The sequence below is a fragment of the Cnephaeus nilssonii genome (genome assembly GCF_951640355.1).
Source record: "Cnephaeus nilssonii genome assembly, chromosome: 1".
NCBI lineage: Eukaryota > Metazoa > Chordata > Mammalia > Chiroptera > Vespertilionidae > Cnephaeus > Cnephaeus nilssonii.
In genome coordinates this window covers 111,196,036-111,268,124 of record NC_137072.1, presented here as the reverse complement: position 1 = coordinate 111,268,124, position 72,089 = coordinate 111,196,036, and positions in this window count along the sequence as shown.

Sequence of the window (72,089 nt, the reverse complement as noted above, 5' to 3'; positions counted from 1 at the left end):
ACTGATAAATCAATGAGAAAAATTGGGGATGGGAATAATAACAGCATCAAGACTTTTGAACCCTAATGAATGAGCTGGGTCCAGAGGGTGGGGGGAATCTAGATTTCTAGGGAAAGAGGGGCAGGCAGTTCTGTCCCCCAAAAATACAGCTCAAGGGCAACCTGTAGAAAAGAAAGGGGGACCCCATCCTTGATTTTTGAGATTGGCTCCATTATGGGTATGTCCAGGGAGAGGGAGAGTATATGGTTGAACTTCCAGTTCTCTGGAAGGCCTCCCCCTGACTAATCCTCCCTGCATCCCCTTCAACTCAAGCCTGGCAATGGTTTGGTGGAAACTGAGTGGCAATCAATCCGCTAATCAGGAGAAGTCATTACCAAAATGACCCCAGTAAGAATTTTTTTTATGGAAACACCTAAGCTCTCTTCCAATACATATTCCTGTCTGTTATGTCATTGGAGCCCCTACAAGATAGGCAAGGTAGAGTTTCTTATCCCCATTTCACAGGTGTGAACACTGAGGGCCAGGGAGCAGGAGAGTCCTGCTCAGGGTCACCCAGGAAGTTAGGGTCAGAAGTCCTACTCCCTACCCAATTCATCCAAGTTCTCAATGCAAATATGGAAAATCCCATAGCCCAAGGGGCCTAGTGGGACCACACGATTCCCTCCCCCAACCTCCCCCCACCCTCCCACTTCACCATCCAGGTGTGAGGGTCAGGGAGGGACTCTACTGGGTCTCTTTCTCCCAGGGTGAAGGAGTCTTGATTTGGCCACCCCTCTGATGGCTCTTTGTAAACTATTGAGTCATCTGGTAGTTTCAGTGGTCAGGAGAATGAGCTTGGGCAACTGCCTGTACTCAAATCCATAGCTGGCTCCATACCAACTATATGGCCTTGGGCAAGACACTCAACCTCTTGGAGTCTCAGGTTCTTATTCTTTATAATAGAGAAAATATAGAGGACATTTTAGCTCTACTAAAGGATTCCTCTGAACAGTAAGAATTCTCCATGATAGAGCGGGCTGCCCCATCAGGGAATGAGTTCCCCATCCCTGGAAGTTGAAAAGCAGACTGGTGCATACAAGCATCTGCTCTTAGGGGGATGCTCTAAGTGAGGTGAGCACTGAATGATAGGTGTACAGGACCCCTGCTTCCCAAACTACCAACTACATTTTGTAAAGGGCATTTACAAAATGCAGGACTGTTGGCCTCTCCCTTGTGTGTTCTGATTGCAAATGTGTCAGATGGAGCTCAGAAGCCTGGAGTTTTCTTAGAAGTGTCCAGGTGTATCAGTTTGCTAGGGCTGCTGTAAGAAAGCACCATACCCTGGGTACCTTAACCAACAGAAATGCATAGTCTCTCAGTTGGGAGGACCAGAAGGCTGAGATTAGGGTTCTGGCAGGATTGGTTTCTTCTGAGGGGGTGTGGGAGAATCTGCTCCATGCTCTCTCCTAGCTTTTGGTGAATTGCTAGAAATCTGTGACATTCCTTTGCTCATAGAGGCACCACCCCCATCTCTGCCTTCACCTTCCCATGGCGTTCTCCCTCTGTGCACTTTTGTCTGAGTCCAAATCCCCCCTTTTTATAAGTGATATTGGATTTGGCCCATCCAAATGATGCTGAGCATCTATCTGCAAAGGCCCTGTTTACAAACAAGGTCTCACTCACAGGTGCTGGGGTTAGGGCTTCAAAAACTTTTTGGAGGACACAAGTCAACCCATAACTTCAGGTGATTCTGTTGTGCAGCCAGGATTAAGGACCAGTGTTATAGATGGAATGGGCATGCAGCCCCCTGGGAATCCTGCATAACTGCAGATTCTGTATCGTGGGTCTGCAGAGCCTGATGCTGCTTTCTAACAGGAGATGCTGATGTTGCTGGTCCAGGGAATGGCACTTTGAGTACCGAGGTCCTTCCAAGACAAGATTCCCAGGAAAGCCCAAGATGATTACTAAGCAGGTAGAAGCTCTTTGCCCAATTTCTCTGGTGCAAAGGGTTGATTTTTGTCCTTTTAGTTTTTTAAATCTCTTAGTGTGCAGAAAAAAAAAAAGCCAGTAGAACTATTGGTCCCTCATGCCTGTTCTGAAGGGAGCAGACTGGGGTGGGAAGAAAGGATCGGGCTCCTGGACTTGGGCAAAAGCTTCCCTTATTTCTGTTCCCCCTCCCCTCGCCTTTGCTCTGTTCAATCTTACATAGTCAGGGTAATTTTGTTGTTCCTGTTCTGTCTGTCCCTGCCACTCCTCTTCCTTTCTCCACTCCCCACCCCAACACCACCATTGGGTCACCCTGCCCAGCCTGAGCTTGGGCTAGGTGCAGCTGGCTCCCACAAGGTGACTGCAGCCTGGTCCCCTGCACTGGCTGAGTCCAGGGCCAGAGGCTCCTGGGCCAGCCGCATCCTCAGAGAAGCCCACCCTTGGTACCTGTGTCAATCCCGCAAGTGCCATTCCCACTCGCCCTGTCCCATAACCGGTAACCTCATCCACCATAGAGCAGGACTGGCCAGGCGCAAGAGGACAGCTGCAAGGCAGGGCAGGGGAGGCCTCAGCCAGAGGGGCAACCTCCACATCACACAGCCTCCTTAATTTATTTATAGATGCGCTGGCTCTTTATGTGGCCTAGTTAAGGATGCCTTTCCATAAGTACATAGAAACGGATGTTATTCTAAACCCACAGAGAATAGACACAGCTGTAGAGATTGCTGCTGGATTAACAGCCCCACCTCTCTCTGATCCCCTCATCCCCCCAAAATAGAAAAAAAAGTTAAAAATACAGGTCAGGTTTTTTTTAAGTTTTTGTATTCAAGACAGAAATTCGACTTAATATGAGCTATTTCTTAGAGAGGCAGGACAAGATTTCTTAGTTATATCTTTGTTAACTAAAACAAAACAAAACAAAAAGCTCCCTACCCCACTCCGTGGTAGCGATATCTGGGCCCTCTGCTTTCATCCTGAACTGCGAACATCTGTTTAACCCAAACATAATCCTCTTGTTCCAGAGGCCACACGTGGTCCATTTCTCTGCAAACTATAATTTGCCCAATACAATTCCGGCTCTTTCCAGTGTGATCATTTGGGGCTCTGGCCCAGTAACTGCTCTTTGGAGTCCAAGGCCCAGGAAGAATCAAATCATTACAGAGCTGTGACCAGTCCCCAGCCCTGTCTCTTTGTTATTTCTCCCAGTTCCTTCCACAGACCCTTAATTCTATTAGCCGGCAGTAATTTGGCTCTGTGTCTCTCCAACATTCTTTCCTCTCTCCAGCCCCCTTTCTCTTTAATCGATTGATTCATCTGTAATTGGATTTTCTCTGGCTCTTACCAGCTATTAAAAGTAGCTGTGTGTGTGTGAGTGTGTGTGTGTGTGTGTGTGTGTGTGTGTGTGTGTGTGAATGGGTGAGCTTTCTAATGAGGCGGCCACGCTTTCAATGCCTTGAAATCCTGAATCTCACTTGGGTTTCTTAGTAGGAATTCAATTGCCTGATTCCTTTTGAAGCCCTGGGGAGGAGCAGAGCAAATACAAGCTTTGGACTCAGACAAAACTGTATCGTATTTTGCTTACTTTGTTTGTGTCAGGCAGACATTTATTGAGCTCCTACTACATGCGAGGCAAGCACTTTATAAGCACTAATACCCTCGCCACCTCCTTTTAGGTGAGTACTGTTATTACTGGAGACAGATGGGCCTGAGTAACTTGCCCAAGGCCACACAATGAGTGCGTGGAAGAGCTCTTGATCAGGGTGCAATTTTCTTAAATCCTACTCTTTCATATCTGTGTAACTTTGGGCAAGGCTTGATTTTTTCTGCCACATCTGTAAAATTGGTAAGAGTAGGTTTTCCTCACAAGACAATTGTTAGAATATACTGAGAGTACAGTGCCTGACTCTCATTGTGGATTAAATACATGTCAGTCCACCGGACACTTGACCTCTGCCCTGTGAATGAGACCAAGGAATAAATAAGGGAACTACATTAGCATTGAGAACAGAAATAGAGCTCCATCCTCTAAGCCATCACAGTCTTTGTCTTAGACAAAACAACTGAAACCAATGAGATCACTATATAGATTTACTATAAAGATTCACAGCCAGAAAGTAGTGTGATTTTAGTCAAGCCTTTTGGCTCTCCAGCCCTTCCTTTTCTCAAACATCAAATGATGGGGTAGAGCTTGCTGACCACCCAGACCTTAGGGGTCAGGCTCAGTGCCAACATATTACCTCAAGGCCAGACCATCTCTACCGTGGCAGTTAAGCAGCACTTGAGCACATATCAGACTCCTTTCAAACAATTACTTTACCATCACCACAAAGGCATGAAGTCCATATTCTTACTCCATTACACAGATGGGGAAACTGACCCACAGAGTGGTTAAGTAACATGCCCATGGTAAGTGGCAGAAACAAGCTTCAAACCATCTTTTCTTCACTAAACAGTAGTTGTTTCTAGGTGTAGGACCTCTGGGAAGATTTGAAGAACTTGGCTTTGTCAATGAGACAGGGTGGGGCAGGGGACAGGGGTGAGCCTGGCACTGGGAAGGGGTAACCAACTGAGGGGTGAAGGAAGTACCAAAACGGACTCCAGAATAGCTTGTTGCTTGACCACCACTTGGGTTGCAAAATATTTCCAACCTCCATTTCGTAACAACCCTATAGGCTGTTGAATGAGTAACCCATAAAAAACACTGAATAGAGCAGCTGGTCCTCATAGTCTTATGGCTTCCTAATTCTTGGGAATTATAGTAATTATTATTGTTAGAGAATGAATTTTCAAATATGATATATATGTATGCAAATGTATACATGATTATTAAAATACTAGAGGCCCGGTGCACAAAAATTCGTGCACTCAGGGGGTCTCTCAGCCCAGTCTGCGCCCTCTCACAATCTGGGACCCCTTGGGTAGGGTCCAGTCCCATCGCAGCATGGCTCCAGTTCCCCAGAGCCTGTGGGCTGGGAGTGAGGGACCAAGAGGCCAGTCCGATGGCAGCATTGCTCCGTTCCCACAGCTCCCTCCCACCTCTGTGCCATGGGTGGCCAGGGCCCACATCTCCCTCCCGCTGCCGCGCCACAGGTGGCCGGAACCCAGACTGACTCCCGCCATGCCGGCTGGGACCCTAGATTGATATTTAGTCATCCATCTGGTTGTTTAGGTCATGACGGTCTCTGGCTTTTTATATATTAAGGTAGTTACCAGATTTCTTTCATATCAGATTAAGGTCAATTTTCTAAGTCAAATTTAAAAAATCACTCCTAGAAACTGAACAGAATTGGTTCCTCCTACTCACCCCTCTTTATACCAGGTTCAAATGCTGCTCAGAGGGACACAAAACACAATTTTGACTGTCACTCAAAAAGGGGGAGTCAGGCATTGACCTCTCCTGTGAAGAAGCACAGTAACGTCATTTCACAATATCAGGCAGTATTTTCAGTGACCACACTCAGGAAATCCCCAAAGAATGTTTATCATTCTACAGATTTAGAGATTTGTTTTATTTCTAAAATTTCCCCAAACCACATCATCCAAAAATGTAACACTCCTTTTCAAATTCAAACAGTCTGTGTACATTAACTCTAACATAGTTGAAAAACATAATGGGACCAAATTTCACAGACTGATCACTCTAGTACACTATTGCTTCAAATCATACATAGTTGCTAGCAGGTTACATCTAACAGTGAGGAATTGGGTCAGTAACTCTTGGCATCTCAACAGTATTATAATGACTTAGCCAGGGGCTAGAGGGAGGAGGGAACAAGGAGTGACCTCAAAAGGACATGAGATTTCTTCTGGGGGTGATGAAAATGTCCTTGAATTAGAAAACAGTTTGGTTGCCCAACCTTGTGACTATACTAAAAACCACTGAATTATAAATTTGAAAAGGGTTATTTTTATGGTATGTGAATCATCTCAATAAAAAAAAAATGGTAGTGGAAAAAGATTGGTAGAATTCTTGGTAAATTGAGCTAATAAACTATGATAGAAAATCTGGAATAAAAGGATGTTATAGAAATATACCTATTGACATAGAATAAGATTAAACATATTAAGTGAGGGGGGAAATCAATGATCCAAGTAAACAAATATAATAACCAATTTGGTGAAAAAATAATAGGTGACTTCATATGGATCTACAAAAACATATACCAAATTGTTAACTGGTTATTACTGGGATAATAGGTGGTTTTTATTTTATTGTTTTGCCTCTCTATGGAAATATACAGATATATATATATATATTATATATATATATACTAGAGGCCTGATGCACAAAAATTCATGCACTGGGGTGGTCCCTCAGTCCATCCGGCCCCCTCTCACAATGCTAGAGCCCTCAAGGGATGTCCTACTGATGACTTAGGGGGCAGTCTGGCCTCCCTCTGTGGGAGGCCACCCGGCTGATCAGGGGAAGGCACCACCCCCACCACCCTGCTGCTGCTGCCACTGCCACTGCTGGCTGCCACAGCTGCTGGACCTCGGCACTCGCAGCCGCCAAGGTATTTTCATCAACATGGACTCCAGTCCCTTCACCACAAAAAAATGACAACTTTCTTTAGGCATTTTCAAGATGTCTCTTTCATAGGATATGACCTTTCTTTCTTTCTTTCTTTCTTTCTTTCTTTCTTTCTTTCTTTCTTTCTTTTTTTCTTTCTATCCTCCCTGAGGATATTTTCCCATTGATTTTCAGAGAGCATGGAAGAGAGTGGGAAAGACAAAGAGAAACATCAATGTAAGAGAGACACATCAATTGGTTGCCTCCTGCATGAGCCCTGACCTGGGCCTGCAGTGCAGCACCTGTGGGGGCTGCTGATCAGGCCCTGCCTCTCTCTCCGAGCCTTACTGCAGTGGTGGCTGCTGATCAGGCCCTCCCCTGGTGCAGGTGCCCAGAGGCCCCCGCCACAGTCCCGCCCCTGCTGCTGCAGGTCCCTGCCCACCTGCATCTGCTGCTCATGCAGCCTGCTGATCGGTCGTTACTGTGATGGTGTCCCAGACAATTTGCATATTCCTCTGTTATGACTGTGTATATATATATACATATATATATCCTATCTAATAAAAGAGTAATATGCAAATTGACCATCACTCAACACACAAGATGGCTTCCCCCATGTGGTCAAAAATCCTGCCACCATGTGGACACAAGATGGCCACCACAAGATGGCCAGCAGGGGAGGGCAGTTGGGAGAGACCAGGCCTGCAAGGGAGGGCAGTTGGGGGCGATCAAGCCTGCAGGGGAGGGCAGTTAGGGGTGACCAGGCTGGCAGAGGAGGGAAGTTAGGGATGACTGGGCCTGCAGGGAAGGGCAGTTAGGGGCAAACAGTCTGGCAGGGGAGCAGTTAGGCATCAATCAGGATGGCAGGGCGTGGTTAGGGGGTGATCTGGCTGGCAGGCAGAAGCGGTTAGGGGCAATCAGGAAGGCAGGCAGGCGAGCAGTTGGGAGCCAGCAGTCCTGGATTGTGAGAGGGATGTCCGACTGCCCGTTTAGGCCCGTTGGACATCCCTTGAGGGGTCCCAGATTGAAGAGGGTGCAGACTGGGCTGAGGAACACCCCCTGTGCACGAATTTTGTGCACCGAGCCTCTAGTGTGTGTGTGTGTGTGTGTGTGTGTGTGTGTGTGTGTGTGTGTGTATCCTATCTAATAATAGACAAATATGCAAATTGACCATACCTCCGACACACCCACAAGCCACGCCCACCATCTAATCAGAGAGAGTATGCAAATTAACCCAAACCAAGATGGCTACAGCCACAGAGAGCAAGGTTTCCTAGGTAACAGAGGAAGACAAGCTTTCTGCCAGCCGTTGCAGGCCTAAGCCTCCACTCAAGCTACAAAGTTTCAATTATAGAAGGTAAACAAATTCAAACAAATGGCGGCAGAATGGAGCTTGAGAGAGCAGGCCAGGGTTGCCACCGGCAACAGGGGAAGCAAAGCTTTCCCACACCCTGGCCGGGCCCACCCGCTTAAGGCAACAAAGTTTCAATTATAACCCCAACACAAATGGCTGCCGGCCGTGGAGGGAGCCCCAGGCTTGGCTCTGCTCCAGGCTACAAAGTTTCAATTGTAGAAGGAAAATAAATTCCAGATACCAGGGCCTCCGCTTGCATTGCCAGGGGGCGTGGCCCGCCTGCAAACCACCACAGGCCCCTCGCTCAGGCCACTCCACACCCCAAGGGAACCCCCACCTGATCCGGGACGCCCTTCAGGGCAAACCAGCTGGCCCCCACCCCTGTACCAGGCCTCTATCCTATCTAATAAAAGAGTACTATGCAGATTGATCATCACTGCAACACACAATATAGCTGCCCCCATGTGGTCAAAGATCCTGCCCCCATGTGGACACAAGATGGCCACCACAAGATGGCCAGCAGGTTAGGGCAGTTGGGAGGCACCCGGCCTGCAAGGGAGGACAGTTGAGAAGGACCAGGCCTGCAAGGGAGGGTAGTTGGAGGTGATCAACCCTGCAGGAGACGGCATAGGGGTAACCAGGCCGGCAGAGGAGGGAAGTTGGGGGCAAACAGGCTGGCAGCAGAGTGGTTAGGGGGTGATCAGGCTGGCAGGCAGAAGTGGTTAGGGGCAATCAGGAAGGCAGGCAAGCAAGCAGTTGGGAGCCAGTAGTCCTGGATTGTGAGAGGGATGTCAGACTGCCCGTTTAGGCCCGATCCCAGGGATCGGGCCTAAATGGGCAGTCGGACATCCCTTGAGGGGTCCCAGATTGGAGAGGGTACAGGCTGGGCTGAAGGACAACCCCCCTCCGTGCACGAATTTTGTGCACCGGGCCTCTAGTATATATATATATATATATATATATATATATATATATATATATATATTAAAAGGAAGAAAATAGTTCTTCTTGGGGAGGGGGACAGATGAAAGATGGAAAAGTTGTACTTCAGACCTTCAAACTAATTCAAATTGAACAAACATTGACAGTGTTTCCAGCAAACTCCACAATATGTGCTGTGTTAGAAAACACCCACCGACTGCCAACGATGCAAGACAAACACTAAACAGTGCTCCAGTATTCACGAGATGATGCCTCCCACCCCTCCCCCATCTCTTTCATTTTGATATAGGAAATGAAAAGACCTGTCTCCTAATATAAGTTACAAGTAAAGCCAACCTCACTTCTCACCTGCTTTGTGATCAGATAACTGCATTTCCAGAGCCCACATTCAGTCTATTAGGAAGAATGTTTAGATTGGTTGGTTCTGTTCCACTCTTCCTCTATGTCAGGTGTGTTTCCTTTCAGGAGGTGTTGATGATGATATTCACTTAACCTTGACAATGGCCCAGGAGGGGAGTGGTGTGATGTCTCCTATCTTTGATGGAAGAGGGGCTTGACCAGCTTGAAGCTGCCTGGGTGGTGGGTGGCAGAGCCAGGGACTGAATGCCTGTATGTCTGACCCCCAAGAATCATGTTCTAATATTCTACAGCCTTTCCCCACCCTTGGTCACTCCAGGTCCTGGGAGCCAACTAGTTACCAAATGGAACCATAGATTTTTTGCTCCTGTGAAATAAAATTGATCTGCTGCCAAACTACTCACTAAATTGCTGGAGCAACACTCAGCCCTGGCCTTCCTCATTGAGAATGAAGCCCTGTTCCCCTCTCAGGCACACACACTCCATGTGCTAGAAACATCATATGGGAGGGGGGAGGGGAAGGTGAGGGGGATAGAGCACATCATTCTCTCTTGTTGCTACTCTACCCATCAAGGGCTCCCCTGGCCCCAGCCCTGCAGTTGGCCCCATTATCGCTTCCACCCTAGCTAATTATAGTCACTGATTATCTAACAGCAAGCCCCACTGTCACCTGCTTTGCCCTGACAGATTATGCCATCTGGGCCACGTGGCCAGGGTCCCAGAGCCCCGAGAGGTCACAGAGAGGGGCAAATGGTTTTGAATGGGAAGAAATGTGTTTACAGCCCTGACAGCTGATGAGGCCATTAAAGGAGCTTTAGCCATGTGTTCCCAGCTGAAACCCCTCTTGAGGGGCCTCACTATTAGCTAATGGGATGTGGCCGCGCATCACTCTGGTTCCAAATGTGGACATGCGAGGGGGATGCCTGATCTCCTTAAAAGGAAAGGACAATGACTCAGGAGGAATCCAGGGCTCCCAGTTGTTGGGGATCATCATTGAGTGGGGAGCAGAACCTGTTACAGAGGCCGTGCTCCACATCCTGTGCCGTCTACATTGCATCAGGCATGTGTATGGGACCTTCAATGACCTCTGTAGGACACTTTCCTTTCTCTAAGAACTTCTGTGTCCTGCATATCAGTGTGTCTGTCTCAACTTGAACATGTCTGTGAATGACCTAGGTTTCTCAACTACCATGCAGATTCCGAATCTGTGGATGGAGTAGGGGAGGGGCAGGAGGAGCCCAGATTCTGTGTTTCTGAGGAGCTCCTAGAAGATTGCTGATGCTATGGGTCTAGGGACCTTGCTTTGAGTAGCCAGGAACTAATTGGTTGTTGAAAGAAACTAAATTACAGAATCACATTATACAGAAAACCTACAAAACCATATTTCTCAAACTAAGTATTGCAGAATACCAGTCAGCTAAGAAAGCTGCCTCTTTCCCAACAGGTTCTCCATGGTGTAAGTTCAAGGATTCCTACATCCTCTGTGTCCCCCTGGGAGTCCCCTGTACGTATCATTTGCATAATGGAACTGAGGAGGCCAAGGTGATTTGTTCCACTTTATTTATCTATTTATTTTATCTGTTCTAGTTTAGATGTGAACAGTTTGGATTCAACTAAAAGTTTGGTGCTCTGTGCCCAAATTCTTGTTGCAAATTCTGCATTCCTAGTATCCTGATTTCTTAACCAGTCCATCAATTTCTTGATTTGAAAAATGCCATGAGGGGTTATTCACGGAACACATGAAACTCACACAAGTGAGAGAAGGGCTCTGAGACTGTGAAGCCACGCTCCTAGGAGGTCCTGTCATGAAATGCAGGCATTTGGGCAGGTAGCTCCCTCTGAACCTGCAGAGTCCATTGGTCACGGCCCCTGCTCTCAGCTTGAGGAGGAAACAGAGACAGATGAGGAAAAAGCCAGGGACAAGACCATGACAACTGGTTCAGTAGTAGCTCTGGGGACCTGATCACAAAGGCCAGTTATCTATGGAGGTTAGAGCTTCAAGAATGATTTGCTATGAAGGCCAAGGGAGGGGGAAGCAGGGCTGGGTGGAGTGGGCAAAGGCGCAGAAAGGGGGATACCTGCAATAATGTCATTAAAAATGTTTTATAAAAAAAAAGAAAGAACCCTGGCCTGTTTTTCTCAGTGGTTAAAGCATTGGCCTGTGTACTGCAGGGTCTCGGGTTGGATTCCCAGACAGGGACATGTACCTGGGTTGTGAATTTGCTCCTTCCTCCCAGTGGGGGTGCATGCAGGAGGCAACTAGTTGATAGGTCTCTCACACCTCTCTCTCCTCTCTCTCTCTTCTCTCTCTCTCTCTCTCTCTCTCTCTCTCTCTCTCTCTCTCTCTCTCTCCTCCTTTACTCCCCTCCACTCTCTCTAAAAAAAATCAATGGAAAAAATATCCTCAGGTGAGGATTAAAAAAAAGAAAGAAATGAACCTGGAGACTAGTATAACTGAAGCAAGACTCCATGGTCTTTGAAAGTGTAGTCTAGTCTGGATAGAGAAGTAAAACTGAATGTGTTTTGTATACAAAGAAATAAATGGCCTCAAATCCATTAAAAAAAGAGACTGATTTACTTAAAATATAACTTAAAAGAAATCCAAGTGTATCGAACTGCTTTCTAAAAGTGTTTACATGACATCATGACATGCTCACCATATAATATTAAGTAAAAAAATAAAACAGAAGGCAAAACGGAAGACACGATGTCATCACAGCTTGTGTGTGTGCATGTCTGTGCACCTGTGTCTGTGTGCACATGTGCATGTAGGGAGTGTGTGTGCACCTAACACTCCCTACATGCACATGGAAGGAGTATACAGAATCGCTAAGAAAGTTTTGGAGTTAGTCAATGCCAGGTTCAAGTTGTTAGGGATCCAAGCTTCTCAGCCTGTGGTTGAAGATGTGGCTGGCAACCCCACCTCTGGCTCTTGTGGAAATTAAATGAGATGATGTCTGGAAAGCACTGAGCACATTGCCTGGCTCAAACTAAGTACTTACCAAATGGGAGTTATGATTGTAATTAATACAGAAAAAGGTAGGAAGAAAATGCACAGAACATTAACAGCAGGTCATCTCCGGGTGGTATGTCAGAAGCGATTTTTACTTTTTTGTATGACTCACAATCATTCAAAGAACAAATGCCATGTTAAGATTAAAAACTACAAAACAAACTTTATGAAGTAAAATGTTAATTGCAGTTTTTTTCTGGTTGGTAAAATGCGAGTGATTTTTATTTTCTCCTTATACTGTTAATATTTCTTAAATTGTCTGCAACTCATTAGTTCTAACCATTTTGAAATATTAAAAAATACTAGAGGCATGGCGCATGAAATTTGTGCATGGTAGGGACCCTAGGCCTGGCCTGCGATCAGGGCCATCTTCCCTGGCTACTGGCAGCTGGCCCTGCCCCTGCCACCCTTGTCCGCTGTCACCCACTCCCAGTTCCCCGTTCCCCATTGGGTGATTGGGGCCTGCGGGCTGGGGGAAGCTCCTACATTGAGCATCTGCCCCTCGGAGGTCAGTACGTTTCATAGCAACTGGTCGTTCTGCCTTCCAGTCCATTTGCATATTACACATTTATATATATATAGACTAGAGGCCCAATGCACAAAATTTGTGCAAGAGTAGGCCTTCCTTCCCCTGGCTGCCAGCACCGGCTTCCCTCTGGTACCTAGGACCCAGGCTTCCCTCGGGCACCCGGGACCCGGGCTTCCCTCACAGCCCTGGCTTTGTCCAGAAAGACAACCAGTAGAATTACCATTTTACGCTTTTATTATTATAGCTAGCCATCCATTTTGGACATTTTGGAAAAATAAAGAAAAACCCTGAAAAGAAAGTCAAAATCACATATGGTGTCATAATTTCTCTGTTTTTATACTTTTTGTTTAAATTTGTGAAGTAGAGATTCACATCTCAATGACTAGTCCCCTGGAAATTGTACAGTGCAGGGACAGCCCTATTCACTGGTCCTGAAATAGCACCCTCACTTCTCATCCTGCTCCCCAGAAGTGGTCACTAATGGGCTTGATATGAATTCTTCCAGTGTATGTATCACACCCACATATACATTCATATACTAGTACATACATGCTCAGATGATTAGGCAAAAATGTTCATGTAAGAAATTTCAAGAAAGATTTTAGAGGCCTCCTGGTGATACATGGATGAATGAGATACATTTCCTCCCCACAAGAACATGAAAACTTGTCCCATTCAACAATCAAGTAAACCCACATAGCAAGTGAATGAATGAATGAATGAATGAATATTTAAAAATAAAACAGAGGAGTTTTCTCAGACTTGTTTTTATTAGATGCACTTAAGTCCTACTATGTGTTAGCTCTGTGCTCTCACTAAAGTCTGCTTTGATGGAATCCTCACCCAGGAAGTCCTAATTCCTTTCCATCCTGGCTGGAGGCTCTGAAGGCCTCTGGCTTCTGTTGAACAGGTTGAGTCCCAGTGGGCTAGACCTAAAGAGCAGGTGGAGCCCGAATCAGCCCAATGAGGGCTTTCTGTGTAACCTGACTCATCTGTGTTTTGGCCAGGATGCTGGTCAGATGCACCTGTCTCTTCCCCCTCCCTCTCAAATGAGGTCTTTATTACACTGGTGCACTGCTTCATGCAGCAGAAGCAGTAATTAGTGGCCCTTGCTTGGGTATTTCACCACCCTCCCCATGAAACAGGGTCTGACCTCAGTATACACACAGTGCTTTGCACATGACCACATGGTTGACACCCGAATGTCCTGAAAGAGTATTTGTATGCTAAAACTCCTGTTTGTTTGGCAGGGCCTGGCCTGGCCCTGGGGAGGGTCCTATAAGTGACACACACAGGCTTCTGGCCACCCAGGGGGTGACTCTAAAGTGCCTCTGAGGTCACTAGACATCAATAGCAACAGGATCAGCAGAATCATCAAAAAGCAAATTACAGCCCAATGTGGCTTTAAATGCCTGTGGGATCAGCCCTTTACTTTGCAAGGGTACAGCCATCTTTCTGATCTCTGGTCAGGACTGCTGCAATAGCATTCTTACCAGGCGTTCTGACCCGCTCCCTCCGCTGTCCCACCCACCCTGAATTTTCTACTTTTTCTCCCAAACAGCACTGGACTCAGACCTACCTGTTTGCTGGAAGGGGATCAGCATCTCTCAGACTAACCCATAGACTCAGCCCCAGCGTCTGGGCCCTGCACTGCAACTGGGCTCCCAGAAGACATAGGCCCTTCCCACATTTCCCCGCCCCCTCCCCAGACTCTGCTTCAGCCAAAGGGATCCCTTCCCTTCCCCTCTGATATACTGAGGCTTCCCCTCTGCCAGCCCAACTCTGGCATTTCACCTGCACGGCAGAGCCTTTCTCTCTCTCTCTCTCTCTCTCTCTCTCTCTCTCTCTCTCTCTCTTTCTCTCTCTCTCTCTCTCTCTCTCTCTCTCTCTCTCTCTCTCTCTCTCCCTGGACAAATCCCCTTTATCCACTGAAATTTAGTCCCAAAATCCCCTTTATCCACTGAAATTTAGTCCCTAAGGAGGTAAAGCCTACTTAGACCCTTGCCATTGGGTTCCTTTCTATGTATTTTTCCGTATATCTTTTGGAGGTTTTTGGTTTGTGGTTACCATGAGGTTTATGTATATATCATTCTAAATCTATAGCATCTTCTTCCCCATAATGTGGGGCATGGAATCTTAGGCCCAGGAGTCACAGGCCCGGTGATAACGCTTGAAGTGCCTTTAGCTAACTATCTGGCCTGGAGCATGCCTTCTCTTCTTTCCAAGTCCCAGTTTTCTCATCTGTAAACGGGGATAATAAAAACCATCATGTGGGGTGTGTGGCTTATTAAGAATGCAGACTGAGTGATCAGAGAGTAGCTAGCATAGCAAGTGCTCAGTAAATGTCAGTTGGATGCATAAGGAATTATCATGGTTCAGTCGATGGCTAGAGCTTTGGCTCTGAGGGGAGAAAAGAGATGAGATTAGAGAACTAAGTCAGGTCCTGGTGATGAAGGAGCCCCTGAGCCATGGGAAGGTCTGGACTCACCCAGAGGACTTGAGTGGTCATCGAAGGGGTTCAGCAGGGAAGGATTGATCTGATGTACATCTTAAAAACTTCCCTGGCTCCCATGGAAAGGATGGTGTAGACATCGGGTAAACTAAAGTCAGAAAAATCCAGTTAGGAGTCTGTGGCACTCACCTTGGCAAGGGCGGATGAGTGGCTGAGGTGGGGGCCCTGGGTGACCGTGAAACAGTGCCTCTATCTAGAAATTAGTCATAAGTGTGCCAAGGTGAATGAGACCCAGCCCCTGACTTCAGGGAGCTTGTGGTCTACTTAGGGAGATAGATAAGAAAACTACAAAAGTATAATTAGTAAGTGGAAAATGGTGGGAAAAGAAATGAGTACCACTTGGAAGCAAAGAGAAAGAAGCTCCATCTGCATGTGATGGGGGAAGAGGGGCTGTTTGGACAAGGTTTTAGGGAGGGCATAATCAGTGAGGGTCCTATCTTTTCCTAAGGATCCTTTATGCTGTCTTCAGGTTGACCTAGATATGAATGTCTAGAGATTCTGCCCTAGCTGGTTTGGCTCATTGGATAGAGCTTCGGCCTGCAGACTGAAGGGTCCCAGGTTTGATTCCCTGTCAGGGCACATGCCCAGGTTGTGAGCTTGATCCCCAGTAGGTGGCGTGCAGTAGGTAGCCGATCAATGATTCTCTCTCGTCATTGATGTTTCTATCTCTCTCTCCCTCTCCCTTCCTCTCTGAAATCAATAAAAAATATATTTAATAAATAAATAATTAAATGTCTAGATATTCTAATATGGTCCCTTGTCAACAGGAGAGGAATTCCCACCATGTATAATGGACATAAAAGGAGACTATGAGGATCAGATGCATTGAGTTTTTGAAAACCTCTAAATTCCATTTTCAACACTATATTTTGAACTTTTATCTTCCTTTTGTGCTGTGATGTCAGTGTTTTAGACTTTGGATGGCAGTTGTTTGAAGAGGGACAATCACTCGCTCTTTTGTTTGATCTATCTATCTATCTTTAAAGATTCCCGAGGAAAAAAATTAGAAGAAAACAGGAGTTCTAAAATGAACTGGAAATTAATGTTGTTCCATTAACATTTTACAAAAATACCTTGGGGAGATAATTACATACCAGGGGAGCAAATTGATGGTGTATGCCATAGGTCTGCCAGAAAGAAAATGTTTCAAAGTGGGTTGTGTCACCAAAAATTATTTGGTCTCGACAATTATGACCTAAAACAATGTTTACATTTGGAGGACCGGTTTCTACTTGGGTTGGGCATTAAGTGATACAGTGCAGGAGTCATGCTAAATTGAAACGTGATCTTAAAGCCTCAGACAAGAAGGTAGTGATTAGTTGTGGAAGGCAAGAAATGCACAACTAACTCCTGGGTCCTAGCTACCTTGGGCTGCACCAGAAAGGGGTGGAGAGGCCAGGGAGGAAGCCAGGAATGCCCACAGAGCCAATGAAAGCCAACTCTTTCATAGAATTTTATGAGCACTTCCCAAGATTTTGTTTGATCTCACTGGAGAATAGGCAGGGTAAGTGTCCTGGTTTGTCCCTGTTTATAGCTGTGGAAACCAAGATTCAGGTGCCGCATCCCAATACAGAATGAGGGTAGAAAGGGGCCACAAGTCAGGCCATCTCTTCTGACCCTCAATCCTGTGTTCTGGCTGCCCTGACTCTCAAAAACCTTCCTCGGCAGCACATATACTAAAACTGGAACGATACAGAGAAGATTAGCATGGCCCCTGCGCAAGGATGACACGCAAATTCGTGAAGCATTCCATATTTTTTTAAATAAAAATTAAAAAAAAAAAACCTTCCAGTGCTAACAGCTCATAGTAAGAACCTTGGCAATGAAGGCACATTCTAAATGGGGCTGGTACACTAATGGGCATAAACTCATTGCACAGAAATGACTTGACTTACTGCTGCCAGGGCAGTGGGCACGGTGCTGCTGCTGAGGCCCCGCAGGGCAGCCGTTTTCAGCTCAGACCCACAGCTGCCAGTGCTTTATTTGACCTGCCAGGCAGGGGGAACTTGGAAAAAGAGACCACAGAGAGAAGGCCCTCATATTAGACAGGAAGCAGAGCCACTGGGAGTGTTGAACTAATGAAATCCTGGTAGAGAAATACTGTTCTGTGAGGGAGTGTGTGCATAAGGCAACACTTAGGACGTCCTGTGGTGAGAATGAATGGATGCAACGCAAGAAGCAAGCACCTGGTTCAGATCAGGAGTCACAGGAGGGCAGGGTGAGGCATGAAGACCAGAGACAAATCTCTTCCCATTGACCACGGTGATACAGGAGCCCAGCGGTCCATTAGGGGAGAACTAGAAACTGTAGCAGACCCACTTTCAAAGATTTCCTCAACTGACCTGGTGATAACAGTGGAAATTTCTTAGAAGGATTCATAGTTCCCTGTGGGGTCCCACCCTTGCTTGACTCTCCATCCTCATGTCTCATTATTCTCCACACTTCACATGCAGACCCACACACAGTCTCTCCAGCCATCCAGCACATTTACTGCTTTACTTCCATCACGAGACATACTCTCTCTTGCTTCTAGGCCTTGACCCCTGCTGTTCTTTGTACCAGCTTCATTTCATCCTTCCTATTCCAATGGCTCCACTCCTCCTAATCCTTTGGGTATCAGCCTAAAGGTCACTTCCTGCAGGAACTGTCTCTCCACCCCCTCCACCCTCACCAGGTTTGCCTGCCACACTCTCCCATATCAGTCTGTACTTCCTCAAGCCTCCCTGTAATTGCTTGATTCATATTCCGTCCTCACCAGCTGGCAATTACTTGCTGGAAGCAGGGACTGCTAGTGTGCTCACTATGGTAACCCCAAGGCAAGCGCTGTAGTATTTGTTGAATGATGGGATAGATTAATTCTTTAATTAACTTAGCTGGTGGTAAAATCTAGTAAACAAAAACCATTTCTCCTTTATAGATATCAAGTTCAGTTGGTCTCAGCTCCACAGAGATCTAGCTAGACAAGCTCCCACCTCTCCCCAAGGCTACATAAACACCTGAACAGATTCTATTACAGTCAAGATTCTGCTGGAAAAGTGAGGAAGAGTCCTGTTTACAGAATTCATTCTTAAGAAGGGTGATTTCTGTCTGTGTGTGATCCAAGTTATGGAGGGCTTTAAATCATTGGGGAAGACATTATCTTTGGAAACTAAAATCCAACCCTTGTCCCTTGGTTCTTGCCAAATATCTCCCACAACCCACATTAAGTGGATTACTCTGTCCTTAATCACACACTAAATGCCTGCATCTGTGGTTGGCATCAGCTGGCTGGGAGGCAGCTGTGCTCGCCACGTACACATCCTGCTATTATGGCAGGAGAAATATTGGATGAAAAGCTCCAAGCAGTGAGTGAGATCATTCATTCATTCACTTAGTCATTTAGTCATTCAACACTAGTTAAGGGTCAATTACATTCTAGGTATTAAACAGAGATAAATAAACACATTCCTTTTTTCTGCAGGAGCTCTCTAGGGGAAAAAACGTGTTTGGAGAACTAAAAATTCCTTTTAATTGTTTAGTCTTTGCTTCTCAAACATTAATGTGCACTTGAAATCACCTAGGGATTATGTTAAAATGAGATTCTGATTCAGTAACTCTGGGAGAGCCTGAGATTCTGCATTTATAAGAAGCTCCTGGGGGAGCCTACACCACTTGTTGGGGGACCACACTTGGAGCAGAAAGCATCACCATATGGTCTATATAGAGAGACAATAATTATATCATCACCTTCTTTCTTCTCACAAGAATGCTAAGAGTAGATAGAGGAGGTTCTTTATGACCCTTTCATAGATAAAAACATTGAGTCTAGGAGAAATCAGCTACTTTTCCCAATAGTATCAAATATTAAGATCAGGATTAATTCATTCATGGCCAGCACCTCAAATCCCCAACATAACCACCTAAATCCCCTACCCTTGGCTGCTGATGATAGCCACAATGTCCTTCCACCTTTGGACACAGACTTAGCATCCCCAGGTAGTCTCCCAACCCCCAGGTGGCACACTGGCAGCCATAGCCCTCTCCTCTGTGATTGGTCTTAGCTGACCTTTATGGGTCTGGCAACTCCCAGGACAAGAAAAGACAACCATAGGGGGCAGAATAAAAAGGGACGTATGGATTTTCCTGAAAGAACCTATCACCTTAGGGTCTAGAAAGATCTCTGTGCACCTGTCATCTTGTCCACATTTCTGTGTTGTCCCAACTCAAGTTGCTTACAGATGACAAGACACACTCTTAAATGGAGTGGAAGAGAATGACATTTGATGGGTGCCTACCTTGTATAGGACACCAGGCAGGAGTTTTCCCTGAGCTCTCTCATTCCACAGGTGCAGTGCTGGTGAAGGTCTTCACTCATGCAAGCATTCACTCAACACTAGTTAAGAACCACCTATGTTCTAGGTGCTGAATAGAGATAAAAATAAATTTTCTCCTCTCAAGGGACGTCATGCCAAAATTACCCAGCTAGGAAGTGTTGCAGCAGGAGCAGGAAACCACTCTTTCCCCAGCCTAAACTCATCATTTTTTCCAACCCCAATAAAGTCTTAAGACCAACAGCCCTCATCATTTGGGGAACCTGTTACTATCGCAGAGATTATGATTCCATCGATCTGCAAGAGGCTCAATCATCTGCATTATCACAATCATGTCAAGGAATTCTGATTCAAGCAACCTTCAGATCATACTCTGAGGACAATGACTTCAGGCCAACTGCACAAGTTGGATAGGAGCACCGCCCTGCTTCCCTGAGAAGCTGCTTGGGACAGAGAGAGCAGACATCCTCCCACCTCAGACAGACTGAGTTGGTTGGGAAGAAGAGTGCAATTATTGCATCCAACCAAATTTGGAAGCAATAGAACAAGTGTTACGTCTGAGGCCAGGAATGCAGCCATGCTAGAATGTTGCAGGGCCAGCAGGGCGTGTGCGGGTAGGGCAGCTCACAAGCACCATCCCCACACCCCAAACATCACAGCATGTTATTATGCTTGGTGCTCTTCTGTGCAGGTGTCCTGCCATGTGATTATTATGTTGTGGTTCTCAGCCCCACAATCTTAAGGGGTGGGTCACTTGAATCCTTAGGTAGGCAGATGCCCTAATAGCTTGAGTCAGTACTCTCACCTTCCAGGCTATGTGTTTTCTACTTTAATTGTTAAATTCTAGGAGAGAGAGAATCCCACTGGACCCAGTAAAGTTGGATACCTACTCCGGGCTTAATCAGGTGTGGCCTGGTGGTCAGGGTCACTAAATGGAAACATGGCCAGTTAGAATCCACTGCATGTGAAAGGCAGTTCCCATCCCAGGCAAGGAAGCAACCATACCAAGGTTGAACACAATGATAATTCCTGAAGATCTGAATCTTCCCTGGCCTTCTAATCCATTTCCAACTTCAACGGGTGCCCTGTCCTTTCTTAGGCCTACCTATCAACCCCTCAGAGCTGAGCTGCTGTGATATGCAGAGCTCATAGCTGTGCCGTGCTCACAGAGCTGCACCAAGAGCACCGACCTTAGTCCTTCACAATGCACACACTAGCACAGCTCCTTCCTCTAATACCTCATTCTCTCTATCCCCGGAGGTCAGCCTTCACTCAGTTCTGTAGTTGGGTAGAAAATGGACTATCATCCACCCCCAGCAAAATGCCATCCCACTGCCATTTTCCAGAAATCCTGTAAGTAAAACTTTATGCAATATTATTATAATGCAAAGTTCTGTGCTTGGTGTTGGGGATAAAGAGAAACCCAAACATACATATATAATCCCTGCTTCCAAGGGGCCATCAGGAGTAAAGTAGGAAAGAAAAAGAAAGGAAGAAAGAAAGAGAGAGCGAGCGAGAGAGAGAGAGAGAGAGAGAGAGGGAGGGAGGGAAGGAGGGAGGGAGGGAGGGAGGGAGGGAGGGAGGGAGGAAGGAAGGAAGGAAGGAAGGAAGGAAGGAAGGAAGGAAGGAAGGAAGGAAAGGTAACAACATAATAAAATAGTAACCAAGTGCTTTCAGCGGCCCAATTCAGAAAGCAGTGGATGGACTTCAGGTAAGGAGAGCATCAGAAAAGCATTTCCAGGTTAAAGTGACACTTCCCTAAATTGTGTTTTAGAGAAGGAGTAGAGGTTAACCAGAAGGAAGGATGGAAGAGAGGACCAGACAGGAGGAATTGCATGGGAAAGGGCTCAGAGACATTCTGCAATACAGCAAAGGAGGGGAACAGGAGCGAGACCATGTAAGGCTGAGTCAATCAGGCTGAAATCCCATAAGTGTGGAGGAGGGGATGGGAGTGGGAGACAGGAAGGCAGAGAGGCCAACAGGTAGGTGATTACAGTGATCCAGACAAGAGATGAAATAGATATGCTGCAAGGTACAATTTAAGCTAAGACCTAAACGACCAGAAAGAAGCAACCTCAGAAAGATCAAGAGAAGAATATTCCAGAAAGAGAAACAAACAATGTGAAGTCCCAAGGAGGAAACATGCATGACTTTTCAGAGGAAAGTAGGCTAGTGAGCGGCTGAAGGAAGTAAGAGTAGTGAGGTCTCAGTGAAGAAGCCCTGGAAACCTGGGAAAGATGCTTGAATTTTTGTCACAGGGAAGCCCTTGGGAAATTTTAAATGACCAATCTACATGATCGCATTAACATTTATTGTTAAAACTTCTCCTTCTTGTGCAGGACTCAAGGGGGTCGGTGGGGGTGGGGGGCTCGTGGAGGACGGAAGCTGAGATAGTGATGTATTTCAGGCAAGAGTGAGGCTGGCCTGGGATTAGGATTGTGGCCAGGGGAAGTGACTTGGGAAGATTGGGAAGAAGTTTTGGAGGTAGAACTGACAGGGATGCCTGATGTTTTAGATGAGGGGTGGTGAGGGAAGGAGAAAAACGTTGTCTCATTGCCGAGAGGACGTTAGTGTACAATAGTTACATTTACGGAGATGGGAAGCCTGCCAAATGCAGAGGTTATATTTTCAGGGGGGATGGAGGCAATATGGAAATCAAGAGTTCTTTTTCAACTGCATTGTGCTTGAGGTGCAGTTTAGATATGTAAGTGAAGATGTCAGGTAGCAGGTGGCTATATAATTTTCCCTTTGTGGCTAGAGACACAAACATGGGTATTATTAGCATATAGATGGCATTTGAAGACATGGGACTGGAGGCGATTATCTACAGTGAGACAAGGAAGAAAAGGAGATTCAGGATCAAATCTTGGGGCCCTCCAACATTTTAAGATAGAGAGGAAGAAGAGAAAATTGAGGAGCAATAGCATGTGGGGTGGGAGTAAAGAGAGAAAGCAGTTTCAGGGACCCAAAGCAGGGGTGAAGGTGGGGGTTGGGATGTATCTTAACAAGGAAAAAGTGGCCAACTCTCTAATTTTTCAGGGAGGGCAGGTAAAATGAGGACTGAGAAATAATTATCCTCAGCCCCTAGGACCACAACTGGCACATAGTAAATGCTAAATAAGTATAAGTGGAATTAATTAACTAAAAAAGCTAGTCCAGGGATAACAAAAACTGAAGATTTTTGGCTTTCAGGGTACCACTCTTCATCTTTCTTCTTCTGTGACAGGCATTAATAATCAATCACTGCTTTTTTTTTGTCTTTCTTTTTCCCCCCAGATTCAGCCTTGGGTGTCCTTATGTTCTAGGCAGGCACTGTCAAGTAACTGAAATTGTCATGCAAATGCAAGCCTATTTGCCACTCCTGGTATAGACTGAAGAGTCAGTACAGGACTTGATATCATAGCTACTGAACAATGCAGCTTCGGAAGGAACCACACACTATCCATAAAGGGCACAGCAGAAGGAATTCCTGCTTATATAGGATTGAACCAGGTGAGCACTAAGGCCCATGGAGGAGTCCATGGTTCCAATGGCAGTTCTTCCCATATCTCAAGCATCTCCTGCTCAAAGCACAAAGAGGAAAATCCAACCCAGCCTAGGTTAATATGGGTAAACTAAATCTTTCTTCAAACTTTCTTCTATGCATTTCTTTCCCCTCTTATCTTTACTGGCCTTCTGAAATGCCTTATCTGCAAAGGCATGATTCTGTTCTAAGTCTCTGTCTATGAACACAATTACCATTTCTGCTCCTTCTACAAGGTAAAAAATGAATCATGAGATTCAAGACATTAATTTAACTTATCCACCCAGCCATAGGCAGACTAACTTCATCTCCAAATGCTGCACTCCCCCACATAAAATAAAGGCAGACAGTTTTATTCTTCAATCCATGCACTTTGCATTCCTGAGAGACATCTGCTGCAGACAAATCTTGGGTCTTTAGAGTCTTAATACTTTAAAAGTTATTCACCTCCACCACCTGGAGGCTCGTACATGCATTTGTGGACTTTTCCACCCAATGCTGTGGTGCAAGTTAATAAGCAGTTGTTGGTTGATATGTGCATTGTAGCTCTTCTATGAAAACTCCTACATCTGCAGCAGAAAGAGCAGAGAGTTAACCACCAGGAGCCTCCATCTCCTCTTACCTTTATTAATCAATTCAACAAACATAGACTGTCGGCCAGATTTTAAGCTATTTTCTACAATAGAATCTAGAGGTATAGCAAGTAAAAAGATATAGTCTCTTTTCCCACCTGGGGCTTATGAATGGGCTTTAGAAGGTCTATGTGTCCTCTGCAATGATCAACAAAATTATCTGTGTATATGGACATATGTGTATATATCTCCAGAGAATGGTCTATAAGACTATAATTTTTACTGGATTAGAATCCAAAAAGTCTAGGGATCAATGGGAATGTAAAGACAACTTTAACATCTCCCTCCTCTGCCTCCCCAGTAACATACAAAGCAAACACCAAGGTTTGTCAGTTTTTTCTCAACTGCTTTACTTCTAATCCCTTTTCTCCATGCTGCCCTTCTTTTTGAAAATAGCCTCCTCATAGTCCCCTGAGGTATCCTCACCCTTCTCCAATCTGTTCTCCGAGCAAAAGCCAGCACATATTTGTGGATCTCTAATCTGATCATTTCAATCCTACACTTAAATCATTTTAATGACTTCACTAAGAATGGATGGAAAGCAATAAATTGTCACATGATCACAAGCAATCACAACAACATCACCTTTTACCATTCTTTTTCCACTGTGAACTCCAACTTCATCAAAGTTCTTCCACCTCTTCACATTCTCCATCCACTCTCCTGCCACTGGGATTGTGTGCATTCTGCAGTTTCCACCAGAAAGGCATCTCTCTCCTTTCTCCAAATTGTATTGTAATCATTGCTTCTCCTGTCCACTTCCCCTGACCTCCCTAACAAGATCAATCACCCTATTGTGAGGCCTCATAGCTCCATGAATGTCTTCATAGCCTTTGTTTAAGCTGGAATTATGCCGAATTTTATGACCCATTGATTAATATCTCTTCCTTAGCAAACTGGGCTATTGGTCATTGTATCTCCCATGCTTCACAGAATGCTGGGCACAGGAAGGCAAGGACTGGATTAATACCCAGTGAATGAAAAAATGAATGATCAAGTAAGTAAATAAATAAGCAATATGGTAGAGGCCATAATTAAAAAAAAAATCACTAAGTACTGCTGGGGCACAAAGGTGGGAACATCTCCTTAGTAGGTCGGGGGCAGGGACTGTGTCTCATTCATCTTCAATGTCTAGTCCAGGCTCATCACGTAGGATCCATGAGCATTGACAGAACCTGGGGGGAAAATCTGACTCTGCCTGGGAGAGTGATGGGGGCTTCCAGAGGAGTCAGCAGTTGACATCAGTCATAAAGGGAAACTGAAAGTATCAGATCAAAGGGGAAAGCAGTAGGCAAAGGGCATTTCCAACAGAAGAGATAAGTACAAAGGCCTGAAGCCACATACAAAAAAAGGAACAAAAATTCTGAGAAGAAAATGGAGGGTAAGTCCTGATCTTCCTTCTGGGAGGGAGGGCCTTGTTGCCCCAGCTACTGTGTGTGTGGAGGACTGACACCTCCAGCTGTCAGCTCCTTAGGGGTGGCCTCTGTTGCAGCGAGGTCACCTATTCTAGGAACAGCCCACTCCCAGGTGCAAGTCCTAGACATTGTGGATCATCCAGGAACAATTCTGGAAGCATTTTAAGTCTAGTGCTCGAAGCAAGACCCACACTGGCCACCAGCACTACCAGTAGGGTTGATGGATGCCACCAATGGCCCTGCATCATCACAACTTAACTGCCCCCTCAGCCCTCCTCCCCACAGGTATTGATCTCACCTGAGCAGTAAACTGTGTGAGAGGCTAGGTGGGGGAGGCTTCCAGAGGGGGTTTATACTGGGGAACCAATTAGAAAGTGAGTCTGGGGCTAGAGTGTGAGGCCCTCCAGTGCTGTGCTAGGAGGTGCCCAGGTTTCCCCCAAGCAGGGAGGAACCAGAGAGGCCTTTGAAGGGACCTCCAATACTTAGAGGTCTGTATTGGAAAGACCTCGCCAACTGCTGTGTAGGAACTATATTAGAAGGAAGCAAGGAGACCTGCTGGGAGTATATTGGATGAGCCTAGGAAGGAGAAAGGTGAGGTTCAAGCTGCAGAAGAGGTGGGTAATAGTGAGGAAGATTGGTGTTGAGAAGGAAAAGTCACTAGGCCTTCATGACACGTTGTCTATGGGGCAGAGTAAGTAATAATTGAGCAATGACACTGAGGGAGAGTAAGTCCCAGGTGTGGTGGGAAAACACTGCTAACTTGGGTTAAAAATAACATCAAGCATTAACAAAACTGTATTATACACTTAAACATCTGCTAAGAGGAGAGCTCTTTTGTGAAGTGTAGTTATCACAAAAAATAATAAAAATAAAAAGAGTGGTAGGAAATGCTTTGAAGAGGATGGCTGTTTATGGCATAGATTATGGTTATGGTTTCGCAGGTGTGTACTTATGTCTACACTCATCCAGTTGTGTACACCAAGTTGTACAGCTTTGCATATGTCAAATGTACCTCAATAAAGTAATTTAAAAATATATCTATATAGCAACCTGGAAGAGAAGTTCTTTCTTCCAAGGCTCTTTTCAAGGCACCCCACCTCTGAAAGAATGAAAATGGTAACTGGGATGTTCCGACAGCTTTAACATACTTCATAAACCAGCAAAGTTTCATATGAAAAGAAGCCATCATCAAAGTTTTTGTTCGTTTTTTAGGATCTTGGGGCTTTTTGCTTGATATAATCTGATATTAAATTGCTAGAGAACATTCTCATGTCAAAGAGACAGATCCTCATAGAAGAGAAGGATCAAGGGTATGAATCTGCAAAAAGGAAGGCCAAATCAATGCTGAGCGAAGAACTCGGCAGGAATATTATTCATTCAATAAATATAGAGAGTACCCCCCCCAAAAAAAAATCTATGCACATTTTAACAACTCATAGCTCAATTGATGTTTCTTTCTTTTAAAATTTAACCCATTAGAATTAATAATTATTCAAATTCTGTATACATTTTTTTGAGACACTGTGTATTTATTGAGCATCTTCTATATGATAAGCACTACGCTAGGGACTGGAAATACCGTAATGAGAAAAGCCCCATGGACTCCATGCCAGAAAGCAAGCACATAACTGGGGAGATTAAATATAAAGAAAGTATGGGTTGCTGGGTCTAGCATGGCCTGGCACATCAGTTTAGTTCAAATCCCTCCTATTAGGCATCTGCAGCTGTGTATTTTGAACTGGAATTACTGTTCATGGTTCTTTCCTCCATCCGCAAGAGCAGATAAATATACCGATCCTTATCTGAACCCTTCCCAATGGTATGACCTTGAGCAAGCTGCACATCTAGCCAATGCGGACAATTACACCAGCAGCCCAGGGTGCACTTGAAGATGCACTCAGGCACTGTGTGCTATATTTATTCCACTACATGGACGTGTCACATAAACATTTACCTTACCTGAAGTCTACAAAACCAAAGGAAGATGAGGAGGAGGAGAGGGAAATAACTTAAAGTTTTGACCCGAACTGACAGCATAATGTGTAGGGCTCAGAGAAAGATGATTTGTTCAAAAATTCATATTTGAACATATTTAAGGTAGTAGCAGCACAGCATTGAGCTGAATACGGGGACCTTCTGAGCACAAGGCCCCAGGATGCACACCCATGAAGCAGGCCCAGGATAGGACTCTTCCATTCCTATCTGCTCAGTGACTCTTGGCTCCTACATTCTTCTAATGTGCTGAACATGTTGTCCTGCAATGAGTCTGATTCCAGTGTAAAAATATATGTCTGTTTGCCTGTGTTTTGTTTCCAATGGTCACTAAGCAGAAGCAATCTTTTTGTCTACATAAAACAATACAGGCTGTCCTTCAATTTAAGGGATTTTCAAGGGTGGATTTTTACTCTGCTTTTCCCTTTACACACTGACTTTCAGAAGCTTTCAGAATGTGAGAGTCTGTAGCTGTCATTTCTCCGGGGACTTCAAGACAAGGGGCCCACCTTGAGTCAGAGTATGAACTACCTTCTTTATCTATAGCACCTCATTCAACCCTCAGGCAACCCTGTTAGGTAAATACTACCACCCTGTTTCCTAGAGTGGGAAGAAGGGGAGACTCAGCACAGGGGAGCAATTTGCTCAAGTTACCTAGCAAATAAATGGCAAATCTGGGACTCAAATATAGGTCTTTGGACCCCCAAGAGCCACACTCTTTTGATGATGTCTTAATAAACGTTTGCTATCTTCCAACTCTCTGTCTGCAAATCTTGCTCCAACTCTTTGAAATGAAGACTTGTGTGGCAGACAGGAAATGTGATTTTTAGAATTATGATAACGGAGAATGGTTCACCAACTCACTTTGGCATCGAAGGTGAGAGGCAGAGCCTCAGGTAGCCTGGGAGTCTGACCTGTGCTTCCAGGACCTTGATGGTGGATGGTGGAAACTCGGGATGACATCACTAATCCCCACTCACCAAATGTGAGCCCCGTGGAGAGAATCTTATAAGGGGGGATATACCAACAGTCATCTTAGAATGAGTGATCAATGTAACTAATGTGACTTACAATGAAAATCTCAGTTGCTGAAAGACCAAAGAGTTAGTGGTGAGCTTGATGTGAAACTACGTGCTATCTGCTGTTGCTCAAATACTTAACAAAGAGAAGCAGTTTCTTGCTCAATACACACAAACTTTTGAGTTGAAAACACCATTTAAAAGGTAGGAAAGCCCTAACCGGTTTGGCTCAGTGGATAGAGCGTCAGCCTGCGGACTGAAGGGTCCCAGGTTCAATTCCGGTCAAGGGCATGTACCTTGGTTGTTTCTAACTCTCTAACCCTCTCCTTTCCTCTCTGTAAAAAAATCAATAAAATATATATTTTAATAAATAAATAAATAAATAAAATGTAGGGGGAAAAAAGCAGACTCTGTGTTCTATTTCTAGTGCAGTCATGTTTGCATGCGTGCACCCTCTCGGAGTTTATTGTCTTAGCATTAAGGTCTTTCATAGCCCAACCCCAGGTTCCCCACTGTGATCACCCACCAAGGTTCTTTCACTAACAATCCAAATCCTACCAGTCACTTCAGAAGCAGCTTCATCTAGACAGGAAGCATACCCGATCCCTACCTAAGAAATGCAAGCCATACAAGGGTAGGACCTGTTTGCAGAACAACGAGAAGTTCAATGTGTTCCAGAATTTCAGTCCAGAATGCTCCCTTCCACCTCACCATCTGGCCTTCATGCCATCTCCACACTGAGTGAATCCCTTCCTTCTCTGAGTGTGGTCAGCACTTACTTCATGCATCTATGACAGGGCTCAGCATGCTACAGTGCATTACATATCTTGCCATTCCCCTCGAAAGCTCAGAAAATATTGATACATGATTGAATGGGTACATGGGAATATCTTTCCCACTAAACCATGAAATACGTGCGAGTAGTATCCTCAGACTGCTCATCTTTGCATCTCTCACTGTCCCTGGCATAGTGTTTTGAACAAAGTAGATGCTCAGTAAATATCAAATAGATGTATTTGCATCTATCAGGAATGCCATTTAATGATCACAATGTGTCACATTCTACATGACATTTGGTGCCTCTTGAAAACAGAGGCAAACTGATTATTTAATAACACGGAGATCTTACCACACTACAGGAGGAGTGTGAGGAAAAATAAGTGATCAATGTAACTAATCTGGACTAACACAGATGATGCTGTATTGAATTATTGAAAAACTAAAAATGGCATAGGACATATAACTGATAGAGCAACAAACATGAAAGGACAACTCAGCTCCTGATGAAAAAGAATCCTTCATCTGGCCTATGTAGGTAAAGTGGAGTCACTGGTCTTGACCCTACAAAATTAATGCTGATAATAATAGCTATTGCTTTTTAGTGATATATCATGTGCCAGGTGCTTGCTCAGCCCTTTGGTAGAATCATATCATATTAAATTATCTTGCTAGTCAAATGAGAAAAGAATTATTATTATTATTGCCATTCCTTATCCCTTTATGGATGTTAAGCTTCAGAGAGGTACAATAATTTTCCTAAAATTGCAGAGTCAGTAGGCTGAAGAGCTGGGTTCAAATTTAGCTGTTGTTTCCCAAGCCCATGTTCTAAGCTAGTCTGCTCTGTACGGTATAATAAGGATATCAGGTGATGCTCTTTCTTATAAAAATAAAACTGAGATCCAGAGAAATTAAAGAATACAGGGTCTTAGAATCTCAGGATTGAAATACACTTTAAAATTCACCCAAACACCTTTATACCCAGTTTATGACTTAACATATTTTAATAGCCTTATTGAAATATGACCCACAAACCACAATTTCACCAATTTAAAGATACAATTTAATTGTTTTTAGAAAATTCACCAGACATGAAGTATGCTCCAATGTAAATGTATAATCAAAGTTGTGTGCCAATCTATAATCAATTTTTATAACATTTCTATCACCGCCCCCTAAAAAAACAACCCTATACCCAATATCAGTGAATCCACATCAGACCTCCAACCCCAGCCAGAGGCAACCACTAATTTGTCTCTATGGATTTGCCTATTGGGAACATTTAATAAAAATGGAGTCATATAATATGTGGGTTAGGTGATTGGCTTCTTTTCCTTAGCTTAGTATCTTAAAGGCAGCAAATTAGTGGTAGCCAGAAGGAATGGTGGAGGTGAGCATGTTTCCTCATGCAATCTTCATTAGCTCCATCCTATAAAGTACCAAATAAATATGAAATCTAAGTTATGGGTTGAATTGTGCTTCTTCTCCCAAAATTCATATGTTGTATTCCTGAAACCTAGCCCTTTAGAAAGTGAGTTTACTTAGAGATGGGGTCATTACAGAGCTAACAAAATTATTAGAGCAGGCTCTAATCCAACATAACTGGTGTCCTTATAATAAAGGGAAAGTTGAAAACAGACATGCACACCAGGAGAATGACATGGGAACACTGGAGTTAGGATACACCAGCCAAGGAACTACTGGAAGCTCGAAGAAGGGCCTGGGAAATATTCGCCCTCAAAGCTCTCAGAAGGGACCAACCCTGCCAACTGCTAGAGGTCAGACTTCTAGCCTCTAGAACTGTGAGATAATAAATTCTGTTGTTTAAACACCCAGTCTGTGCTATTTTGTTGTAGCAGCCCTAGTAAACTAATACAATATTTAAACACAGTTTCTACACATTTCCTCTTCCTGGAAAGTACGTTGTTACCCTTAAATCTACTCCCCACCAACATCTAAAAATAGCCATTACTCTAAAATCATATCCATAATATTTTTACCCAATCCTGGTCTTCCAAAGATCCCTAGTTTAGGCACTGGCACTGCTAACCAAACAAACGACCCAGCAAGAATTCCAGAAGTCATCATTGACTCCTCTTTTCCTTCGTGCCCCACCCAACCACACCCACCCATGCACACACACATGCACACATACACACAGCTCTAGGATAAGAGTTTCACAAGAGGATTCTAACATGCCTTTCAAGACAGTGTCAGTACTGTTTTAAAATATTCCAGATCATTAAAACTTAAACTTGCAAATTTCTTCATGAAGTCAGCAAATTATTATCAGAACCTTAAAATAAATAAATAAATAAAAGAAAGTCACAGAATCTCAGTATTGAATATCTATATAAACCCTGATTAAGATATTCAGCTACTTAATCCATGGCTGTTTAAAAAGAATAATATGTCATGACCAAATATAAATTAGCTCAGGAATGCTAGTCAGCTGCCTCTCAATTTACTGGCCCAGAATGTTATTATATAAGCACTAGAGGCTCAGTGCACAAAATTCGTGCATTGTGGGGGGGCAGTCCCTCAGCCCAGCCTGCACCCTCTCACAGTCCAGACATCCCCCAAGAGGTCCTTAGCACTGCTTCGGAGGCAGGAGAGGTTCCCGTCACCGCCACTGTGCTCACCAGTAGTGAGTCCGGCTTCTGGCTGAGCAGCACTCCCCCTGTGGGAGTGCACTGACCACCAGGGGCAGCTCCTGTGTTGAGTGTCTGCCCCTGGTGGTCAGTGCGCATCATAGTGACCAGTTGTTCCGCCATTTGGTTGATTTGCATATTAGCCTTTTATTATATAGGATGTTATTATACAACCCAGTATGATTTGCCTGTGAAAATCCTGCATTCCTTGTTACTTAGTAGCCTAATATACTTTCAATATATATGGGGGGTTTTTTCTGTTTTTTTCAGGAAACTTTATAAGTTTCTTAGCTCTGGACATCATGCTTTTCCCATTTTTTAATACACTAATAGTTTTGAAGAACTTTAATCTATTGAAATGTCTATCTACTAGAGCCTCTTACCAATATTAATGCAGAAAAAACCCTCACTGCCAACATTTAATGAAGGTGAGCAGTTACATAATAGGCAAAAACAACCTTTGTCACATCTGAATTTGAATTTAAAGCCCCAAATCCACTTACTGGAGAAAAATTTCCTGGAATATTTTCTTTAGGTCTGAAATTCAACCCATCTGAATGTCACTATTATCATCATCTATGGCTTTGTAACAAAATATCACTCAAATAAAACAAAACAAAAATGTATTATTGCCTTCTGTGGTCCCATGCGTTGACTGAGCTCAGCTGGCTGGTTCTCCTGTTGGGTTTTCATGTGGTTGCAGTTGGTTGACAGTTGACCTATACTGATCTAAAGTCTTGCCTGGATTGCAGGTCCAAAATGGCTCACTCACATGACTAGCAAATGATGCAGGTTACTGGCAGGAAGATCCATGGGGCTTGTTGACCAGGACACTCTTTGCAACTCAGATAGTCAACAATGTCTGAGAAGTAAGACCAAGGACTTTAACAGGCACAGCAGCCAACAACTGGCTGGAACAGCCCACTGCCAGCTCCCTTATATCCTCTACAGTATAAAGACACATCATTGAAAGCCCTAGAAACTCATGAAAAAAAATCTATGCCACTTAGTGATCTGGGTCTCAGTCCTGTGTGGAGAGAGACCTCTGGAACACCACTCCAACATCCTTCAGAAGGTTCTTTGAGCACTGGCTTTGAGTCTGACAAGCCTAGGTTCCCAGCTGAGCAAATTTTACAACTTCATAAGCCCCCTCTTTAAAATGAAGACAACATTGTACAATTTATGAAGTTGTGGTGAGATTTTTAAGAAGTTAATGTGTGTGAAGTGCCTTGTAAAAGATGGGGGGTTAATGAATTGTATTTATTATCATTGCCATTAATATCATTATTGTTTTTTCAGAGAAAAAGAAGGGCTATATTTGGAAAAAAACAAATGATTTTCATATTTTAAACATTTATAGCTTAAAATATTATTCCCCTTTTTATCTAACTATGGGTTCCATTTTCATATAAAAAGTCACATGAGACTATGCAATCCACATTCTCTCAATTAGTTTCCTAACTGAACATATTTCTATTCTATATATGGTTAAAAAGAAAGCATTAGACTGTGTATGTGTGTGTGTGTGTGTGTGTGTGTGTGTGTGTGTGTGTGCGCGCGCGCACAGGGAAAGGATTGGAATAACATATACCAATATGTTAAGACTGATCATCTTTAGGCGATAATATTAGTCACACCTTTGTAATTTCCCCCACATTCTAAAGAATTACTCTTAAGCTCAAAAGAAGCAAATAATACGATGTGCTCCCATGTATGTCAGACTTCTTGTCAAGAAAATAGAAAATACATAAAATATAAAACTATTTTTCTGGCTGTCCTGATGAGCCTATAAATAATAGAAACTAGCATTTATGTTGTTATAAAGGCCATTCAGTTATTTGCCCTCATTTACAGTTGTCAAGACCTGCAATGTCCTGGGAATTCGGATAGACTCTGAAGATTCTTAGATAAAATGAGACCCTTATCCCTCTTTAAGAAAAACGCCCACCTCTCCCTAAGCTTCCCCACCTGTCAATATCCTGGTGCACCCTTCCGCTCCAGCCCCCTCTAGAGGTATCTCCCTTCTGTTGCCACACGGTGTGTGTCTGAAGAACCTGGGCAAGTGTTCTTGACCCCAATGGACCATGTGCTTCTTGGAGAAAAAGATGGACCCCTCTCCACATCTCTCTTCATCTAATTCATTCACTTAGTGGAAGCCAAATCATTATCTGTTGAATTAAATGTTGCTCAACTCCCTTTTTTCATAAAGTAACTCAAACCAAGGCAGGTTTGTTATATGCCTGGAGTCACACAGCAGAGCCTGAATCTCTGCTCCTTCCTCCCCAGCATGTACCACTGTGCTCCTCCAGTCAATGCTATGGGCAGCTTGGACAGGTGTGACATGTAGATAGTGGAATAGGAGGAACCAGGGACACATGTCTGTCCATGAGGACCCTTCTGGACAACTGCCTTCCCTACCAGGCGCTCTATCTGGCAGCGTGGTCCCATGGGGCAGGGCCTGTCCTACTTAGATGAGGTAGTTGTACAGCCTGAAGTGGCATAGCAGAGAAGTGCTGAGCTCTGGGGTAAGCAGGCCTGGGATTGAATTGCATTTCTTACCAGCTGTGTCATATGGGGTAAATCATTTTTTTCTTTCCTGAGTTGTTTTCTCCTCTGCTAAATGGGAGATATAGCACCTACCTAGAAGGAACACTGTAAATGACCCGTAAAGGAGGGCTGTCCTGTATTATTATTTTTTAATAATTTTTTATTGATTTCAGGGAAAAATGGGGAGAAAGAGAGAAACATCAATGATGAGAGAGATTCATTGATTGGCTGCCTCCTGTACACCCGTTACTGGGGATTGATCCCACAATCCAGGCATATGCTCTGACTGGGAATTGAACTGAGACCTCCTGATTCATAGGTCGATGCTCAACCACTGGACCACACCGACTGGTCTTTTCTGTATTATTAATGGTTTTGACAATGACACAGTGCCCTGGTTGCCCACAAATGTAACTTCACTGTCATACCAAATATCTAACCACTATCACACCTCTCATCTTTTGCCCTGTGGATGAGGCTCTGGGACTAAACTACATACTGTCTGGAGTAAGAAATAAGTAATAGTAATAAGACTTTTTCTGGAATTCTTAAGGAACCACCTTTGGAGAGGCTCTGGATATCTACAGTGGGTATCTCTCCACCCCAGGGGTTCACAGCTACTTGGGGCTCCTACGAATTCTCCATGCCTCTTCCCTAGACTCCCTGTCTGCTATGTGTTTTCTTGGATGAGACATTCAAATAAGACAGTATATCAAAAGGCAGTAGATTAATCAGAGTCTCCATTTATACTTACGCTAGGTGCCCAGAGAAGAGAACCATTGGTAGGAATTAGAGGTGTTCAGTATCTCCTGGAAGAGATGATGCGTGGGCTGCACTTAAAGAAAGGATGGGGTACAACTAGGGTGGAGGGCTTGGTCCACTCACACATTGAGCCCTAGATGACATCAAAGGGATTCAGCACAGATACTGTGGAGAAGCAGCATGGTGTTTTGTGTAGGGTGGGTATGAGGATAGATGGTGCTGTTAAATTTCAATGAGGGCCCAGTTCTTGCCCCGCCCCATCCCCACTTTCTGTGACACACAGCTTTGCAGCACTGTCTCACTCTGAACTAGCCTGGACATGCTGGCCTAGCAATGACAGAGGCATGAGATTGCAATGCCCAGAATGCAAGGCTGTTTCAAGACACTACTTGTGTCATGTTTTACCATTGGATAAAGCAAGTCATGTGATGAAGCCTACTCTCAAAGGGTCAGATAGAACAGTGGCAGGACTGAAATAGCTTCTACAAGCCAGCAGACTTGCATGCAATGGCCCAGAGAAGGAGCAAACCCAGCCAAGAATGTCCCATGTGAAAACTTAGTAACCAACACATAGGGCAGCCCATGTTCCCCACCAGCTCCTGTCTTCCTGCCTGGCCAACTTCTATCCTATCTGCACAACAGAAATTAAGGAAAGGGGTTGGGGAGGGTTCCTGTGACCTGTTTGGGAGTCCCAGCTCTGTTTTCTCGCTTACTGTGACTTGGACAGGCCCCTGCACCTTGCCCTTCCTCCTCCGTTTTCCTCCAGTGGGGAGAGGTAGCAATGCCAATACCTGTCCTAAGTCCTTCCCATGCTTAGTTTTGTTTAGTTTGGTTTGGTTTTATTCAAGAAGAACTTATTGAACACAGGACACATGACTTAGTTCTTCAATGGTTCCCAGTAGCCAAGCTCCATAACTAGGCACTCAAAGGCCCTCTATGATCTGAGCACTTTCTAACTACTAAGCTGTCTACGTTCTGCTTTGCATTGGAGCTGTTTCTGCAGAAATCTTATCTTGACTACTTTGGGGAACTTCTTCAGGACAGGATTGGGGTTATCCAACATTTATCAGAAAATCTGGGCTCTAGTAGTAGGTTCTTCAGATGTTTTTGACTTGTTGATGAGATAAAGTATCAAACAATGCCAAGATGTGGCTAATGTGATTATCTCTGAGGTGAAAAGTATACTGGATGGGAGTCAGAAGACCTAGTTCTAGTTATTAACTCAGCTTCTTGCTTCTGGGTGAACTTGGAACTATTATTTATTCTTGCCAAGTGTCAATATTCTTGTCTTGTAGATAAAATGATTATATCAATTTCCCTGGTTATTGTAAGGGGAATGAAAGTGCAAGTAGAAAGGAAAAAGATGCAAGACAACCTAAAAGAAATATCACTGGAATTATTATTTAAACCAGAGCCTCTGAGGAGTCCAAGGCTGTCACCACCAGACCTGTGACAATGCAGATTTTAACAGGGGTTTCTTTCCACCAAAGTCAGTTAACTTAATTTTGTTTTGCAAAACTAAAGACACATTTTATTTTAACAAATTGTGAATCTTAAAACTAGAGGTAATGTCATTGAGTCAAAGACTTTAAATTAAAATAGAGTCAAAGACATCAGGTAAGATAAGTAAATGGCTCTGTGAAAAGTAAAATGTAAGAGGTAATAAGGCATCATTATACTAATTTTACAGCAAGACCACTATGGACCATGAAGGCCAAGTGATTTGAACAAGCTAACAAGTTATGAGTCAAATATTATACAAAATATCTCAGGAAAGAAGAAAAACGCGTCTATATTATATACACACACAGCCGTGTTTAGTTGCTCAGATCATGGGAACACTTTCTGTGACTGTCCCAGGCTGTCCAGATATGGATATCTCAAAGAATAGTGTCGAAGTGAAAAGAGCTTTCACTAATCAAACCCAGCCAAGAATGTCCCGTGTAAAAACTTAGTAACCAACACAATTTGGCACCATTGCAGAAGTGAACATTTTTTTTTGTTTTTTTCTATCATAAAACTAAGTTCACTAGCAGTCTGAACCTGTGCCTGCATTGGAGACCCAGAGCTCAGTTGGCTCTAAACTAGAGAGATACATGAGCCTTTCATTGCTCTGGGGAGAGACTAAGTGCTGAGAAAAGAGGAGGAGGTCCTGGGTACAGTGGGAAGTTCTGCTTTCTGCCCTCGGGCACTTTCCCATTCAGGTTTTGCAGGTATCTCTTTGGAAGCTGCTTCATTTCCTCAGGCAGCCTCCCACCAAACTGCACTGGAAATCCTTGCCAGCAAAGGAGGGGGTGGTCCTAAGTAGTCCAGTCATCCTATTTAATGGCCATTCATTTTACAACTTAAATTACAACTACACTCCCAGATACTGGCCTTTCAGCTTTGGGTTACAGTCAGTCTTGCTAGGAAGCCAAAAAAGTGGCTACTTCTGTGGGGATAAGGGGAGACATGAGCAGACTGTTTGGTTAGGAAACATTGCCCTTTGACTTAAGTCTGTCTGAAATTCTTTCATTAAAACTTAAACTTCAGTTTGCTTCTTCTGATAATCCCGTGAAAGACTATCCTTGGGAGAAGATTCCCTTTCAACATTATTAAGGCATTCTTAGAGGTCATCTGATCAACTGCCTCACTTTTTAGGTAGGAATGCAGAAACAAGAATGATTAAGGAACTAGCCACAAGTTACCCAGCAAGTTAGCAGCCAACAAAACACAAACACCAGGTTCTCACCACCCCTTATTCAGCCCACTTTCTACTGGGTCATATTTCAACTTCTCAGCTGTTTAGGAGTATCCCAGCAAGGATTCTTGGGTCTCATAAGCCAGTTCCCTGGGCTTGACACTGGAAGGAAAGAAGTGAGTAGGAAGTCATTTTCACTCTAAATGTTCACTCAGTCTATACAGAGAAGCACAGTCATAAAACAAAGACCAAAGTAATCAAATGGAAGGAGTGCTTCAGTGGAGGCCTATGCAAGGTGCCAGGGAAGAGCAGAAGATGGAAGTCCCTCTGGACAGACAGGGTTGGAGAGGCCTCTCCAAGGAGATTACAGCTGAGCTGACTCTCAAAGGAAAAATGTGATGCAACAAGACAATGAAGGAATATGTGCAGTGTTCAAAGCCCTATTCTGAGAACCCTGAACTGTGCCTAGATCCTCTAGATCCTCTCTGGAGAATGGAATAGTAAGAGATGCTAGAAAACAGGCAAGAACAGATCCTGGATGACCTTGTACGTCGTGATAGTGGTCAGGGGTTTTACCTAGTACCAATGGGAAGTGCACTAGTTTGATAGGGCTACTGTAACAATGCAGCACCAACTGGGGGTAGGTAGCTTAAATGACAGAAATGTATTATCTCACAGTTCTGGAGGCTGGAAGTCTGATATCCAAGTATCTGTAGGGTTGGTTGCTTCTGAAGGCAGTGAGGAAGAATCTGTGCCGCGCCTCTCTCCTGGCTTCTGACGTTTTGATGGCAATCTAAACGGAGATGTTGGTAGGCAGTTCAAAGTACAAGAAAGAATAGGGATTTATTTTTTAAACATGTTTTTATTGATTTCAGAGAGGAAGGGAGAGGGAGAGAGAGATAGACACATCAACGATGAGAGAGAATCACTGATCGGCTGCCAACTGCACACCCCTACTGGGGATAAAGCCTGCAACCCGGGCATGTGCTCTTGACTGGAATCAAACCCCGGACCCTTCAGTCTGTAGGCCAATGCTCTATCCACTGAACCAAACCAGCTAGGGAAAGAATGGGGATTTCTTGCCACAGCTACTTCAAAGGACCTACTAAGTGGATGACAGTCTGCTGGAGTTTGAGAAACAAATGTGAATTACAGCAGATATTTTGTTCCTTCCTCCTTAAGGAAAAATTCCCAATTTGGGGCATGTTAATCTTCCCATGTGCTCAAAGAAGATGGTTCAAGGCTAGGCCCAAGGAATGACACTGGTCAGTCCAAACCAATGGAGGTGATTCTATTCCTTTTGACAGGGGCTCCATTAGGCATGGCTATGTGATGCAACCCTGGGCTGTGAGGCACAAAGGAAAGTTGGGGCATCTATAAAATATTTTCCTCCCTGATAAAAAGAAATAGGTAACCCTAGCTGGTTTGGCTCAGTAGATAGAGTGTCAGCCTGTGGACTGAAGGGTCCCAGGTTTGATTTCAGTCAAGGGCATATGCCTGGGTTGTGGGCTCGATCCCCAATAGGGGGCATGCAGGATGCAGTCCATCAATAATTCTCTTTCATCATTGATGTTTCTATCTTTCCCTCTCCCTTCCTTTCTGAAATCAATAAAAATATATATATTTTTTTAAGAGATAGGGCCCTAGCTGGTTTGGCTCAGTGGATAGAGCATTGGCCTTCAGACGGAAAGGTCCTAGATTCAATTCCGGTCAAAGGAACAAGCTTGGGTTGTGGGCTTGATCCCCAGTAGGAGGCATGCAGGAGGCAGCTGATCAATGATTCTCATCATTGATGTTTCTCTCTCTCTCATTTTGAGAGAGAGAGAGAGAGAGAGAGAGAGAGAGAGAGAGAGAGAGAGAGAGAGAAAAGAGGTAGGTAAAAAGAAACACCCTCACAGACAACTCCAGAAACAATGTTTAACCTGGGCACATGTTGGCCCAATTAAATTGACACGTAGAATTAGCCACCTGGCTTCTTTGAAATATATTCTCCACCACATGACCATTTTAACCATCTTCCCATAACTGCCAGGCTGCATTAGCCACAAGACCATTGCCTTCCCAAGATCATACTGACATAACTCTTGTTCTTAGTGTTAGTTGTTCCCCTAAATATTCAATAGATGAGGAATTTTATTCTGATAGCTTTCCTCTAGGAAGATGGATCCACCAAAATAACAAGCCCTCATCTTCCTCATTACTGCACTTCCAACCTCTTGAGTACTGAATGTTAGCCAAGAGTCAGAGTCATGCTTTAATGAAAAATATCCAGTCATCTCAGGCTCTGCTTTTGAAATAAGAAAAGGAGAAGCTCTCAGCATTTTTAACTTGTTCTCTCCACTGTGTAAGGATTCTATTCTCCCTGTGGTTCATGATGCCCTGTCTCAAGCTATGTACAATAGAGCATGTTTCAGGCCACAGTTTTCCAACATGTGTAATCTGGTTATGTCCCACAAGACACCAATATTTCTATAGCAAAAATAAGGAAAGTAGAAATAAGGAGCTTCTATTGTTCTATACACTTATACAGATTTCTTTACTTTGTACAGATTTCTTTAACTCCATATTTATTTTCATCTAGACATACCTGAGCCAGTAATAATCAGCTAATGTGTTAACACATGTTAAATACTGTGAATGATACAAGCATATATTAAATGTTCATTAAATGTTAGCTATTTTATCAGTAAGATAGGTCAGGTTATGCTTCTATTGCAAACAACTCTAAAATCTCAGTGCTGAGAACAACAAAAAGTTACTTCTTATTCACCCTACATTTCCATCACATGTTGGTGTTGGAGTGGGGACTCATCTTCATTTCCATAACCAAACCGAAGAGGTGAGCTCTAGTAATGGCACTCCACTTCTACTCACATTTCAGTGGCTCAAGCAAGACATGTGTCCTGGCCTAACTTCAACAGCAGGGGAAATTCATTCTCTCAGCACACCCAGAAATGGAGAGGGAGATGAGGTATTGGTGAGTGTTTATGTCAGCAATCGTCTGTATATCTATTTTCTATCACTATCATTGTTTTTGTTATTATCACTATCAATATGACTTTCTAAGAATCAATATTTTCAAAATACTCAACAAAGGAACCAGTTTCTCTTAGAAGACCCATGGATAAGGAGCACAGCTTGGAAAGTGCTCACTCAGAATAATTCCCATGCTGCTCCATCCCTCCAACGCTTTATTCATGCTTGAATGATATAGTTGGTGCTGAATTCTCTGCTCTGTGCCCTGACTTTAGACCTGTGATTGAGAAGCCATCTCACCTCTCCTCTTATCACGTTGGGTCTTTGGCCACCCATCAGCCCCCATCTTGCCTCTGCTCCGCCTCAGCACTCACCCTGCCCTCTGGCCCCACTGCCCTCTCCTTGCAGCACTTCCCATCCAACCGAACAGATACACTCACCCTGTCTCCAACTTCAGTCAAAGAAAAAGAGAGAAATTTGGAAAATCAGCCAGCAAACAAGCTTTTGTTGCTATGTGTTCTGATTGAGGATCACACAAAGAGAATTTAATGTATCTTCACATTTTTTCACATTCCAGCATTTTACTGGAATAATAATTAGGTTCCCAAGGGGTAGGGGAAGTAGGAGTTAGTGTCCCTCACTTTCCCCTTTTGCAGTTGGCCATTTTGGGTGGAAAAGTTGGGGGAAAGGATATAATGGCATGATGCTGGCCCACCTAAAATGTCTGGTATGAAACTGAGTTGCATAAGCCGTAAGAGAAAATAAGTTATATTCTCAGGAACAAATTCCAGTGAATCAGCTCATTTTAGCCTCATATCTTCATCTGTCTCTAAAGTGGCTTATTTAAATTTTAATAGAAAATGTTCAATGTGGGTTCAAATGGAGGGAAAGAAAATAACACTGTTTATCCCCAAGATAAAATTGTGTCAGGATCAAAAAAAAAAAAAGAGGAGAGAGAGAAATGTGATGCAAATTTCTTGAAAACAAACCTCCTATGTTCCACTTCTTAGGGACTGGACAAAGCAATATAAAGTCTATTGTACTGAACAAAAGCAACGATGACACATTGAGAAACTCACTGCCCCTTTTTATTTGGCTCTTTAAAAAAATCATTCAAAGAAGAAAAGTGCCCATGGGGGAAAGTGAGAAAAGCTTGCAAAAGAAAGTTTTTCCACTTCCATGGAATAGTTGCAGGATAAAAAGAATAGGAGAATGCATCGGGCAGCGGGAAGGTCTTTCATGGGCTCGGAAGTAAAAGATATGAGTTCAAATACTGACTTTGCCACTTACCAGCCATGTAACATGAGATAAGTAAATTAACAGTGACAGAATGTACATTATTATCTCTAATAAGGAGAATAATAACTGTTGCTGCATGATGCTCTCATGAAAATAAAATAAAATGTCTTCCCCAGCCCATCCTCCTCCAGGGTCATATGTCAATGACCTTCACACTCTTTGGACCAGGAGTTGGCAAACTATGGCCCAAAGGCTAAATCTGGCCTGCTTGCTGTGCTTCAATACGGCTTAATTGACAGAGCCATGCCCTTTGTTTACCGTTGTCTATGGCCACAGACAGAGACCACATGGCCCATAGAACCTAGAATATTTATCTGGCATTTTGCTAAAAAATTTTGCTGAGTCTTCCTCCCCATAGTTGTGAAATTTGGGAGTCATCTCAGGTAAACCCATCATCTTTAGTCTCAGGTCCAATCAGCCACCATATCCTGTGGATTTTATCTCCACAATGTATCTGGAATCTTTGCACATCTCCAGAGCCACCACCCCATCCAAGTCACCACCAGGACTACATGAGTCTGCCCACCTTGGTTCCTGCCCACTTTCCAAGGCTTCGCATCAATTCTGAGCTTCTTATTTAATTCATTTTCTGTTTAAATAAGCCAAAGTTTCTTTTTGTTTGTTTGTTTGTTTGCAAATAAACTGAGAGGAACAAATACCTATTACGTACAATTAACTCCTTTTCCATTATCTTGTCAATTGTCAGAACAATCCTACTAAATGGGCAGTATTCCAATATGGAACTATTTTTTCTAGGATTCCACATGTTAAAAGTGTATAAACAACAAAAAGTTCTTCTAATATAATTTATAATGGTCAACCATTTATTAAATCACCTGTTAGTAATGCATGGGTTTGCTGTGGCCTACTGTGCATGGGAATGATGTGATCTGATAGACTGAAGATACCTGCTGTGTAATGCCTCAGTGATATCTCTGTGCATGCCATGGGAGTTCTTGGCCTTTTACATAATCCTAATATATAAAAACCCAGGGTCTGTAACGACTGAAGGGTCGGCCGACCAGAAGTCAGTACTGCAGATCAGGCCCAGAAAGAGGGGCTGATATACCGAGGGGCTGCAGATCAGGCCTGGTCAGAGACCTGGAGAGAGAAGCAGGGTCTGATCCGTAACCTCCGTGGCAGCTGTTGATCAGCCCTTGCCTCTCTCTTTCCATGCCTCTCTTTCTCTCCAGTCTGCCCAGAGATAGGCCCGGAGAAGCTGACTGGCATAGAAACCAACCAATCAGAACCAAATCTGAGTGAACTGCAAAGGCAGAACCTAAGGTGGGGGCTGAGGAGGGGTTTTAAGGGCAATAGCTGTTTGGTGTAAAGAAAGCAGTTCAATTTTTTAATGACCGGTTTGGCAGTATAGTGCATATGGCTGGCTATCAGTCCAGATATAGGGATTATGTATTTTTGTCTGCCAAAAGCATCTCCTCCTGCTGAAAAAGGCTTTCTCTCTCCCTCCCCCCCCCCCCCATTTAAGCAATCCTATCCTATATAATCTATCTATACTAATAAAAGGGTAATATGCTAATTAGACCGGGTCGATCGGCCATCTTCCAGACGTCTAACTTCCTTCCGGACAAAGCCATGGTGGTGGGGGCCAAGGCAGAGAGGGCAGTTGGGGGCGAGATCAGGCCAGGAGGAGAGGGCAGTTGGGGGCGAGATCAGGCCGGCAGGGGAGGGAAGTTAGGGGTGATCAGGCAAGCAGGCAGAGGCAGTTAGGGGCGATCAGGCAGGCAGAGAGGTTAGGGGCAATCAGGCAGGCAGGCAGAGGCAGTCAGGGGTGATCAGGCAGGCAGGCAGGCAGGCAGGCAGGCAGGTGAGCGCTTAGGAGCCAGCAGTCCCAGATTGTGAGAGAGATGTCCAACTGCTGGTTCAGGCCCGATCCCTGTGGTCCCCAATTGGAGAGGGTTCAGGCTGGGCTGAGGGAACCCCTCCCCCATGCACAAATTTTGTGCACTGGGCCACTAGTTTGATATAAAAACTATTGTGAAGAAATGAATTACAATTGTGTAAATATACATCTAATTTTAAAACTTCATAATAATAGACTTTTTTAAACAGCCAAGAAAATATCCCAAAAGAATGTACCCAGAAAATATTGAGGCTGGATCAAGTCAGTCTCTCTCTTATTATTTTATTCTTTTACTGCTGATAAACCTAAGCTACAGAAATAGTCCTACAATGATATACACCAAATCCCTGACATTCTGAATAAATTGCCTCTTCTGTTTCTATTTGAAAATTGAGGAAACTGAGGCTCAGATGGGTTCCATACTTATGTCTAAGATACTATACCAGTAAATTTGAGACACAGTGCTCACTCACACTCATATTTTCTACCTCTTTGTCTCTCTAAAAGTAATTTAACTTGTCTAGATCTGACTTCTAATCCACCTTCTCTTTCTTTGGATGTGTTTGCAAAGAGCTTAAAAGAGTGTGGAGCATATAGTAATGTATACCTGCCAGCTGTCAGATCATCATTATGATTCATCCTTTTTTTAACCCATCTATTGGATTTTAATTTCAATAATTACATTTTATCTCCAGAAATTCCTTTTCATTATTTTATCAAATCTGTTAAGTCATGATTGATAGTCTCTTTCTCCTTGCTATTTTTTATTCCATTTTTTTCCTTCTTTAAGCATGAAATTCTTAGGTAGTATATCTTCTATATCTAATAATCCCAACATCTGAAGACCTCCAGGGTCAAAACCTTTTGTTAATTGTTTCTGCTGATCAACCCTCACAATGGCCTGCTTGCACATGGATTTGGTTATTTTTCATTATTTTATATTTGGCTGAAGTAAACATGTGAGCATCCTGAAGGCTCTGAGTTTAAGATGCTGACCCCTTAGAGAATGTGCATGTGGTGTTTCTAGACACCAAGGACAGTTCTCAAAATAGGGCCACTTTAATTTGTTGGCTTTACTTTTCCTGAAGCCATGAATGGTGTAAAACACACTAGGTTTACATGAGGAAAGACCTGGATTGCAGCTATCACATTCCAGGGAAGACAAGTATTATTGTCAATTAAATTTCATCAAGAGTCACTTTCTTTTCAGTTGCAGTCTTTTGTTTGTGTTTTTGTTTTTAGTGCAGCTTTTCAAGGATTGTGTAGAGGCTTCAGGAATTGAGGTTTCTGAAGGGATCTCAAGCAGTTGCATAAGCTCCAGATCCATTTTCTAATCATCTGTGTGATCGGATCAGTAATCTTCAGAGCTTCAGGCACTTGGTTGTGTCATTTTACACATGATTGCACTGCTTTCATGATGACTCACCTCTCTTGTTTCAGCTCATGTCTTGTTAATTTGCAGTTGTTTTGTTTTTGTTTTCAGAAATCCCTTACTTGTGGGCTCAGCAATGCACTGGCAAGTGTATGTGGGGGGAGAGGGTGGTAGGGGGAAGAAGCAAGGGGGTGTTGTTATTATAATTTCCTCGATACATAGGTATTTCATAGCAGGAACATTCCTCGGGTCATCTTGTCTACCACATGGCTGGAAGAGAAAATTCATACAAACTAAGGAGATGACTGCAATTATAATGACTTGGCTCCAGGCCAAATTAGCTTGAAAGAAAGAGAACAGCACAGAGCCCCAGTCAGTGGGGCTCAGTGGTTGAGCATCCACCTATGAACCTGGAGAGCATGATTCGATTCCCAGTCAGGGCACATGCCCAGGTTGTGGGCTGGATCCCAAGTGTGGGGCATGCAGGAGGCAGCTGATCAATAATTCTCTCTCATCATTGATGTTTCTATCTCTCCCTCTCCCTTCCTCTCTCTGAGATCAATAAAAATGTATTTTAAAGAGAGAGAGAGAGCAGAACAGAAACTATCTTGCCCCTCTCAAGTGCCCCTAAAAGAGTCCTGCCAGGCCCTAGGAAGGTACTCATGAGTGAGAATTACCTGACTTTTACCTTTTGCCCTTGTCCTCTCTGGATCACGGTGCTACTATTACTGGTCATCAGTGACACTAAACTGACCACTCTGTTCCCCTTGTCCACCAAAGGACCCTCCATCGTGCTTTCTGCTGCTGCCCACTGCTGCCCAAGGTCCAGGACACTGACTTCATGACCAAGAATTCCAATGCCAAGAGTCTCATCCTCATCCAGCCAGTTCACCCTTGTGACCCAGGGCATCGCTCCAAAGCTATTGGCATCTAGGTCCCCAATCTCTTCATAATCATAAAAATATCACTTTTTTATTTCAGCAGTGGAAGTAAAGATCAATGACATTCATTATCCTTGTGAGTAACATTTGCTGAGAGCACCAAGCACTGTGTGTTTTCTCTGCACACATTCTCCCAACCATCCCATGACAATCCTAATGTCTCCAACCTAGGATTTGCCAACCAAATGGAGGTGTCTCCTACATTTTTCAAATGAGTATTTAAACTGTGGTTAAGAATGCTGGCTATGGAAACTCACTTGGCTTAAATTCTTGTTCTGCTGCTTACTAGATGTGTGCCTTTGAGCAAACGACTTCACCTGTCTCATAGGCTCAGTGTTCCTATCTGTAAAATGGAGCCGATAAGGTGATATGTCCCATAGGGTTGTCATGAACATCAGAGAAGAGAATCACCATGAAATGTTTCATTCTAACTGCCAAATACATGTTAGACATTCTTCATGGTGTGATATTATTGTGGACATCAACATAAAAGAATAGATTTTGCTCATCGTGACTTTTCTATTGAATGAATACTAAATGTATAGTTAGTATGACAAAGTTGACACTGAAAACAGGAGAGGGGGACACAGATTTAAAAGGATTATAAACTACTGGCCTATGCCTACTTCAGAGGACTATTGTGAGAATTAAGAGAAAATGGAACGGGTTATCCTAGGTCCAGGAAGGTCACACTCACCTTTCATGGAGATCAAGGCCAGCAGGACCAGAGAGGGTGGGCTCTGGAGCAAGAGCAGCTTGTGTGACAGAGATTGGTGCAAGGCTGTGCCAGATATCCTCCTAGGTCCCTGATCAAGGGTTTGATAGACCAGACCTGCTTACATGTTGAAGTTCTAAAACTGTTGGGAAAGGTTAAAACACATGAAGTCAACATTTCCTAAGTACAGGATCTCACAGTGGGTGATAGGAGAGTGGCTTTCAGGAATCTTTTATGGTTTCTGAGTTTTAAAAAGATATATATCAAAGTAACATACAAGCGAAGAACAAAGGGAGGCAAAATGAATGGCACAGACTTGAAGATATACCAGGGAGATTATACTTATATCTATATTGAAATCCACAGCTGTATCATATCTGTATTTATATCTGTGCTTTTATCACTAACCTCATCTTTCCTGTGCAATTAGGAGTTGTCTTATTCAGACTTGGCAAGCAACATGATATTCAGGATGGCCCTAAAATATAAAAATCCACAGTGATAATTGCTTATTTTCTGTCTGTCTCTCTCTCTTTCTCTCTGCTCACACTGCATGACTTTTCTCTTTCTTGGGATATGGAATCCTCATTTATACTCATTAAAATGTGTTAATGAGAACTTTGCAGAGAGGAAAAATGAGGAAAATGAGGAGGAAAGGGAGAAAAAGACACATCAAGGGAGTTTAGGTTCGAGTTAATAAGCAACAGATCAAAGTCATACTAAACCAAAATTGTAATTTTTGGTCATGAACATACCGTTAGCTCACTAAAGAAGCTTATTATATGCCTTCCCTGGTTCCTATGAGCCCAAAGAAAACTCTTAGTGGAATTAGTTTGTTTTTAATTCAGTAAATTTATTTTTAATACCTACTGGACAGAAGACACATGGCTGGATGTGTTGAAAAATATGAAGCTCAAAATATGTCTCTTTTCTTTCTGCTCAGGTCCACTTCATTCAACCATAGTTACCCTCCAAAGTTCCTATGTGCTTGTCCTATAGTAGGTGCCGCTCAATAAATATTTGTTTAGTGAATAAATAAATAGGTCTACCCAAACACAATCAAGACATCCCATAATACTAGTGGGCAGGGCCATGCCTCTTTCTTTGAAAATAACTCAAAGCAGTCAAACCATGACCATTAGTATGTGTTTCCTTCCTTTGAAACATCCTCATTTAGGAATTCCTCTTACTTCCTTCATCTTGTAGTTTCTATAATCCCTCCCAATTCCTCACTCCAGTTCTGGCACCTTATACCTGTTGCATGCTATCAGCACAGCTATTGAAACAGCTGTCCTCTGATTCTGTCATTGCTGCAATATTTAATATCAGACCTTTAGACTGGGTGTGAGGTGAGCTTTCAGCTTTTTAGGAAGGCACCCCCTGCATATACTAGGTGTCAGTCTCACTCAGTTCTGCTTTTCTGCTCTACTCTGTGTTTAAGGAATGTATTGGACATGGTCAAAGCTCTATTCTTTGGAGGATTACGGCAGAAAATGAGAAATTAAAGGGAAATAAGACTGAAGGTAGGAAGTTAAGAAAATATTCGGTCATCCAAGTGAGAAGAAATGAATGTCCAAACTAAGGTAGTGGAAGGAAAAGAAGAAATGCGATACATTAGGGAGGCAAATGGCCTTCAAAAGTGAATGGATGAGAGTCGGGCTCCATAGACAATGGTGAATGGGCGATGTGTAAGCATGTGCTGTGTCAGAGAAAAGAGCTGCCTGAGAACATGCCATAGAGATGATGAAAGGGGAGCCAAGTCCTCGAAGACAAAGGCATGGTGGTGAGTAGATCAGATTCCAGGTGGGAGACAGTGAATGGGGAAAACCTGGTGGAAACCACAGAAATTATCTTGAATAATGTAGTGGCCTTCACACAAGGACGCATAAATGAGAAAGGTTTAATGGATGTCTGTTGTTCTTGTCTGTCCAACACTCACTTCCCCTTCTACTGAAAAGACCATCTTTCCTGTGGAGACCAAAAGGTTATGAGTGTAATCTTTCACCTGGGCTCCCAGAGTGAACAAATCACCTAGACCCAGCGAATATAAGGATTCTATCACTCTGATCTCAGTTATTGACTCGATTTTGGACAATTGACTCAATTTGGACAATCACTTATTCCAAGGTAAAATTTCTTATTTTAGCTGGATTTGAATGGACTCTGATGTAGTTTTACCTTTCCTCTACCCGACACACCTACTGTTGCAGTCCCAAGGATCTTTTGGTTACATGTAATAAAAATAAAAATCCAATGCCAACTAGATTAAGAGCTTAAGACCAAAAAAATAAAAAAATTATTCTGGTTCCCAGGCTAATTTCCTTCCACTATCCCCTACTATCTTTATCACCCTGTAGAGACTTCAGCAAAGTTGTGTAATGAAGACAGTTTATCCCTTCTGAGAAAAGAAATTTATTCTGCTAATTACACAACTGTCCTCTTGATATTGCTGCTCTGTTACCTCTTCACATGCTTTTTTTAGTATGATAGAAGGTGATGTTACTTGGCATTTACGCCCCCACATAACCATGCCTTCGGAAAGGCAGTGCCACTAACTTTCATCTGTTGCTGTTTGGTTGCTTTTACAGTTCTTTCTTTTCCTATGCTGGGCTTTCTGAAGAAAAAACAATAGCCTTAGAATCGGATAGAGGTTAGTGATGAACCAAGACCATCTTGCTTGCAAGAGACTAACCTACATAGCTTTAGAGCTTGCCTCAGCCTTAATAGAATATTGGATCTCTCTTTGTAACCCTTTATCTTCATAGAGATCTTATAAACTACCTATTACAGTATACTCTGACAAATGCTTTGAAAACATGGGACAAGCATAAGGTGCTGTAGGAGTACATGAGGGGGCATATAACCCAGATAACTCAGCCTTTGGGGGTGAGGTCAGGGAAGGTATCCTGGAGTGAATGCTGATATTGGGCTGAGTTTTAATGATGAAGGTACTTTTCAAGAAATTAAATGGAGAAAGTTTTACAAGCAGAGAGATCAACTACAGAGAATGAGAAAGAACAAAGCATCATTAGGGAATTACAATCATTCGACATGGTACAGGGAGGTTTTGGAAGAAGTATGAGCAATGAGGTGGAAGATCAAGGTAGAGACCAGCTGATGGTGGGTCTACATCCCAGTTTAGAGATTGTGGACTCCTTGGGGAGTTGGAGAGATTGAATCACTTGGTGCAAGAGAGATTCCATGATCAGATCTGTCTCTTACAGACTTACAGTGGAAAACTTCTGGGAGGACAGAATAGAATAAGTTGAGACCAGAGGCAGACTATCCCACAGCAATGGCTGGGATGTGCATTAGAGAACTGGAGGTGGTGATGGAGGGGGAATGCACATTTAGCAGACATTTTTAGGAGGTAACATGAGTAGGATTTAATGACTAATGGGATGTCAAGGGCAAGAGAAGGAAGAGCACTGGCTGCCTTGAAGGTTTCAGGTTGGTTTCAGGTTGGGGGAACTGGGTCAATGATGATGCCATCTACTGACCTAGGTAGTGCACAAATGAAGTAGTGGCAGAGGTGGGGTTGGTGATAGTGGGCATAAATGAATATTTCACTGATGGCTGAGGATCTCAAATGGATTTTATTCGGAATATGTGAACATCTACCTATTGGCCATGGCTTTCGAATTAGAATGTGCCATACCAGCACAGCCAAGGGTTCGGCAAGCCTGAGGCGGGCCGGCGAAGGATGAAGAAAAGACAGACAAAGAGAATAAGCTGGGTCTAGGTGGATCTTCAGTGTCTGGCTGAGACCACAGAACAGATTCAGACTGCAAGCTGAGCCTTTATTTTATAGTCAGAGGTAAACAAGGTAGTGGTCACCATAGTTACAATGTTCTTGTGAGTTTCACTTGTTTTGGAAGCACTTGCTACACATCCCACAGCCCATTAGCTACCCAGGAAGGATCTAGGGAGTGTCATAAGTCAAGCTTAATTATGCTAAGAGGGCTGTGCCCTCTAAGCTGGGACTTGTTTTTGGCTTCGCCAACAGGTTAGTCCGAGGCTTAACCCTATAACCGCTCCCTACAGAATTATAGTACAAATTGAATGTGCAATATACTCCAAGAGAAGGAAGGCTACATACTATCTATAGGGTGTCTAACATTTTTTAAAATATCATTCAAATCCCAAAATAAGACTTTCAGGTAAATCCTATCCACATTTCACAAATGATAACACCAATTAAAATGTAAAAATGATTTAGTAACTGGACTTCATCCAAGTCTGGGGAGCCTGACTTTACTGCCCATCTTCTTTCACATTGACCTCTGGACAAAGAGGCGAAGGGTGCTTTGAATCACATGTCTTCATTTACTTGCTGTCTGAATTTTGGAAATTTGCTTAACCACTGCACTCCTCAATTTTACTAACTATGGGATCTTAGATACTTTTAATTGACCCTCTCATGCCTCCTTTTTTACATGCCACCACAAGCTTGGTGGCTTCACATGACAGAAATGCATTCTTTCCCAGTCCTTGATATCCACAGACTGACATCAAGGTGTCAGCAGGGTGGGTGGTACTCCCTCTGAAGGTTGTAGGAGATGACCTGTTCCTGACTTTCTCCAGCTTCTGGTGACTCAGGGTGTCTCTTAACTCATGACCATGTCCTGTATTCTCTGCCTCCATTGTTACATGGCCTTCCCCTCTTCCCTAAATGTCTCTCCTATGTGTGTTTCTTATAAATATCTTTGCCATTGGGTTTATGGTTCATCCTAATAATCCAGATATTGTCCTCATCTAAAGATCCTTAATTATTTTTGCAAAGACTTTTTCTCAAATAAGGTCACATTCACAGGTTCCAGGTATATGGATATAACATTTTGGGGGGAGGGGGGAAGCACCATTCAACCCACTACAAGGTGCTATAATAGTTAGCCTCACTCTTATATTTCTTGGGAATATTGAATGAGATGATGTATGTAAAGCTCTCAGAATGGTACCTGGCAGAGAATAAATATTCAATAAATGATACCTAGTATTAGTATTAGCATTAGTATTATTTTCCATAGTGATTGTCTTAGAGGTTGGCACATATATAGTCCCTTAATACTTGGTTTCCTAATTTAAAAATTGTTTTTTAAGTAAAAAAATAAATAAATTAGAACACTTGAGACATATTGCTAACAGCAAGGGTTTAACTAGGTTTTGCTAGTTAGTCTTCACTTTAACAATAAAGGTCAATTAACCAGAGGTTCTCTTCCCCCAGCACACATGAACCTTGGCAGTGTTGTCTGTAGTAGTTGTTTCCCCAAAGGAGATTATCAATGCCAAGGGCAGGGAGTTCTTTGCTCTTTGCCAGTCCCAGAATAATGAATGACTTTATTTGAAATAAAGTTGGAGAGGTCATGGGTATGTGATTATAGACCTGGAAGGGCTAGGATCGCAACCATCAAATAACCACTCAGCGAGATTATACATGCGAGGGTGTATCAAGGTTGGCAAACAAATTATTTTCCCCAGATCACTTCTTGAGTTGGTGACAAAGCTAAGGCTAGTACCCAGGTCTTCAGATTCATCCCACTCTGATTCTCATCAGTGATCTAGTTCATTCAGTTGACACTATTCAGTACAAGAAATTAATGCAAATATTAACATCAGCTACTTAAAAGGATAGAGAAGGTCAAGAACCAATTTATACAACTCAGCACAGTCTTATTGAAATTTCAATATTCTATGCTAATGAACCCATATAATAATACAGGTAATAGCCACACAAACTTATATTTCACTTTTATTTGGTAATAGCAACAAAGACAAGTAGTGTAGTATATTTGAGTCACCTTATTTTGACTCCCATGTTCCTCTACAACTTTCCTTGATACTATGACTACTTTCTCCTCCCCTTCACATACCTTTTGTTTCAATTAAACGAAGTGTTCACTAACTCCATACCTATTCCATGCTTTCAGCCGATCCACATTTTCATTCTAGCCCTTGTTCTTTGTATGTTGAAGACCTTCTCCTTTACTTCTACATCTCCAAGTCCTGCCGTCCTTGAAGGCTCAGTTCAAATGCTTATATGATCCGAAGAGCCTCCCTTGCTTACTGCCACCTGGAAGTGACATATTTTTTGTCTTTGGATGCTGTTTCATATTTTTTACATCTCTCTTGTAGCATTGGTCATTTCTTAATTTATATTTTTACATATTTTCTCTTAATATATTAAACGCTCATAGATATCAATAAAATGAGAGTTAAATAATATTTCTGTTAGTTTGTTACAAACTGGGAACCCCATGTCCACAGGACTTTGTGATAGTGTTACCATGTGAGCTTGATATCGTGGCCACCACTGAATGGGCCAGGATGGGAACCCAGTCCAAGGCCAACCAGTCTCTGGACTGACCAGTCACTGTGCAGTGGCAGACGTAAATGGAAGTGATGTCTTAGAGTTGGCTCATACTACTGTCAGGATTTAGTGGTTCAATGTTCACACTCTGAGGAGCCAGGTGACATCATGCTGGTAGACTGAAATAAACTATAGTGGGAGTATTTGCACCAAGAAAATTGGCAAACATTACAAACCAGGGCTTCTCCTCCACCCAAGCCTCCACAGACAGCCAGTTATTAAACATTTACCAGCACCCCACTGAGCTGACAAGCTGAATCTTCTCCCTTAGCAATTTGAGTGTGAGGCCTACAGAATGAGCTAGTGGTCCTTAACAGAAACAAAAGCAGAGGAACTCCTCAGAAGAGAAGGCTGTGAGAAGAAGACATGAGACAGCAGAAGCTATGGGGGATCAGGAGCACATGGCAGAGACAGAATAGAAATACCTTCGTTAGTGACAGCAAGTTCAGTGTAAGCAGAGGCAGAGGGTGATGAAGCTGTTATGATGACAAGCTCCTGGAGTAGGAAAATACAGACGCCTCCTTCTTGGATGGTGACTAATCCCGTTTCCTGGAGCTCTGCTGGCTCCCATGTGACCTTTCCTAAACCCTGCTCTTCTGAGAAGCTGGCTCTGCGGCGACTCCTGCTTTCCTTACTTCCCTGTGTCTCTTGAAATAAAAACTCTCATCACAGGGGACTGGCAGCCAAGAGCATGACTGAGTGACCGTGACACTTTGCAGCGCATAGGGGCTGTCACATCCATCCTCACATTTAACTCTCACAACAAGACACATAGGCTGCCAGCTCTTGTTGGCACCAACCAGCACACGGGACCAGGAGGCAGAGGCTCAGAGAATCTGAGGGACGTGCCGAAGACGGGCAGCTAGCAAAGAGCAGAGTGAGGCACAAGCCCAGGTGCCTGGCATCAGCATCAGGATCCTTGCTCACTTTGGGCCCAGATCTGACACTCTGCCCACCCGATCACATTCCATGAACAACAAAAGGGTTAGTTCACAGTCATTAGGAACACAGGACAGGGGTAGGGAATGTGAGAAAATGGAGAGAGAGGGCGAAAGGGGAAATGTGATTTGAAAGTTTGGATGTCATATATAGAGATAATATAGTGTATAGGCACACACACAAGCTTACACATATCTGTCAATGTAATACCACATAGATTATATTTCATATATATTATGTGGCATCAAATATACCTGGTTTCAAATCTAAACTTCCTATTTGTTGCTTGTTAGAATATGAGCAAGACATATATTTTGAGACTTCATCCATAAAATGCACATTAATTTATCCATCTACCTTATAAGATTCTGATAAGACTTAAAGAGAAAATGTATGTAACTATTTGGCACAGAGCTTGCCACAGAGGAAACATTTGATATATTTGATGAACAATTGCTACCACGTTAAGTCAAATAACAAAAAAGCAATGACTAACTCTAATAACTGCAGTTAATCTAACTTTGTCCTGAAAAACACTGACCGCTAATGAGCCCCCACTGCACACAGGTGGGCGGTATTTTAGACACGCGCACAGTCCGCTCTGCCACACACAGAACGGGAACACACAGGGCTCAAAGTAAACGCCTTAAATAAAACATAAAGCAGAAACAGCTGCTGCTGGAACTCGGTCCCCAGGCAGATTTGATGTTTGAAATGGCAAAGAGGCCCAATTGCGCTTGAATTTCTGGGCTGCGTGAGAGCTAGGAAGCGTGATTGCTTTCCCCACGCAGACAGCCTGCTGAGGGGGAAGATGCAGATGCTTAAACAAAGGAGGTTGTGTATGCTGGACACACAGCTCTCCGGGACCCCCGGCCAGCAGGGGAGTCTGTGGCCACATCACAAACAGTGTTGCGAATTTCCTTGCATTTTCTGAAACAGCAACCGCCATAAATGAGACGAGACACCCTAATGGGCATCCTAAATGCGAAAAGAGCAAATTCATTAGGCTGATATAGAAAAACACTCTTTGCCGTGGGCAGAGAAATCACCTCTATTTCCAGAGACCTCAGTATGTGGCCTTCTCATTTCCTAATACAGCCTCGGCTAATATAGCACAGACCAAGGCCAGTTCCACCTCGGAGATGAGTTTCTCGTGCTGTGTCCTAGAAATTAGACCCCGGATGTCCTTGGGAGATCTTTTTGAGTATAATTCAAACGTAGTTCTTTTTAAATAGAATTTCCAAGTTAGTAAAACAAAACCAAAGAAAGCACACACTAGAGGAGAGAATAAAACCTACCACCAAACACATCACCCTAACACAATTACTGCCTTGTGCGTAAGGGCTTTCTGGCCTTTTCCTTCTCACATGGTTGCTTTTGATGAGCAGAAGTCAGAGTAGCCATAGGATTTTGCAATGTGGAGTTTCAGGCACTGGGCTGGCAGGCTGGGGGGTGCAGTAAACAGTGGGAGGTGATTTGAAGTTGTATCCGTTCTGCCCCACCCACCTGCCTGGATACCAGAAAGTACCCTGTAGAGGAGACTCATTTCTTTAAAGAAAGGATTATGAATTCAGGTGCTTCCCTCCGAATGAGTAGGAATATTTCAGGAATAAAATTAAAAATCAACCCAGCCGGTGTGGCTCAGTGGTGGAGCAACAACCCATGTACCAAGAGGCCACTGGTTCACTTACTGGTCAGGTCCCAGAGTTAGGGCTTGATCCCCAGTAGGGGGCATGCAGGAGGAAGTCGATCAAAGTAAACATCCTTAAATGAAACATAAATCTCTCTCATCGTTGATGTTACTATCCTTCTCTCCCTTTCCCTTCCTCTCTCTAAAAAGTTAATAAAAACATTTAAAAAAATAAAAAAACAGCTCCTTTGTCATAATGCCAGCTTAACTTTCTTGCCTTCTCATATCACTTTCTCCCTCATACCCAGTGTTCCTGGCACAGTGAACTGATTCCAGGTTTTGACCACCTCTCAAGGTATTCATTTTCCCTGAAATTCCCCTCCAGTTTATTGCTAACTCCTTTGGACCAGTCGAGCCTCATCTTCCATGCTCCTCTGCTAGGAAGTCTTTCCTGACCTGACCCACCACCTGGGACTCTGGAGCTGATTCAGACCATTGCAGCTGTCTCTTCATGGCACTTATTACACTAACCCAGTGGTCGGCAAACTCTTTAGTCAACAGAGCCAAATATCAACAGTACAACGATTGACATTTCTTTTGAGAGCCAAATTTTTTAAACTTAAACTTCTTCTAATGCCACTTCTTCAAAATAGACTCGCCCAGGCCATGGTATTTTGTGGAAGAGCCACACTCAAGGGGCCAAAGAGCCACATGTGGCTCGCGAGCCACAGTTTGCCGACCACAGCACTAACCTAATTTTGGTTTCCACATCAGTCTCTCTCCCAAAGGGAAGGCATGAAGTCACACCCAGAAGGGAAGGGAAGATCAGGAACCTGGCCTGTGCCACCACCCACTGTGTGCAGAGAGCTATAGTGGTGTGTGAGCTGCAAGAATGAAGTGTGAGCAGTGATGTCCAGAGATGGCCCACCCTGGAGACCGCCGGTGTGTCCCTCTGAATGCTCTTTTCCCAGAGTTCCCCATGGGCTTTCCAGTCTGGGTCAGTCCTTAGGAGGATCACACCAGGAAAACAGGAATCTTCAACAACTTGGAGGAATATAGTCATGATCAAACAGCCTGAGGCTCGGAGAGGAGATGGGCCAACATTAGTTCTCACTGTGAGACATGATTCTGGGATAGAGTGACAGCTGGAGGTGACTGAAGCCCAGGGTGGGTGCTCTCTGAGATACTCCAAGACTCTGAACTGTCAAGAATTAAGAGGAAGACATGAATCCATGGACAAGAAGAGTATTCAGCCTCAGCTGCAGATCATACCCCTGTGCTCAGAGAAAGGGGCCAGAATGAACTCAGAACTATGGTCTGCAGAGCTGAGGCTGTCCAGGGTAAAAGAGATTAGAACTGCCCACTGCTGTCCTCAAGGCTGGGATTTCTCTAGACCACAGACTTCCAAAATAGTTTATCTGTACACCTGTGTGACCTCCTCTAATAGCACCCAAAACAAGAACTGGTAGATGGAGCATGCTGGATACCTATTTGTTGGATGGATGGATGGATGGATGGATGGATGGATGGATGGATGGATGGATGAGTGAATTGCTACTATAGGATTACTTAGAGATAATTGTACATTAGCAAGTAATACAAAACACAGTATTCCTCAGGCAGTCCTGTGTCAACCAGGAGCCTGGAAGGACAGATCCAGAAGCAAAGAGAGAAGCAGTTAGCAAGAGCACAAAGGGAAGACTCACTGGCCGTGGTTCTGTTCCTCAGCTGTACCCTCTTCTTGACTAGGTGTCATGTTAGGGAATACTCAGGGCAGAGTTCCAGCATCCTTAGGTGCAAATGAAGAATGCTGTGGAATTTAGAACCCTAAAGGATTTCAGGAGTTCTGAAGGGAGCTTTAGCAGTCCCCAAACTATTTCAATAGTTCAGATATCCTTGCAGGAAAATTACCTTTATCAAATTAAGTTCACATGGGCTAAGCATGATGGAGATCACAAAAAATGCAAATGGATTAAATTCCTCTATTAAAGGACAGAGTCTGGGGGTTGTTTGTTTTTAAATACAGATTAACCCTTTGCACTCGCTTGCTTTTTTCTTCTACTCGGGATTTAATGCTAACCGTGTCGAGTCACACTCGACATCCGAGTGCAAAAGGTTAATGTATCATAATACACACTCCTAAAACAAAACCACGAAAAAATAAAATAAAAGATTAGAAAATTATATGATAGGCACAAATTGACAAATGGCAAGCAGATATAGCATTATTAATATCAGGTCACCTAGTTTAACTATAAAATCGCCTCTTTGCTAATGATTGGGATTTTATCAATACAATGAGACGTTAATGTAGGTCATCACCTACTGACCAGCAGCTATTCCAATGGCATTCCAGCATGTATTTACCTAAATAAAAGTTAAGTAAATTAATACATATAATACTATCACAAAGTAAAAATAAATTAACAAAATACATATAAACTAATAAAAAGTAAATATACTCAATGTGTTTGGTGAATAACAATGTTCAAGATATAGATTCCTTGTGGCAACAGTAAATACGAGGGGAGGTCCTCTAGAGGCAAGCATGGGAACTCCAACATTGTCCAAAGTTCTCAAAGGACTGCAATGAGGCCAGCAGAATTTCTGGAATCTGCCCACAGACATACCACTGGGCTCTTTGACTCTAACACTCATGCTCTTTTGTATTCAATCAGTTCTGTCCTACAAAATGAAAGGCTGCTGCAAAAGGCTGAGTGGCTAAGGACCCTGCAGCCTGGCTGCTTAGCCCCCATCCCAGCATGGCACCCAGCACGTGATGGCACAGAGTCTCCCTTCCCCAGTCTGCAGTGAAACAGCAGACGCCCCTAAAGTGCCATGTGAGTCCCAAGGACAGAGTCTGAGGGTTGTTTGTTTGTTTTCAAAATACAGATCAGTGTATCGCAATACACACTCCTAAAACAAAATCACCAAAACATAAAGAATAAGATTTTAGAAAATTATATGACAGGCACAAGTTGACAAAAGGCAAGCAGATATAGCAATATTATTATCAGGTCATCTGCTGGAAACTCAAGCAGGGTTTCCATGTTGCAGTCCGGAAGCAGAATTCCTCCTTTGGGAAAATGCAGTCTTTGCTCTTAAGGCAACTTGATCACCACAGTCTAGCCAAGTTGATTCACACAATTAACCATCACAGCCACACTTCTATCAGCATCCAGAAAGCACTTGCAGCAGCAGCAGAAAAAAAAAAAAAAAAAAGGCTCTTGGCTTTGAACATGCAAACTTCTTTGACTTCCTTTCCAGATTCTGGCAAGAGTGAAATTATACATTCTGGGTGAGAGAATTACAAGTTTTTAAAGTGCTGACAAGGTGCAAACCAGCCACAAATGGCCTTCCAACTGGGTGGTTACCACATGCAGGGCAGGGCTACCTGGGCACCACCTCCTCAGTGCCTTCCTGCACTCCGGGCACAATCCATTGGCCCATGTGCTCTGCATGTTGTGGGGAGCGGGAAAGACCTAACCCACACAATGAAAAGGAGTTCTTTTATCATTAGATGCGACTCTTGCCCCAACTTGCTCTACCTTGCTGGCCTGCGCCAGAGCATTCATTGTATTGCCAGGTTCTCATAAATGTCTTCCCAGCCCCAGCCACATGTCCTTTCTGCTTAGCTGCATTTTCGTGTCATGGGAAAGCATTCACACACCCCTGCCCTCTGTGAGCCAAGGGGAAGTGCCCAAACAGGCTGTGGGAACCCCTGGCTTGGGTGTCCCGTCTCTGCAGCCTGGCACTGACTGAGACACTGCAGACTTTGTTGGTTTGACTCATTGGCTCCTTCATGCCCAGGCCCGAGATATCAAGGCTTTCCTTTTTAAGATTTCATTCATTGCCTGGCCGATGTGGCTCAGTGGTTGAGCATCGACCCATGAACCAGGAGGTCAGGGTTCGATTCCCAGTCAGGGCACATGCCTAGGTGGCAGGCTCAGTCCCGAGTAGGGGGTGTGCAGGAGGCAGACGATTGATGATTCTCATCATTGATGTTTCTCTATCTCCCTCGCCCTTCCTCTCTGAAATTAATAAAAAAATATTTTTAAAAAAGAGATTTTTATTTATTTACTTTTAACAAGAAGTCTGTTGCCTTCTCCAGCGATGAAGCATCTTTCTGCTTTAGAGGTTGCCTGCACCCCCATAAGAGAGTTGGCAGCAGACCCAGTGCAGGCTACTTTATTCTCAGGGCCCTGGTCTGGAAAGCAGGAAGGACAGCACCTACCCACAGAATCCTTTGAGGAGTACATAAGAGACTGAGTCTGGGTGCTTAACACCAGTGTGCACTGTACAATATCCCTTTCCTCTTCCTTATTATCTATGTGACCTTCGTGTTGCAACCGAATCCCCATGTGTTGTCCCACTGAACCACATGGCAGCCCCTTGAGACAGGCATCCCCAAAAGGCGGAAGAGGAAACTGAAAGACAACGTGTCATCCTTCCTGCTTTGGGCTGAATAGGAGGAAGACCCACTTTGTTCCCAAATGTATCCATTAGCATGACAGACTCGGGTTTTTGCCTGACAATACATGACAGATCAGGACAGATCGGTGTCTGAGAAGTTAATGACAACCAAGCAGGACAGGCTGGCCAAGCTAGCCCTAGAGCCATTGGAGCAAAACCGGGCACAGAGGGCGACAGAAGAGGAAGAAGGTGGGATGTGCAGGCTCATGTGGGTGTTCAGGGAGCTGGTGGGGAGGGGACTGAGTATCTGAGCCACACAGGAAGAGCATAAGATGATGAGCAATCCGTCTGGGGTCTGTCACTGCTCCTGGGAGATAGGCCTTCACCAGGTAAGAGAAGCCAAGCTTGCCGAAACCGGTTTGGCTCAGTGGATAGAGCGTCGGTCTGCGGACTGAAAGGTCCCAGGTTCGATTCCTGTCAAGGGCATGTACCTTGGTTGTGGGCACATCCCCGGTAGGGGGTGTGCAGGAGGCAGCTGGTCGATGTTTCTCTCTCATCGATGTTTCTAGCTCTCTATCCCTCTTCCTTCCTCTCTGTAAAAAGTCAATAAAATATATTTTAAAAAAAAGAGAGAGAGAGAGAAGCCAAGCTGGAGAAAGGCAGATCCTCTGCCCCCACTGCTTGGTGGTGGAAGCCACTGTCATCTCTAGCCTGGAAAGTGCAATAGCCTATCAGCTGGTTCTCTGCTTCCAACCTCGACCCCTTCAGCTTAGCCTCCACACAGCAGCCAGAAAGAGCCCATGCAGGCCCTAGTCAGCTTATGTCACTCCTTTGCTCAAAACCTTGCCCTGGCCCTGACCGGTTTGGCTCAGTGGATAGAGTGTTGGCCTGCAGAAGGAAGGGTCCCAGGTTCGATTCCAGTCAAGGGCATGTACCTTGGTTGTGGGCACATCCCCAGTAGGGGGTGTGCAGGAGGCAGCTGATCAATGTTTCTCTCTCATCAATGTTTCTAGCTCTCTATCCTTCTCCCTTCCTCTCTCTAAAAAAATCAATAAAATATATATTAAAAAAAAAAAAAAAAACCTGCCCTGGCGCCCATCTCTAAGCAAAACTGAAGTCCTCACAACATCCTTGCAGTGACTTCTGTGGTTTGCTATAATCTTCTCTCCATCCCTAACATCTCCTATTCTCCCCACATCTTACTCTACTGCAGCCAAACCAGCTGCCTTGTCCTTCCACACACAGCAGGTCTGAAAGCCTTTGTACTGGCTGTTCCACCATCTGGAATGTTCTTCAAAAATCTTTGGTTAATGCCATTGCTCACATCTCATATTCAACCCTACTCAAATCTTGTATTCTCACCTGGCCAGTGTTGCTCAGTGGTTGAGCATCGACCCATAAACCAAGAGGTCACAGTTCGATTCCCAGTCAGGGCACATGCCTGGGGTTGCAGGCTTGATCCCCAGTAGGGGCCATGCAGGAGGCAGCCAATCAATGATTCTCTCTCATCATTGATGTTTCTATTTCTCACTCCCTCTCACTCCCTCTCTCTGAAGTCAATAAAATTTTTTTTTTAAATTTTAATGTCATATTCTCAATGAGGCACACCCTGCATGTCCTAGTTCCTGCTGCAAATTACTCTGAGTCTCCACAGTCTCAATTTCCTTTCTCTACTTTTCTTTCTTGTTTGTGTCTACATGTTCTTTTTTAATTGTTTGCTCTTTATCACCTGTATTACATCACTAGAGTAGCAGCCTCATCAAGGCAGCCATCTTTGTCTGTTTGTTCATAACAACATTCTAAACTCTAAGATTAGACCCTGACAAACAGTAGGTGCTCTATAAACATTTGCTGAATGAATAAATGAGTGAATGAATAAATGATTGAGTGAATGAAAATGGACTTTGGAGCCAATCAGACTTGGGGCTTGACTCTACCTCCACGCTGCCCCTTTTGAGCAGTCATATTAAGCTTTCTAAGGCTCAGTTTCCTCATCTGTATGATGGAAATCATCATGTATACCTTGCTATGGGGATTAACTCGGAGAAAGTTCCTGGCATAAAAGAGGCTTTCAATAAACATTAATTTCCTTTAAATGTTTTTAGAGATAACACTAAGAGTGTCTAAAAAGAGAGGCTGCTTAATTTGATATTGTGGACTAAAAGAATCAATAAATATGTGCGACCACCAACTCAGTGCCAGGCCCAATGCTAGGCCAGTAAGAACAGATAAGAAAGAAAGTGTCCCCAGGGAGCACCGAGTCCTGGAGAGAAGCTGAGCCCACAGTTCTAAGTGTGAAATGTTCTATTAGAAGCATTTGGAAGGTGTTACAGGAAAGAAAAAGCAGCAGAAATGAAATCTTAAAAAAAAAAAAAGTCTTGTTTTGAAATAACTTTAGAGTTACAAGAAATTGCCAAATAATGTAGACAGTTCCTGTGTACCCTTCCCCCCGGTAACCAATTACGTAACCATAGTCCATCATCAAAACCAAGAAATTGACATTGGTCAGTTTTAACTACTGATCTTATTCACACTTCCCCGGGTTTTATATGCATTGTGTGTGTGCGCGCGTGTGCGCGCGTGCGTGTGTGTTTGTGTGTGCGCATAACTATGACACTGATATAGAGAATAATTGTTAAAGAAAATAAGAAAGGATTCACAAAGGTAGCATAGTATCTTGTTTACTGTTCTGATGCTGTGGGTTTAACATTTCCATTTAACAGATGGTACAATGAAGCTCAGAAAAGCTAAGTGATCTGCTTAAGATGACATGGTTCCTAAGCGGCAGAGCTGGTTGGTACCTGCATGTGTCAATATGAAAAACCTTAAGGTCAGAGTTGGATGCAATAGTATTAGAAAGGGTTCATCAAGGCTTTGGCTTTGTCCTAAACTTGCCATGGATGCGTCTGTTGCTACCGAACTGTTGTTTTCTAAGATCTACCAAATTGCTAGTTGCTTTGATTTTGCCCCAACATCTGGGCTTCGGAACATCTTTTACAAAACGCAGGAGAAAGAGCCCTGCTATTTCAGGATTTACTGGAGAAATGATTCCCCAGGAGCCCCTACTCTCCTCACTCTTTCCAGTCAGACTCACCCTGGGCTGTCAGCTGGAATCCTACAGAGCAAAGAAAGCAAAAAGGTTTGAAATCAGGGGACATGGGGAGAGGCTTAAACAGCCTGGGAGGGATCCTGCAGAAAGAAAGTGACTGTTGTTCTTGCCTCTGAAGCTCCTTTTTGTTGCCCAGTCTGGCTGGAAGCAGCAGGGTCTGAACTGCAGCCAAGGGACAAAGGGCTTTTTCTGGCTAAGAGAAGCAATTGTGGTCAGGATGGGCCAAAACAGGAGGGAAGTCTTTTACGTGGAAACAGGGCCTACCAAATGTCAGAACTGGCGCCTGCAGGATGTAATTGAATTCTGCAGGCATTTACTAAGCACCTGCTTTGTTCCAGGTGCACTCACATGATTAGGAGACAACCCCATCCCTCAATGAACTACCAAACTAGTACAGGAGTCATTCCTTCTGTTCACTCATTCATTCAATCCCTCACTCCTTTGGCCATATAATATAGTTAAGAATATAGCCTTGAAATAAGAGAAACAGGTTTAGTGACTCATTCAAGAAGTTATTTGTTTGCTGCCTACTGAGTGCCCAGCAAAGCACTAAGGGAACAAAGGTAGACAAAATATATTTCCTCTGTATTGATTAGTTAGAGCCTGGGAGAGGAAGACACAATGAATAATAAACATAACAAATAAGTTATCTTACCTAATAATAGACAGGCATGTAAATTGACCATACCTTTGCTACACCCACAGCCAATAAGGAGTGAGTATGCAAATTAACACACTGATGGCAGGTTAATTTGCATCTGCAGGCTAGGAGCAGCCGGGAGGGGCAGGACACCTGCTCTGAGGGGGATGGGGGGGGGGGGCGGCAGAGGGAGCTACAGGAGCAGTGCTCTGGCCAGGAGCGAGGACTTGCAGGCTCCCGGGAAGCCAAGAGCAAAGCCAGGGGAAGGAAGGCCTATTCTTGCACGAATATCGTGCAACAGGCCTCTAGTATGGTATATTAGAAGCTGATAAGTGCTATGGGAGAAAGAAAACATAGAACAAGTAAGGGCCTGGGAAGTAGGGACCAGAGGTTTTAGAATGCAGAATTAAATAAGGTTGTCAAGGTAGATTTTACTGAGACGGGGCATGTGAGCAGAGATGGAAAACTGGTGAGGGAGTCCAGTCATGTGGATATGGAGTTAGGGAGGGGAAGAATACAGATAGGGGAGCAACTAGACACAAGGCCCTAATGTTGGGACATACCTACTCTATGCAGAAACAAGGAAGGCCATATCCTTCATAGAAAAAGTTTACAAAACCTTGACCTAGATCATTGTTTTCCACATAGATATGGACATAGATCTGTGAAATCCTTTCTTCAAATAAAGTCTTAGTCAGAGGCTAATGTATAATAGAATCAGTGTGGATCTAGCTACTTGAAGTGACATGGAGGTTTCTATTCTTACCCAGACTCTGACCACTCATGTCCAAGGTAAGCTAGAAGGCACCCCTCTTCACCTCTGGGGTTCCTAAGAATACAACTTGAAAAACAGGACTTTAAGATCCTCTCTAGGTCTCTTCCTGGTCTGTAATTCCAATAGTCTATAGATGATGTTCAAACAAAGTTTAAATAAACTCAGATCAAAAGTGAACAGAATAATGAAAACAACTATCTTCAGCAAGGAAACAATGGCAAATAAACTTTATAAGTTGGATAAACTAATACTTGGGTTGAAAGCCTCAACATTGGTTTTTCTCATTCATGGGAAGTTAATGTAAAGCCAAAATTCAATATGTGTTGTTTGATTCAAAAGCCCATGTTGTCATTCATTACTACTCAGTCTCTCCTTCATGTTCCATATATATAATGTACATAATAATATATGTTGCCATTTATGGAGTAGTTCCTGTTTGCCAAGCTTAATTACAAATATTTAACATGTATTAATGTATTGTATTAATTAACCTATATATAATACACACATATATGCAAAATATGCAATATATTCATACAATATATACTTTTATATATGTAGTATACATACAAATATACAGTATATATATTTATACACATATACAGACTACAACATATATACATATATGAGTATATATGCATGTGTACATATGCACATATATCTAGATACATACATGTATGTAAGTACCTTAGTATATGCTATATAATGTATGCACACATGTATATATGTATGTATACACATATAGAATCATATGTGAAAATGATTTCACTTTCTGTGAAAATGGACTATATGATACCATTAAACAGAAGAACACAAAGAGGGTAAATAACTTGTTCACAGTCTCATGGTGGACAATGACTCCTGCAGACGTGAACCAGGACTGCTGGATGCCACAGCCAGAGCTGAAAGCACAAAGGTTTGCCACCTGTGCTAATTCTCTTGGCTCACAGGCCTGTTTGTCTCCCCTCACATCAGACTGGGAGGCCATTAGGGACAGGAACTCTGCTGTATGCAGCCTAACCCTCCCAGGACTCAGCCTTGCCTGGCACACTTCCATAAGCATTTGTTGGATTGAATTGATTAAGTTCAGGGAGAAATGCTACAAGAGTAGGACTAGGGTTTAGAATCTGTGAGGTTTGGAGGAGGAGCAACAATGTCTGCCAGAAAAAGAAAATAGCCTGGCATCTCAAGAAGCAAATTAAAGTCCAAGTGTTGGGGAACTTCTCACTGTTTGTCTTTCTGGTGAACTACATTCTTGACACGGAGCCAGGGTTGCGGAGCCCAGGCAGCAAGGAGGCCATTCCGGCTCCCCCAGCCTGTCGAGAACGCCCTTGTAACCATCCTCTTGTGCGTCTCTGGGCCAAACATTGCTCAAGGACTCACGAACCAGGAAAATGTATTTCTGTTTGCATTGGAAGTTCCGGGAATAGGTCTGAGACAGAGAGAAATCGCAGATCTTTAAAAGTTTATCTTCCACGTTTGGCACGTAAATAAAAAATGGAGCCTGTGCGAGGAAGGTCTTAAGATTTCCTAGTGAGGTGACAGGGACACATAAACATAAAATAAATAATTAAGATTTGTGAGGGGCTTCAGATATCACGAGGCACAGTCATATGCAGTATCCCGATTAATCTGCCCACAACAGATTTAATTGCTTTGACCAAGCAAAAGGAAGTGGGTTTTCATTTGGTTGTTGCTGCTCTTTTGTTAACTTTTAATGAACCAATATTTGGACTTTCTGTGAAAATGGAGTATTGCGCTCACACTTTGTTCCTCTTTTCCAAACACAATTAGAAGTGACAGAAATATATATATATATATTAAAGGCCCGGTGCACGAAATTCATGCACGGCAGGGGTGGGGGGTGTCCCTCAGCCCAGCATGTACCCTCTCCAATCTTGGACCCCTCAAGGGATGTCCGACTGCCCGTTTAGGCCCGATCCTATCAGGATCGGGCCTAAACGGGCAGTCGGACATCCCTCTCACAATCCAGGACTGCTGGCTCCCAACTGCTCGCCTGCCTGCCTTCCTGATTGCCCCTAACCGCTTCTGCCTGCCAGCCTGATCACTCCCTAACCACTCCCCTGCCAGCCTGATTGATGCCTAACTGCTCTCCTGCCAGCCTGATTGCCCCTAATTGCCCTCCCCTGAAGGCCTGGTCACCCCTAACTGCCCTCTCCTGCAGGCTTGATCACCCACAACTGCCCTCCCTTGCAGGCCTGGTCCCTCCCAACTGCCCTCCCCTGCTGGCCATCTTGTGGTGGCCATCTTGTGTCCACATGGGGGAAGCCATCTTGTGTGTTGGAGTGATGGTCAATTTGCATATTGATCTTTTATTAGATAGGATATATTTATGCAAAAAGACATTACCAGGAATAAAGAATAAAGAGCAAAGTAAAGATTAAAGATTATCTTCCTTGGATAAGGAATGAAACAGAGACACATATAAGTGAGAGGGCTATAGCCAGCTTCTGCAGGGTGACTGAAATAATACTTGTCACCCCAAGTATGAGTGGGGAGCCAGAACTAGGCTCACCACTCATAGCCAGAGGATAGCTATATGGGGTTTTCCCACTTAAGAGAATGGGAAAAAAGCCCGGGCATGTTTGGCTCAGTGGTTAGATCACTGTCCCATGGACCGAAGGGTCGTGGGTTCGATTCTGGTCAAGGTCATGTACCTCGTTTTCAGGTTCAATCCCAGGTAGGGGTGCGTGCAGGAGGCAATCAATAGATGTGTCTCTCTCACATTGATGTTTCTTTGTGTGTGTGTGTGTCTGTCCCCCTTCCTTCCACTTTCTGTAAACATCAATGGGGGGAAAATGTCCTCAAGTGAGTATTAACAACAACAACAATAAAAGATAAAGAAAATATCTGTGACCCAACCTACCCCCACCCCTGGAGCTGTGGATGAGAGAACTGGGAGGACAAAGGCACCATCTCTAAACAAAGAATGGAACGTGCTAACTTGGAGACTGGGATCTACAATATCCCCTTTATGGTTGTGTGTGAGACAGGATTTCTGAGATGTTAGGGCAGTGGTCGGCAAACTTATTAGTCAACAGAGCCAAATATCAACAGTACAACGATTGACATTTCTTTTGAGAGTCAAATTTTTTAAACTTAAACTTCTTCTAACGCCACTTCTTCAAAATAGAATCGCCCAGGCCGTGGTATTTTGTGGAAGAGCCACACTCAAGGGGCCAAAGAGTCACATGTGGCTCGCGAGCCATGGTTTGCCGACCACTGTGTTAGGGTGATACCTAGAGGTCTACAGGTGGGCCTGGAAGCAAGGGAAAGGCAATTGTCAAGTCATTTAAAAGGTGGGATTAACACAGATGGAGAAAATAAATAAAATTCTCTCCTTTAACTCTATGCCTAACTCTATCTCTATTTCCTAGTCCCGTGGTCGGCAAACTGCAGCTCGCGAGCCACATGCGGCTCTTTGGCCCCTTGAGTGTGGCTCTTCCACAAAATACCACAGCCTGGGCAAGTCTATTTTGAAGAAGTGGCATTAGAAGAAGTTTAAGTTTAAAAAATTTGGCTCTCAAAAGGAATTTCAATCGTTGTACTGTTGATATTTGGCTCTGTTGACTAATGAGTTTGCCGACCACTGTCCTAGTCTAATCCTAATGGAATAGAAACCAGGAATCAGAAATAATTGATACCTCTGAAGTTGGAGATATAGTGGATCAAAGACTAGAAGGAATCATTAAAAGTTAATAATTATGCACCACTTAACCACAGGCATACATTCTGAGAAATGTATTGTTAGGTGATTTCATTGTATGAACATCATAGTGTGCACTTACACAAGCCTAGATGGTATAGCCTACTACAGGCCTAGGCTATGGGGTATAGCCTATTGCTCCTAGGTGACAAGCCTATACAGCATGTTTCTATACAAAACAAAATAAGATTAAATGAAGCACAAGAGAAAATGATACCATCAAGATAGGTGATAATATTAGACAAAGGAGGCAAGAGCATACAATGGAGTCAAGACAGTCTCTTCAATAAATGGTGCTGGGAAATTTGGTTAGATACATGCAAAAAAAAAATGAAGAAACTAGATCACCAACTTACACCATACACAAAAACAAACTCAAAATGGCTAAAGGACTTAAATGTAAGACTGGAGACCATAAAAATCCTACAAGACTCCATAGGCAGCAAAATAGCAGACATATGTTGTAGCAATATCTTTACCAACACAGCTCCTAGGGCAATGAAGACTAAGGAGAAAATAAATAGGACTACATCAAAATAAAAAGCTTCTACACAGCAAAAGAAACCATCAACAAAACAACAAGAAAGCCCATTGCATGGGAGAACACATTCACCAATGATATTTCCGACAAGAGTTTAATCTCCAAAATTTACAGAGAACTCATACAACTTAACAAAAGGAAGATAAATGATCCAATAAAAAAAATGGACAAAGAATCTAAATAGACACTTTTCAAAAGAGGACATACAGAAGGCCCAGAGACATATGAAAACATGCTCAAAGTCACTAATCATCTGAGAGATGCAAATCAAAACAACAATGAGATACCATCTCACCCTGTCAGAGTGGCTATCATCAAGAAATCAACAAACGACAAGTGCTGGAGAGGATGAGGAGAAAAAGGAACCCTCGTGCACTGCTGGTGGGAATGCAGACTGGTGCAGCCACTGTGGAGGACAGTACAGAGTTTCCTCAAAAAGTTAAAAAGGAACTCCCATTAGACCCAGTAATCCCACTTCTAGGACTATAGCCCAAGAAACAAGAAACACCAATCAGAAAGGATATACACACTACCTATGTTCATAGCAGCACCATTTACAATAGCTAAGATTTGGAAATAGCCTACATGCCCATCAGCAGATGAGTGGATTAAAAAACTGTGGTACATCTACACAATGGAATAATATGCCACTATAAAAAAGAAGGAACTTTTACCATTTGCAACAGCATGGATGGAACTGGAGAGCATTATGCTAAGTGAAATAAGCCAGTTGGAGAAAGATAAATATCACATGATCTCATTCATATGTGGGATATAATGATCACCATAATTTGATGAACAAGAATAGATCCAGAGACAAATGGTTGGTGTGGGGGGGAGGGGTTAGAGAGCAACCAAAGGACTTGTATGCATGCATATTAGCATAATCAATGGACACAGACACTGGGGTGGTGGAGGCTTGTCCAGGGTGGGAATAGCTAATCAATGGACACAGACACTGGGGTGGTGGAGGCTTGTCCAGGGTGGGAATAGCTGGGGTGGGGGGGGGGGTGTCAATTGGGGAAAAAGACATATGTAAAACTTTAGACAATAAAATAATAATAATAATAAATTGTTTTAAAAGATAGGTGATAAACAGGGATATATAGGGCTGCTAATTGTGTAATACAACATACTGTTTTACAGCAAACCTTTTATTTATAAATAGAAAGAGCTGTCCAAAATCACAATAAAAAGTATAGTGTAGTACATACATAAACAGTCATTTATTATCATTACTAAATATGCGTTACATACTGTACATAATTGTATGTGCTATATTTTTATATAACTGGCAACATAGTAGGTTTGCTTACATCAGCATCACCACAAACACTAGAATAATGCATTGTGCTGTGATGTTAGGATGGTTACAATGTCACTAGGCAATAGGAATTTTTCAGCTCATTATAATCTTTTGGGGCAATCAGTGTGTACATGGTCTGCCATTGACTGAAATGTCTTTATGTGGCATTTGACTATCTATATATATAAAAGGCTAATATGCAAAGTGTCCCCTCAGGAGTTCCATCTCTCACTATGACGTGCACTGACCACCAGGGGGAGGCTGGGAACGAAGGAAGGCCCCGGCCGGCAGCCGGAAGGCCCCAATCGGCCCTGATCGCCCGCCAGGCCTAGGGACCCTACCTGTGCACAAACTTCGTGCACCAGGCCTCTAGTATATGTATAAGCAGTTATGCTCCCAGGACACCGCCTGTACTCAAAATGATATAATTATTCTTCCCATTGCACTCATTGGCATGGCCACAAAAGACTAGAAGGTTATTATTGAAGCCATTGAACCACAGAACTGTGGACTCAGGAATACTAGGGATAGCTGAGCTAAAATGAGAGCCAGAACCTTTCTTTCACTCAATTCCCAGAAGGCTGTCAGTCAGGCTTATCCCCACAGTCAAGAGACTGCAGGATACTAGGATTTCATAGAACCCTATAAGCCCCAGTGAAAAGACCTACCGTCACTGGATAATTAAAGATGCTGCAAGGATATAGCTGATTATTTGCGCAATTGCCCCAAAGTGAAACTCACCACTCAACAAGCCCTGACCATGTGTTGGGCTTTCAATTAGCTTTTAAATGCCTTATTTTACAATATGAATAAATAGCAAAGAATCACCAGTTTTTGAAGAACACTTCTAATATAATAAACAGACAAAAAAATAGATAAAATGCAGGAAGCAAAAGAAATTTTATATGTATATATTTATATTATTTACTAACAATAGAGGAATATGCACATTGGCCAGGATGCCATCACGTAACGACCAATCAGGCTGGGGGTGGGGCTGCGGCAGAGAATTCTCAGCACACCTGTGCCAGGGGTCCAAAGGGCATGGAGAGGAAGGGAGAGCAGAGAGGCAGTTAGGGGAATCAGGCCAGGTGGGGAGCGCAGATAGGCAGTTAGGGGGATCAAGCCATCAGCGGAGAGCAGATAGGCAGTTTGGGGGATCAGGCTGCAGGGGAGAGCAGTTAGGCAGTTAGAGGGATCAGGCCAGGAGGGGAGAGCATTTAGGGCCATCAGGCTGGCAGGGGAGCAGTTAGGGGCATCAGGCAGGCAGGCAGGTGAGCAGTTAGGAGCCAGTGGTTCTGGATTACAAGAGGGATCCTGGATTGGAGAGGGTGCAGGCCTGGCTGAGGGACCCCCCCCTCCTGTGCATGAATTTCGTGCACCAGGCCTCTAGTAATATATAATAAATCCAGTTAAATTTAAAAGGGAGAATACAAAAGCCCATTAATGCAATACACCACATTTTAAAATGTAAAGAAAAAAATCTCAATAGATATGGAAAAATTATACAACATAACTCAAAATTTATTCGAGGCAAAATGCTTAGCAAACTAGTAGTAGTAAAATAGAATAAAATAGAATATTTTTAAGCTAAATAATTGCAAACAGCATATTTTTAAATGTTGCTTTAGAAGTATTCAAACTAAGTGAAAAAAAATAGTAGGTATTATCAGCACTTCTAGAGGGCTCATATGTTTCAGACACTTGTCCAATGTTGGCTCATCGCCACCTTAAATGTTAGACACTCTATTGATGCCCATTTTATAGATAGATTGGAGGCTCCATAAGCACAGGGAAATGTACCTATTTGTTTGATGAACAGTGCCTGGCACATACTAGATAGTCAATAAATAGTTGATGAATTAAATAGAACTGAGACTTGCCCAAGGTAACACAGCCAGTAAGCAGTGAAACCAGGACTAAAGGATTTGAAACTAGGTAATATGGCTTTAGGAATCTAACTCTTAACCAGTATCCCATCCTGCCAC